Source organism: Ipomoea nil, unplaced genomic scaffold, assembly GCF_001879475.1.
Source record: "Ipomoea nil cultivar Tokyo-kokei standard unplaced genomic scaffold, Asagao_1.1 scaffold2845, whole genome shotgun sequence".
NCBI classification, from domain to species: domain Eukaryota; kingdom Viridiplantae; phylum Streptophyta; class Magnoliopsida; order Solanales; family Convolvulaceae; genus Ipomoea; species Ipomoea nil.
Genome location: NW_017619273.1, coordinates 147,063 through 219,151, shown reverse-complemented (window position 1 = coordinate 219,151; position 72,089 = coordinate 147,063). Strand labels below are relative to the sequence as shown.

General features: G+C 36.2%; 5 protein-coding genes and 1 long non-coding RNA gene across 10 annotated transcripts in view; 3 read left to right on the top strand and 3 right to left on the bottom strand.

Moving 5' to 3' along the window:
• Positions 1-2,668, bottom strand: part of LOC109160197 (serrate RNA effector molecule-like) — a 10,083-nt gene extending 7,415 nt beyond the window's left edge. The window contains exon 1 of the mRNA XM_019308421.1: positions 2,121-2,668. Within this exon, the coding sequence (XP_019163966.1) occupies positions 2,121-2,533 (413 nt within the window). The 5' untranslated portion in view covers positions 2,534-2,668. The remainder of the gene's footprint in view (positions 1-2,120) is intronic.
• A 10,295-nt stretch (positions 2,669-12,963) lies between these two features.
• Positions 12,964-15,160, top strand: LOC109159740 (60S ribosomal protein L30). Its single transcript, XM_019307851.1, has 5 exons — positions 12,964-13,124; positions 13,258-13,363; positions 14,104-14,205; positions 14,685-14,753; positions 14,875-15,160. The coding sequence occupies exons 1-5, from the start codon at positions 13,104-13,106 to the stop codon at positions 14,913-14,915; spliced, it is 339 nt and encodes a 112-aa protein (XP_019163396.1). The 5' UTR covers positions 12,964-13,103; the 3' UTR covers positions 14,916-15,160.
• An 11,236-nt stretch (positions 15,161-26,396) lies between these two features.
• LOC109159776 (protein FAR1-RELATED SEQUENCE 5-like) lies at positions 26,397-28,507 on the bottom strand. The gene is made up of 3 exons (XM_019307888.1): positions 28,134-28,507; positions 27,315-27,786; positions 26,397-27,200 (listed from the first exon to the last, which is right to left on the bottom strand). Exons 1-3 carry the CDS (start codon positions 28,505-28,507, stop codon positions 26,397-26,399), a joined length of 1,650 nt encoding a protein of 549 aa, XP_019163433.1.
• Positions 28,508-35,885: 7,378 nt separating this feature from the next.
• On the top strand, positions 35,886-44,938 carry LOC109160238 (valine--tRNA ligase, mitochondrial 1-like). Of its 3 annotated transcripts, none has more exons than XR_002050716.1 (23): positions 35,886-36,121; positions 36,214-36,264; positions 36,366-36,437; positions 36,764-36,826; positions 37,000-37,169; positions 37,301-37,373; positions 37,802-37,867; positions 37,980-38,063; positions 38,447-38,524; positions 38,926-39,009; positions 39,125-39,204; positions 39,843-39,900; positions 39,982-40,284; positions 40,390-40,560; positions 40,816-41,015; positions 41,511-41,910; positions 42,335-42,586; positions 42,671-43,171; positions 43,419-43,525; positions 43,746-43,845; positions 43,989-44,137; positions 44,281-44,542; positions 44,644-44,938. XR_002050716.1 is itself a non-coding variant. In XM_019308500.1 (22 exons), the coding sequence occupies exons 1-22, from the start codon at positions 36,119-36,121 to the stop codon at positions 44,447-44,449; spliced, it is 3,234 nt and encodes a 1,077-aa protein (XP_019164045.1). In that variant the 5' UTR covers positions 35,886-36,118; the 3' UTR covers positions 44,450-44,624. The 3 variants fall into 3 exon arrangements, 1 of the variants encoding a protein (XP_019164045.1); XR_002050717.1 differs by having other exon boundaries at positions 44,641-44,938; XM_019308500.1 differs by lacking the exon at positions 44,644-44,938 and having other exon boundaries at positions 44,281-44,624.
• Positions 44,939-51,124: 6,186 nt separating this feature from the next.
• Positions 51,125-53,443, top strand: LOC109159707. Of its 2 annotated transcripts, none has more exons than XR_002050636.1 (2): positions 51,125-51,279; positions 52,713-53,443. It is a non-coding gene; the product is annotated as an uncharacterized LOC109159707 (long non-coding RNA). The 2 variants fall into 2 exon arrangements; XR_002050635.1 differs by having other exon boundaries at positions 52,707-53,443.
• A 422-nt stretch (positions 53,444-53,865) lies between these two features.
• LOC109160294 (nicastrin) lies at positions 53,866-63,045 on the bottom strand. Of its 2 annotated transcripts, none has more exons than XM_019308597.1 (16): positions 62,666-63,045; positions 61,798-61,911; positions 61,583-61,697; positions 61,168-61,250; positions 61,002-61,078; positions 60,324-60,401; positions 59,047-59,118; positions 58,881-58,954; positions 57,222-57,351; positions 57,006-57,077; positions 56,392-56,511; positions 55,816-55,887; positions 55,338-55,475; positions 54,996-55,080; positions 54,465-54,909; positions 53,866-54,324 (listed from the first exon to the last, which is right to left on the bottom strand). In XM_019308597.1, exons 1-16 carry the CDS (start codon positions 62,721-62,723, stop codon positions 54,066-54,068), a joined length of 1,992 nt encoding a protein of 663 aa, XP_019164142.1. In that variant the 5' UTR covers positions 62,724-63,045; the 3' UTR covers positions 53,866-54,065. The 2 variants fall into 2 exon arrangements, with proteins under 2 accessions (XP_019164142.1, XP_019164143.1); XM_019308598.1 differs by having other exon boundaries at positions 54,465-54,906.
• Between the last annotated feature and the right edge of the window lie 9,044 nt (positions 63,046-72,089).

Genomic DNA, 72,089 nt, shown 5'->3' with positions numbered 1-72,089 from the left:
CATTGCTACAGTCTGCAGTAGACCACGTTTCCATTATATAAAGAAGATAAAAGAAAATCAGTAAATGACAAGGAAACATGAAGTCCAACGAACTAACGAAAAGGATAGTGTCACCTGAACCCCCATGAGGTTTTCAACAGTAACACTTGGACCCCCGCTTGTAATCTTGGTTCAAAATTATACTAAAATCCCTTCTCGGTCTTAAAATTCACTTTGTCCTATTTAGTCCTCAATGAGAGATGTGTTATTTAATTCTTAAAAGAAATAGCATTGGGAACAAGGGATTATTATGAATAAAAAAAAAAAAAAATTTAAATGAACTAGGAACCAAAGCTCAAGGAATTCATATATAATTTTAAAAATAAATAAATAAAAAGAGTTCTTAATGTTCCTGTCGGAAAACTAAAAGGGTCAAAGTGAAACTATCCCATTAAAGAAATAGTATACGCTATAGCTAATTAATAACATGGGTTCAAGACACACTACTAATAAACAGCATATTCCTTTCAAAAAAAAAAAATTAATAATAAACAGCATATTCACTCAACTGAACAAAAGAGCTAAAGGATAGCTATAAATTAAAACAAGTATGATTCTAAATGTTCCCGTCAGAATCCATGGGGATCCAAGTGAAATTAACCAATCAGGAAGCCGTATACTTGATTACATTACCAATGTTACCTGTTTACTACTAATAATCAGCATATTCAGTCTAGGTAGCAAAAAGAGATCAAGAAAAGCAATAAAACATAGATGTGTTATTACCGGTCAAAAATATAAACATATACCTATAGATATGTGTGGGTGCACATGTGTATTGTACTATTGTAGATGTTCAACAATCTCTAAACATGTGCAGCATTCATTATAAGTTAGGAGAAAAAAGTATAGGCTCAAATACACTAATCTCAATTTCTTTACATAACTACCTAAAGTGGGATGAAACCACTGCAAAATGTGATAATTTCAAAGATTTCATCCATTAGCCAACTATTAAATTTTATAGTTATCCCACATATTTATAATTTATAATCCAACAATAACTTGTTATAGAATCTCATTCCATTGCTATTCAATCTGCTCTAATTTTTGAACAAGTAGATATGGAAGACAGCCCATCACACCATTAAAACAATGTAGCATCTTCCTGGACCTAATGGATTCTCAGCTACCATAATACATACATTTTCTGCCATAAAGTATAGAAGTATTTGTCCAATCAATGGGAAAAACAAAACACAGGGAGTAAAACATAGGAAAGCAAAACGATGGTGCAAGAGCAATCTATTTTGACATTGAGATCTACAACTGAAACCATGACCAAAAGCCAGAAGCTACAAACTAATATGTATTTTTCTTTGATACATGATTACAAACCGATCTTAATAAAAGTCGAAAGTGAAAGTGATCTTGTATATACTGTAAGGCTCACAAAAAGTATTTCTTTCAAGACAAAGTACATTTAAAGCTCAGAGTAACTTCCAACATACTGCATTGCATGCTTAGGGTTTCATAATTACATTTATTGTCTAAGTTAAAGAGTCCATGAACCCATGACACATAAATACATAATACAAAATAGAAATATCAGGAGTTGAAGCTTTGATGTCTATGAAAGCCCCAAGGATAAGCTAAAATACATAATACAAAATAGAAATATCAGGAGTTGAAGCTTTGATGTCTATGAAAGCCCCAAGGATAAGCTAATCTAGTGATAATGCCAGATGCTCTCTATTTTACAAAGCCAATAATCTAATGGTACAAATATATTCCTTCATTTGGCATTCTAAAGCACATTCTCTAGTCCTGAGCACAGCAATGCACTGCAACGCTATGTCACAAAATTCAATGGATGGCACATCTGAAGTCTATAAATTATGGGTTAGATACCTTTACTTTATCAAGTCTGGCAAGAGGTGCTAGGGACCATGCCTCCTAATTCCTATACACATTCTCTTGCTCCCTCTTTTTTTTTTTTTTTGGTTTTATTTCTCTATAAGCTTACAGCACAAGTATAATAGTCCAGGTAAATTGGTTGGTGCATAAGCTGAAAGAAAATAAATTTCATATAAATGTCCGTATATATCAAGTAGATGAAACATGCGGAGAAGGATACTAACCTCCTATCACCAGGACCATAACCACCTCTGGGTCGGCCATCATATTCATCCCTACGAGAACGCTTGTAGGGCGGATTTGGAGAGGAGCGCCGGTTAGGAGAATGGCCACCTCGACGGTCACGGTAGAGAGGGGGAGGAGGGCTCGGGCTAGGGCGGCCGCGCTTGTACTCGCGCTCTCGAGGAGGTGGGGGCGGTGGTGAGCGGTTGCGATCATAGTAGTCCCCGCGGCCACCCCGCCTATCAGAATCCCGTTCATCCCTGCGTTCGCGAGAGTCCCGGTCGCGGCCTCTCCTGGGAGGAGGCGGTGGCGGCGGTGAAGAGTCGGCATCCTCCGCAGACTTGTTGATATTCTCCTTGCTACGCTCGCTCGCAAGGTCCACGACATCCACGCTGGCTTCCATTGCTTCAGTCATTGATGGCAGCTCGTCGGACGACGCGGCGGCGGTGTTGGCGGTTCGGAGCAGCTAAACCCTAGGTCCCTCTGCTTGTATCTATGTAATAACGATTGGAAATGAAATCTGAGGATGGGGTCTTTGTTGTGAATTCCAGATTTTTCCTATTTAAATAGAGTAATATTACCAAAAACTGTAGTACTCCACATTTTACCACTTTTTTGCCTCTCAGCTTCAACAAATGCTAATTTTGGCTCAACTAAACAATAAGCTTTCACTTTAACCCTTCACTATCGTTTTTCTCCTAATATCTAATGATCTGTTTTCTATTTTTCAGTTTTCCAATTTTCAAATTTCTTCATTTCTCCACCAAAAAAAATGATTAAAAATGTTGTTATGATACATTAGAGTTTGGATTTACTTTTTCATATCTTTCTCCATTTCTCCAACTTTGAGAAAGTTAGGACCTATTTAGAAATCTAAAAGATATTTTTTTTAATAATTTTTAAAAACTGATTCACTTTTTAAAAAATAATTTCTGACAAATGACTCATTTTTTGAAAAATAATTTAATTTTATAATGTTTAGATTAACGTGAGAAAATATTTTTTTATGCAAAAAGTTAAAAAATTATATGGAGTATTTTTTTGTTTGGTTCTCCTGAAAATGAACATATTACTTTATCTATAATAATAACAATTATAATAATAATAATAATAATAATAATAATAATAATAATAATAATAATAAAATAATTATTATTATCTACAAATCTAATAAGAGCCAATAATGTAAGACCCTTAACTGAAACAAAAAAAATGTCGGTACGATTGTTTCTTAAAATGAATGGTTCATATTATCTACAAATCTACAAATCTAATAAGAGCCAATAATGTAAGACCCGGAACAAAAAAATGTCGGTACAATTGTTTCTTAAACTGAATGGTTCATATTATTTTGATTTTATAATTATTTAATGAAATGGTTTTCCTTATTTACCCTCTATTATATTATTTTCTTCCTTTAAATAACTCTACATTCCGTTAATATAAACTTTAGTAACATAATATTCCGTTAACTATTTATCTAACTCTATAATAAAGCAAGAAGTTTTGCCAATCATTTTTTCCCGCCCAATGAAAACGATACCGTTTAAGAGAAATGTCATTTACGCTATAATTAATGATGTTCATATTTAATTACAGCCACTGATTAAATTTAGCCTAATTCATTAATAATTTTTTATATTAAGTTTGTTAGTTGTTTATATTACCTATGCATGTAAACATCGAGAACCACAATAATAAATCTAGAAAACAGAATCGTTGCATACTTTAATTACAAATCTGAAGTATTTGAAATCTAATTGAACACAACCTTTATGAAAGGTCTTTTGGTTTGAAAAACGTAATCATGCCTTTTTATTGTTCCAAAGCTTGCCTCTTCGTTATTTTACAAGAGCCCAGAATAATTCAACATCTATATAAAGCACTCAAATCAGGTAAAATCTCAGCCTGTTGTGATCTCTTTCAACTTCATTTACTTTTTTTTTTTCATTCGGCCTGTTGGAGAATCATTCACGAGGAAGAAGACAGTTGCTACAAGAATAATGTGAACCTTTGTATCCTCTTTCATCTTTCTTTTGAAAATAAATAGAATCCTAGAAATATAATGTATACCATAGTTTCTTGCAGTAGGCGCTACTCAAATGGCTCCACTGTACGTTTTAGGAAAACAACTATTTAGTATCTGAAGGCTGAAACTTTGATGCAATCAAGAGCCAAGAATGCCTCTTTCATGACATGGAGGTAATTTTTTGTATTTGTACCTGCAATATAATACACAGTGGGTTGTTGTTAAAATATAAAGCTTTGAAATCTTTTATTGCGTAGGATTCCTACATTCATGGTAACGTACCTAAGGATTGTGTTTCAAAATTTACTAAACTGCTAAAGGGAAGGTGTATGCAATAAGAGATTTTGTGGTTATCACCCACTATACTGGCCCTCTGTGAATGATGAATAAGATCATCTCTATAGGATGATTGAGGAAGACGAACAAGATGAGGGGTCTGAGATACATTGCTAGATTTAAGACAGAAGTTAACAGTAAGTGAAGCTAATGTTTACTTCTGATTTGTAGTTTATTCTATTCATAGATGAATCTACTCTTTTTGTGAAAACTGGTGAGGTCAAGATATCTTCATCTTATGATGCCACACAGTTGTTGTTCAATCAAAATATACCAGAAATTGAGAATTTCTGGGAAAGGTGTAATAGTATCTTATTGTTTAATTCCACAGTTAGCATATTCTTACAACTTAAGTGGGAGGGGTTGTCGAAATCTACTCTAGACTCCAAAAGATCATTGTTGGACAACCATATACTCTAATTGACTTCCTAATAGCTGATACAAACTTTTGCTTAATATACTTCTGTATTGTTAGTTTTTTCCAGATTCTAAAGACTTTTTCAGATTCCTAATAGCTAATATGTCTCTGCAGAAGAGAACTAAATATTCTATTGACCTTCTAATGCAATCAGTTTTCTAATCTATATTTTTTAAAAGCACATTTCTACTACTTATTTGGGTTTTACTTTTCATCTAGGCTATTTATGCAGAAGAGTACAGTGCGTAGTGTCAGTACTATACTCCCACTGTTTGATTGCAGTCCTACTGGATTTGGTGATTTTAAGAATGGTTCTGTGGTTGTAAATCCCCTACCTATGTGACCTATTTCAGGAACAAAAGGTTAGTACTTTAGATTTTGTTGATAGTATAAATGCAAGGTATTGAATCATAACACAATTGTCTGAGGATTGCAGGGGATGCAGCAAATGTCTGAATGTGATGAAAACGACTGTGAAGCATTGGAAGACATTTCTATGGATTTACAGAATTAGAAAGTTGATATTATGATTTATACTCAAATTGTGTCGTATCTATTGTATATTATATTTAGGCTTAGTTCTATTAAAAGAAGACATTTCATATATCAGTACCTTCTAAATTCCTGTAGCCATGATTTATTTTTAGTTTGAGTGTATTTAATTTTTTGAGAAAAATATTTCTATGCAGGTTAGGTTGATTCAACAGGTCTCATGTCGACTGACCAAGTCCTATTGCTAGAAGAATCTACAAGAACCAAACCTAGGTAGACTTTTGATTTTTTTTTTTTTTTTGGTTTACTATGTGTATCAAGGAATGATCATGAGTTTCTAGCACTGTGTAAGTTAGCTATGGGATGTATTAAGCTAAGATTATGATCAATAAAAGCATCTATGTTTCTATAATTTGTAAGCGAAGACCACTTGCCTAATGTAGTGAATCATATATTAATTAGGCTGAGTCGAATTACCTATGGATTATAGTATTACTAATTAACTTTTTAAAATGCATGACCTTTTGACGATTTATGTGATTCCATTCAAATTTGTTGCATGGAATCACATACTTGACATTCTGCAGACATGGTTGAATTGAGTTCCTTCAAAATTGGATTCCTATTTCATTAAGTCCAACCTATAGTATAAGTAGAAAATATTGCACCTTATAATTGTAATAAATTAAACACCATAGTACCTGTTTGACTCAAAGATTTCACTTTCTGCTCATTTTAGAGTTTTGAACTGAGACCTACAAAATTGGTAAGTAAAGTGATGATTCCTTTTGGACATTCCATTAACTTGTTAGGTGGAAAGCAATATGTAATATAAATTAAAAACAGAAATCAATTAAGTACAACCAATCATTAATATAAAAATTTTAAAAGTAGAGGCCAAATCAACTTCTGCACTGCAGCATTCAACTATCAAATTTTAAGTACAACTTTTGCACTGCAGTACTTTTGAGTAATACTGACTCTAGAGGAAAATAATATGCTTGAATTCTTTTTTTTCTTTATCATTTAGTGATGGGAGATAAAGATTGCTTAGTTTTGCTTATAATATTCTATATCCAGTCAGTTGTGGTGTAATTATCTATAATTTTATTTAGATTTTATTCAAATAGGAATTCTAAATTTTGTATTTTACATAGTTACCGATTTTTTTTAAAAAAAAAAAAGAATTACACAGCCAAATACATACATAAGTTATTTTTAGCTACGAATATATTTTTATACAAATTTTCAGACATGAAAGATAAATTTTAGGAGAATTAATAAATTTTTTAGGTCAGAATATATTTACCTTTATCAATTTTGTCTGAGTTTTTGGAGACGAGCTTTCCGATTTCATGATTGCTCTGCATGTACACCGTCAAATCTTTGGAGTGGTTTTAAGCTCTTATTTTCCTTCTTTCACACTCTCAGATGTACATAGATCTGTAGATAAAGAGTTAGGGTTTTTATTTAATTAAATTTAGGGCTTTTATTTAATTAATTAAGTAAAGAGATTGGAACTTACCATATGATGCAGACAGCCTGTTTATAGCCATGGATGTTGAGTATTTTTTTTTTCATTGATTAGTCGGTTTGGTAAGGAAGACGACGAAGACGAAAGGCAGTATTGGGGTAGAAGACTGGGTTGAACCTGGGGATTACGGAGTGCAGTGGTGTTTTGGTTTTCATAGGCTTCATCTCCATGTTTGTTGACGAAAAATTTCTTGGGTTTGGCGAAGAAGACGAAGATGACGAAGAAGACGAAGCGCAGATATGAGGGAGGAATCGCGGGTTGAAGCGCAGAAATGAGAGTTTAATATTATTATTTATTATTTATATTATCTATATTCTTAATTTTTAATATTAACATTAATATTAATAAATATTAATAATGGGGATGAAGCTGGGTTGAACCGGGTTGGCTACATATATATATACTTGGGCAATGATGTTTGGGCCTAATGAGAATTGTTATCAATTTTTTATTTTTAATTTTTTATCATCATTATTATCAAGATTATTCATTCATTGTTTAATGTTAATTATTACTCCGTATTTTTATTCGTACGGAAGTATTATTATTATTATATATTGAACAAGAATTTACACAATTCATGAATTTTGTGAATAATTTAATAGTTTATAAATTCAATTCATTGTTATTCATTTTACTATTCTAAATAAATTAAACTATTGATTTTGATGTTTGTAGAAAATGCAATCGTAGTGTCCAATAATTACGTCTTTACGGAAGGAATTGAAGTTGCTACGGTGAATGCACCAAATTGTAATTTTTTGGAATGTTTAACAAATCGATCTCTACATTATTTACTGTGTTGACAAATTGTAAATGTTTGTGTATATACATTTTATTGTTTTCTATTTATATATTGTTTTTGGATGTAGGCAATGTTATTCATATCACTATATCTCAAACACTTGTGAACTCATCTACTAAAAGTAAAGATTATGTTAGGAAATAATTTGGGCACTCGAGTTTTGATCTTGACATTGACGCCAAGAAATTTATTTTTGTATATACAACTGTATATGACTGATTGTATGTAGAAGTATCAACCATAATTAAAGTTGTTATTTTTGATTAAAATGCCGAGTACTATTCTTCAACGTTGTATATGAGGAGGTTTTTAAATTTTAACCTGTAAAATTTAATATTAATGTTTAGTCTTTTTATAAAATTAATATTAACTATATTTAAATTATTTTGTAATATATGAATTACATATATGTTATTTTAAGTGCTGTATTTTAAAATAAATAATATTGCCTAAATAATATAGGGATAAGCATTCCAGATCTTTCATCTGTTATATATATATATATATATATATATATATATATATATATATATATATATATATATATATATATATAAAAGTTATGTTAGTATTACACCTCAATATTCCCTCTATTTAGAGGTTACACGTGCACACACATCATATTAGTATATATTTTTAATTTTTTAAAAACTCTATTTTCACATTTAGCATTACACCTCAATATTCCCTCTATCACACATCACAAGTGCACACACATTTAGTGCACACTGCACACACATCATATTAGTATTACACCTCAATATTCCCTCTATCACAAGTTTTTTATTTCACATTTATTCAGGTTCGAATAACTATATTCTATACTGTATATATATATATATATATATATATATATATATATATATATATATATATATATATCATACTATATATATAGCCGCGCATCTCGCGGGTGCACCTACTAGTTATTCTTAACATACTCATTAATTTCTATAAAAAGGTCTTAGGTTTGAACCCCATCCCAATTAGAGTTAGCCTAATTGTTAAACATATACTACGGATATGTTAAAACGTATTAAATATATATATATATATATATATATATATATATATATATATATATATATATATATATATATATGTATGTATGTATGTATAATAAAATTTAACATAAACTTTGGTAAATAATTAACCCGACTAAATACATAGCATTCAAAGTTGAGCCTCAATGATTATAAATCTATTGTGACCATATATTTTGAATTATTTATTAGCAATTGTCATTGACACACTCTCAAAACAATTTGTCTCAACAACGAATGGAAATTAAAAAAAAAAATCAATGATTTCATTATTGTTGAACAAAATTAGTAGCTACAACAAAAAAAAAAAATTACATATGCATTTAATTAATTTAGAATTAGATGTCTATAATGTCTTTGTTTTTAAAAAATATTCATTATAAAAATTTTAAAAAGAGATATAATTTCATTGGTTATATTATTTGTATTTCCTACAATTCAAAGATTACTTACCTTTAAATTAATTAATTTATTATATTCACTACATTGTCTATTATCTTATTTTTACTTTATATTGTAATTAAATATCAAAGTTATAATACAAAATATGGTATATATATTTATTTACCAGGTATTTTATACAAATATAATAAATATTAATATTTTGTTCAATACTTTCACATGATAACCTAGGATACACATCTCACAACACATTAAACATGTAGGGGGAAACTACCACTACCAAATATCAATAGGTTCTTGTAAGATAAAGAGCTCATAGTACAACTAAAATCACAGTCATATACACAACAAGGCGAATCTAAAGCTTCCTACACTATAATCTCATTGCACAATGTATATGCTGTGCAAATTATGTTGTGGAACCGTGTCCACCTTTCAAGGTGAACACGGTTCCAAAACTGTTCATAATTATGAATATATAGTTCAAAAATTATGAATATATAACTTCATAATTATGAACATGTAATTCAGTAATTATGAACATAGAGTTCTGTAATTGTAAATATAGAGTTCAATAATTATAATATGAAGTTCAAAAATTATGGAATAAATAACTTTATAATTATGAACATAGAACCGTGTCCACATTGCAAAGTGGACACGGTTCCAGAGCATAATGATTGTTTGTGCTACCACTAGTAACCCAATTGCAAATGACACACTACCAATAAAAAAATAAAAAATAAAAAAAAAAACAAAAAAGAGGACATGTATTGAAGATGAAGATGAAGATAATGATAATGCTACCCAAAAGAGAATTAAGAATAATTAGAGAAATTTAAATCAAAAGTAGCACTCCGTATATATTCTGACTAGCGTTATTACAAAGTTGCAAATATTTATTTTAGTGACAATTATAATCAATCTCTCATATATTATCTTGCATTTATATATTTTAAATTTCCGATTTAAATAAACAAATTTAACATTTATTTACTTATGCATGAAATCTCATATATAATATTACTGATGGGGTGAGAACCCCGGCCCAAGAAAAGAGGCCTAGAAGGACTCGGCCCAGGTCCAAAGAGGGAGGCCCAGTTCAGAGACCGGAAGGACGGCCCAATACCAAACGGGGACGAGGAGTCGGCCCAGGCCCAATCTAGGAGAGGACTCGGTCCAGAGAGCCGTTGAGGGAGCCTTCGACGCAGTTAAGACAAGGAGCCGTTGATGCATTAAAAGCCGGGCTCGGTCCGCCAGTTACTAGCCAAAGAGAGCCGTTGGCAGAGTCCGTAACGTCGCCCAACGGCTCGGCACATTGAATGTAACCTTTAATTCGGCCATCATAAGCCTTTAAGTCAGTAGAGGAGGAGCCACTATAAAAAGGGCTCCTCCACCATTGTATGGGACAGATTCGAGAACCCGGAGAGGGAATAGACAAAGATCATTAAGCATCATATCGCACAGAGACTCAAACTCTTTTGTGAAAGGTGTATCCACCAGCTGTAGGTTGTGTTGGACCTCCTTGGGCCCGAAAACCCAAAAACCATCAATTACATTGATATTCTTTGAAATACTTATTTAAAAATAATTATTGGGCATTATCCCATTCGCACAAAGCGCGTAAAAAAAAATTAGTTATTATTATAAGTGGTGGTGGTTGTGGTGGTGCGGTAAGGATGATCACCATTAAATTCAAATTGTCCAATTTAAATTGAATTGTGTACTGTAGAAATCGAACTGAAACTATTTGTTCTGGTTTGAATACACCACATCCATTTAAATACAGGGAAACTAACATAGTCAACAAGCAAGCGGAAACACTAAGAGGTAGGGAAATATGGTGTGGAACAAAAAAAAAATAAAAAATCTTCATTGGAGATAGTGTTGGAAAATCGAGGGAGAGAAAAAATATTTAGAAATATGATGAAGGGAAGAAAATATTTACAAAAATAAAGAATATATACATACATATATATATACATACATATATATATATATATATATATATATATATATATATAGAGAGAGAGAGAGAGAGAGAGAGAGAGAGAGAGAGAGGGAGGGGGGGAGGGATCGGGTGCATTTGTGACTTTCCGTGCGGTTGTGCGGTTGATTAATGTGCGTGAGTTTTATACTTAATGTGCGTGAGTCTTGTGCTTAATGTGTCTAAGATTTGTACTTAATGTGCGTGAGTGTGTAATATTAATGTGCGTGAGTTTTGTACTTATTGTGCCCGAGTATTGTGCTTAATGTGCTAAGGTTTGTGCTTAATGTGCGTGAGTTGAGTTCAGAATTACGAGCTCAGAAAGAAGCAAGACAGAAATAGAAGGTGGGTGAAGCTTTTCTGATTGTGTGTGAATGGATGGATATATGTAAACGCACATATGGCTGTTCTGATTTTATGTTTTATATGTACAGGAGAGAGAAAAGATTGAGAAAGAAAGAAAGAAAGACTCATGTACAGATGTTTCAATCTGTGAGAGCATAAAATTAAAGACATTGTGAATGAGGCTGAAACAAAGGAGACTGAGGAGGGTGGTAAGAAAACTCAAAAGGACCCTCAGTATGCAAAGCAAAACAAGACAAAATTCATTCCTCCACCACTTCGAAACAAAAACAAGAAGAAAATGCAGCAGTGGATGCGCTCATGCGCATAATTTTCACAGCAGTGGATGAAGAACACACGCATGTACATTAAGCACACAACTCACGCACCTTAGGCACAAAACTCACACATCTTAAGTACAAAACTCACGCACATTAACGTTACATACTCACACACATTAAGTACAAATCTCAGGCACATTATGCACAAGACTCACGCACATTAATACTTTACAATTTATATACCGTGCATCGCACGGGTAAGTTACTGCGGAGATAGCTTCCCGTGTGATGCTTTGGTTATGGTATTCATTTTTTTATTTGACGCAAGTGTTTTTTATTCATTAAGATATTCTTCATATTCTTTTTTTGTTCTTCAAATATATTTAACTTAATTGGCGTGTAATAAATAAATTCATTTTGAATAATTAAAATGCTATAAACAATTTTTTGAAGTTTGTGCATCACATGGGGCATGAGTATTAATACTCTTCTCTCACGTTTGAAATTTTATAACATCATTTATATTTTCTCATGAAAAAATAAAGAATCATTTATTTATTGTATATAGTTTAATTTACTAATTTTTAAAATTTGTTATAAAAATGTGTGCGTGCGTGTGTATCTAATTTTTTGAATGTAAAATTTTAAAATCTCATGTGGTATCTAATAACACAATGCTTTATAATATATGCTAATAGTATGCTGTGATGTTTTAATATAATAACTGATTTAATAAAGATACTTAAATTTTATACCGTCCATCGCACGGGACAAATACTAGTGATTAAATATATACAAGAGAGATATTAATTTATATAGAATATTAATATTATTAGTTGGGGATTCGGGGATGGGTGGGGATTAGGGTCGAGGCCGGGGCCGGGGCGGGGAATTCCCTCCTCGTCCCCGTTTCTGTCCCCAGCGGGAATTGAAAAATTCACCACATCCCTACTCCCGTTCTCCAAAATAAATTCCCAAACCCTTTCTCGTTAAAACGGGAATCATTTTTCCTGTCGGGAGCGAGTTCAATTGCCATTCCCGCACAACATAATTTGCCGCCAAAATCTTTGCCAATCAAGTGGGCCGTTAAAAGTTTGCAGGCCAATTGGGCTACGGAAAGGTCTGGAAATTTCTAACGAGCCCATATCTCTTCTTCCTCTGGCAAATGTGCAAAACCCTACTCTTCCTGTCAGTGCAGTGTTATATACTCGAATTTCTTTTTGCATTTCAGGGTCGCCTCTCCGCCGCAATCGGCTCGCTCGGTTTCAGGAGTGCATTGCAGTGTTCCAATCGCCGGTCCTAGCCAAAGCGCCACCATGGTTGCAGCCAAGAAGACCGTAAGCCTCCTTTCATATCTACACATACGCACACATTTATCTCTAATGTTCTGCATTTAGGGATTTGTATTTGTGTAGTTGTTACTTTGGACAATATGGCTTACTGGTTTTGGTTACGTGTGATGATCTACAGAAGAAGACTCATGAGAGCATTAACAATAGGTTAGCTCTTGTTATGAAGAGTGGAAAATACACATTGGGATACAAAACCGTCCTCAAGTCCCTCAGAAGCTCGAAAGGTATTGTTTTCGCACTTGAGTATATTTTTTTTCTGATAACAGTTAATTGGAAGCTGATAGGTGCATATGAATATTAGTTCAATTAGATTGACTATTAGGGTTGCTTTTGGCATTAACTTAAGTGATTCAAATTTTGTTATTTTGAATTTAGTTACCTGCTACTATGAATTGCGTTTAGATTGGTTGCCATGGAAGCTTTCAGTATTTCTGTGTGCTGAAAAAATCAATTGTAGATTTTTCCACTATTTTTTAGTTCAATTAGATTGACCATTAGGGTTGCTTATGCATTAAATTAAGAGATGCAAATTTTGATATTTTGAATTTAGTTACCTGCTACTATGAATTGGTTTGGATTGGTTGCCAGCCATGGAAGCTTTCAGTATTTCTGTGTGCATTGTGGTGATAGGGAAAAATCGATTGTAGATTTTTCCACTATTTTTTAGTTCAATTAGATTGACTAATAGGGTTGCTTTACTTGCTTATGGCAATAAGTTAAGAGACGCAAATTTTGTTATTTTGAATTTAGTTATCTGCTAATATGAATTGCATTTAGATTGGTTGCCATGGAAGCTTTCAGTATTTCTGCGTGCTTTGTGGTGATGGGAAAAATTGATTGTAGATTTTTCCACTAGTTCTTATGTTATTATTACAGTGTATATTAGTGAACTAGTCTGGAGAAACAGAGATGGGTTTCCAGTTATGGTCTGAATGCTTTTCGGCATTTTTAAAATTGTTCTCAGGGAAATTGATTATCATTGCCAACAACTGTCCTCCACTCAGGAAGTCGGAAATAGAGTACTATGCTATGTTGGCGAAGGTTGGTGTTCACCACTACAATGGAAGTAAGTCCATATGGTACTAAAAAATCTAAATATTAATTAGTTTACACTGATTTTTAACTAGCGTTGTTAACATCATATATTGTCTCGTTCTGTTCTTTACCTTACTCGTAGTGATTCTTGCCACCTGTTTTTTGTTATTGTACCTGTAATGGTTGTTCAGTTTTCAATTGTTCCTGCTAAACATGCTGTGCTTTGGTTTGAATCTGAATAAAGGGTCTTTAGGAGGAAGAAATGAGTCAATTGATCAGTCTTAACAAATGATAAACCAGTGATGTTCAAACTACAACAAAAGTATTGTAGTACTAGTATTTCAGTATAAGAAATGATAAGGGCATGAAGCTTGGATAGTTATGTTATTACTATTGATGGTACTTCATTTCCCTTTTTGGGTATTGCTCTTGAGATTCGCATTACCATCTGCATTGAATATTTCATTGGGTAAGACCATAGGAGTCTAAGAGACGTTCTTTTTGTTTCAGACAACGTAGATTTGGGGACTGCTTGTGGTAAATATTACCGGGTATGCTGCCTCAGCATTATAGATCCTGGTACGTCTGCAGCTATCAATTATTTTTGTCAATATGCCTTGAATTATTGTTATTGTATCTGATGTGTGTGTGTGTGTTTTTTTTTTTTTTAATTTTTTAATTTTATTACTTGTACGTTCAGGCGATTCTGATATCATTAAGAGCATGCCGAGCGATCAGTAAGACAGGCAATGGATGGCGAAATTTCTGCTGGCAGTGATGTTTTTGTATTTCTCAAGAAAAATGAAAATGTCATTGTTTGCAAAATTTTCTAATCTATTTTGGCATTGTTCAATGAAAAACATCTCTGTTATAACAACCTGTCTAGTATGGAGTGCTATTTTTGTTTTCCCGTTCCTTATGTTCATTCAAGATACCTGTTTAACCTCCCAGTTCCCAGACTTAGTTTTCAGATACAGTATTCTCTTTAAAAAAAAAATGCTTGAATATGATGAAACGGGGCTGCTAGGGTGTTTTATTTTGGGTGCATATTTGGGTTGTGGTTTTTAAAAAAAAAAAAATAATAAAATTATTGATTTAATTCTTACATAATAGAGAAGTTAAAGATATAGATTTGGATGTGTTGCTTTCAAAAAAAAAAAAAAGATATAGATTTGGATGTGTTCAATTAATGTTTCCTGTTAAATTAAGTATTTTATTTTACACTGTTCATGTGCATCACTCCATTTGGAGAACTTTGTTTATCTCTTCTCCAAATATATTGAAAAAGTGGAGAATGGAGATAGAATGGGATTTGGAGTAATGATTTTAGTAAACAAGTTTTCAAGTTAATATCAAATATAGTCTTTGATTATAGTGGTTTTACTCAATTTAATCATCGATTTTGATGGTTTATTCAATTTAATCTTTCGTTAACAATTACTTATTAAAAGAAGAATAGAATGCTCTCCTCTCCATAATTCTCCATCCCTCTTCCTCATCGATGGTAAAATCCCCTTAAATTGACAATACATTTTTATTCTTTCTTTAATTTGCTGTGAATTTGGGTTTAATTGTTTGACTAATCTTGATTTATCGGGAAAGAAGAAAATATATAAAGGAAAGAATGTGAATGCCAATGTCATTCTAGAGGAAGAGATTAAGGATGTGAAAGAGAAATGCCAATGAACTGCAAAGAAGCTCCAAAAAGAACACGGATTTTGAAATTAAGAAATGCAGCAACTTTGATATGAAAAATGCCTCCTCAAAGAACTTGCTCCTCCACCACCAAACATTTTGATCAACCATGGTTCATGTTCAAACCCCATTAATTTCCCAGAGATAGATTCTTGAGATTAATTTACCAAAACAAGTGTTTGCTTAAGAAATATTTACTCTTATTATGTCTTACATTAGTAGCTACTAGCTAGTATCTTAGCACTAGTGTCCTGTAATTTCATAAATTTTATGGAGAGGATGGTAATCTGAACAAAAAAAAAAAAAAAGAGGGAGGATAAATTACTATGTTGACCCTTCTTTTAACGGCCAACAAACAGAATTGTTAACGAAAGATTAAATTGAGTAAAATCATCAAAGTCGAGGACTAAATTAAGTATAAAAAGTCATTTAGGACTAAATCGAGTAAAATTACTATAGTCGAATACTATATTGGGCATTAACTCACAAGTTTTCCATTCTCCATTTTTTCACTTCTTCAATTCTCTATTTTTTAAAAAAATTTCTCCATTTGTCCATTTTGATAAACAACCCCTTATATTCTTAGGAATATTGTTCATGGAAATGAGCTATTTCCTTACAAGGGGAATATCTATTATTGGCCTCCCCTAGTATTAAACTATTTCAAAAAATTTTACGTTATCTTCTCATCTCTTTCTACATTTGCATTTGATTAATATTGGAATTCATCTTCAAACTTCAAACAAAAGGTATTTTTCTATACTTTATTTTTAGAAATTATTTATGTATTTGATTTTATCTATCTGTATATATGTGTGTGCGTTTCATATATTATGTATGTGTTATTGTTATTGTCTTGAGTATTGTAACTTTTTAATTTACTTTGCAATTATGCATTGATTGCGTTTAATAACACATATTGAAAGAAGAAAAAGATTTGTAGTTGTATTGTGTCTGTAATGGGATATGTGTGCTTCTGTGAGTTTATTATTCATAATGATGATTTCTACCTTGACAATTTTGTGTTCTAAGAAAAATGAGTGAAATATTATATTATTAATACTTTAGGGTTTTGAGAATATATGTTACGAACGATGTATTCTTCTTCTCCCAAACGATTAAATTCCCAACTCCAAGGATCCCCACATCCCAGCCCAACAGAGCATTTGAGATGATGTAAAGTGATTCAATGACTCAGTAGACAAGACCGAATGTCGATGCGCACAAATGATCTGCCAACTTTGGGTATCATTCCACATTGCCGTCGTTGAGGTTCTTTTGTAAAGTTGTGTAAAACTTAAGATGAATCGACATACTTTTGTAAAGTTGTGTGCAATGTTACAAACTAAAGGAGGGTTAAGGACAACAATAAATATGCTTGTTGATGAGCAAGTAGCAATCTTTTTACATATTATTGCTCATCATGTAAAAAATATGATCATTCAAAACAATTTCTAAAGGTAAAGGGAAACTATTTTTTTTGAATGATCATGTTTTTTACATGATGAAACAATTATCAAATTAGTTGAAGAATCAAGTGACATAAAACTTGCATGTGGACCGAAGTTTTAATTCAATTAGATTCATTACAACCATTATAATAAAAACTTAAGAAATATGTTCTTTTTCTTAATCCCTGTGGGCAAATTAAGAAAAATGATATAAAGTTTACATCATAAAATTAAGCTTCATGATAGAGATTGAAATTATTAAGTAAATCAAATTCTTTATTTCTATCATCACTGGTAGGGAATACCCCGACCGACATACCGTTACCCCGACCCTAGTGCCTTCGTCCTTTTCTTCTTTTCTTTGCAGGTTACAGGTCGGGTTTCTTGTGAAGAACCCGGTCGGTTCCCGACCGGGTAGTGCCCGATCGACGTTGCCGACCACCGAGCAGTAGCCCTTTAGCGAGAGAGTTAGTGAGAGACACGTGACGACTCTACGCGTTGACAGGCAGGGCACCCGGGAAGGCGACACGTGGTTGCTACGTGGGAAGCATGCCGGGCGGCCGGATTTGTGTCTCCGGCTCCGCGGCTATAAATACCCGCGATAGCAACAGTGGGAGGGACTTTTGGACGATCGATAGGTTGTTGTTAGAGAATCCCGACCGCAGTCAGTCGGTACTCAGAGCACCCATTTAGATTGTACTTAGGGCCTCTTCACAGTGATCAATAAGAGTTATTTAATTGCTTTAATTGGTCTCGTGTTTATTTAATTACCGCTTACGTGGCAATTAGTACTATCATTTTGGCGCCGTCCGTGGGGACCCGTGCGAGAAAGCTAACGTCTTGACGAGCACCCGGTCTCTTAGCAATCATGTATCCGTAGGCACAAAACCTCTTCGCCGACGATCAAGAGGATGCGGCTAGCTCATCCGATCATCAACCGACCCAGCAACAAGGTCAGAATATGGACCTCAACCTCAATCTCTCACCACCCCATCCATCAAATACATACCAGGTTGCCCAACAGCCGGTGAACTACATCCAGCCGGGATACCCAACACCCGGTCAGCAATACCAGCAGCAGCAGATGCCGTATCCCGGCCAATATCCATACCCGGTCCCACCTCAACCGTACGGGTATTGGCCCGGTCAACCGATGTACTACACGCCACCAGTTGGCTATCCACCATACACGCCTACGTACACGGCTCCAGCCGCCGCCCCTCCAGTTTACCCGACTGCACAGGTAGAGCCGCAGCATCAACCCACTTCCCGGGCTTGACGCTTGGCTCGTTCGCGGTTGGGGTCGGGCGGTGCTGATGCGATGAAGGCACCACGGCAGGCCTAACAAGCACCGGAGGCTCCAGCCCAAGTGGAAGACCCCGAGGAAGTCAATCGGGCAGTGGCTTTCGATCGTCTCCGACCGGCGTTGCGACAACTCTTGGGATCCCAAGACCCGAGCCGGCAACCGGGAGACATGCAGATGCAGGAAGCCATCCAGGAGGCTTCGTCCGGACATAGCGGGTCGAGATCTCACCGTCGACGACGCGCTCTGGAGTCATCCCAAGCCGCCCAGACGGCCGAGCTCAACGAGACCCGAGGATTGCTTTACAACCTCCAGGCGGAGTTTGCTCGGTTTCAAAACGAGCACCCAGTGACACCCCCGATTGACCAGGCGTCCTTGCTAAGGACACCTTTTACAGCGGAGGTAATGGCTCAGCCATACCCCCTCGACTTGAAGGTCTCCGGGGAGAAAAGTTATGATGGCCGTACGGACCAGGGCTGGCCCTGGGGCAAGGGCAGGCTGGGCCCTTGCCCAGGGCCCATGATTGGAGGAGGGCCCCATCCTATCGCTTATATACATAGTATATATGTATTGAGTATAAGTAATTTATATACATATGTTTTACAATAAGGTGAATTAGCTTGGTTGGTAAGATACTTGAATTTTAACATCATTTAATCAAAGGCCTGTGATCCAACCCTTCCCTTCACATTTTAGAATTCCTCAACTTTATTTCTTTGCTTATATTCTAATGTATATTTTAAAATTTTATTTTTATTGATTTTTAGAATTCCTCAACTTTACTTCTTTGCTTATATTCTAATGTATATTTTAAAATTTTATTTTTATTACTTTTTAGAATTCGTCAACTTTACTTCTTTGCTTATATTCTAATGTATATTTTAAAAATTTATTTTTATTGATTTTTGGTGTTTAATACGGAGAAGTATTTTTAATGTAGTTTTTAAATATATAAATTTTCATATGCTTATACTAAACATATTATGAAATTTTTTTATATTAAATATATAAATTTTTATATTAGATTTTTAATGCAGTTCGTTTCTAAATTTATAAATTTTTATGTACTTATACTAAACATATTATGAAAAATTGAATTAAAAAAATTTCAATCAACTCATTTTAGCCAAACAAGACACGTAAAAATAGGACAGAGGGGGTTATATGATATATTTTGAGATTGAATTATAAAAAAATTAAAAGATAATTTACTCCGTACCTTTTTATGAATATCTAATCAATATAATATAGAAGCTTCTATCATGTGTCATTGTATTCAAATTATTCTAAAAAGTTTGAAATTTATCTACTTAAAAGAAAATGTATTTATAAAAATCATATAAATAATATAGAAGATTTGTGATTTATAATATGCTTTATGTTCAAACTATTTTATCTAGGTAATTATGTTTCATATCTTTTTGCGTTTTTTTTATTGCGTTTTGAAATATTTTAATTTCTTGCTCCTAGTCAAAAAAGATTTTTAGCTTCACATATGTTTGTAATTATTGTTTTATAAATTTTTTAATAATAATTAATTTATTATTTATTAGGACAACAATGTTATTGTTTATAAGTTTACTCGATTTTAAATTATTCATTCATTTTTATAAACTACAATATTATTTATTTATGAAGGCACTTATACAATTATTTATTATTTTGCATTAAGGAAAGCACCTAGAATTTTGTTCATGATTATTGTTGTGTATGTAAAATCGTTAAAAACTTGTTAATCTTATTTAAAGTTATTGATATTAATAATTTTTCGTTATTTAATTTAAATTTTAGGCATGAAATATATATTAACAGGAGCCCTTTTTTTATCCTGCACGGAGCTTATAAAACGATAAGACCGGCCCTGCAACCGGGACCATTTTTTTTTATCCTGCCCCGGGCCTATAAAACGATAGGACCGGCCCTCTATATATATATATATATATATATATATATATATATATATATATATATATATATATATATATATATATATATATATATATATATATATATAGAATAATTTTCCGGTGCACTCCATTCTTAAAGTGTGAACAGTGTGCACTCATCTTAGCCGTTCGTTGTTAGATGATCAATGATCACGGGTGAGGATGCATGGGCCTGTGTGCACCGCGATTTAGCGGTGCAGCTTCGCTCTTGACAATTGCGGGGACGTTTTTGGTATTACCCTATTCGTTCGGCATTGGGCGTAATCAGGGGTTACAGTTCTAAATAACAGGTTTTCAAAAAAAAAAAAAAGAATATTCTAAATAACAATATCGTCTGCGACTTCCAGTAGTTCAATTCGTCTCTCTGTTCCTTTCGCTATTGCAGGTTGATTTTCGAAATTCGTCTCTCCGTTCCTTTCGCTATTGCAGGTTGATCTTCGGAAGCTCATGGCGCGTTCAAGTGGATATTGCCGGTTGAAGGGGGGTAGGCATGGGCGTCCGTTCACGCCAGCAACACCGCCGGTAGCTATTTCGCATAGTGTTGCAGTTCGGACCCGGACCTTCAAGCGGCGGGCAGGCGGCCGTCCTTTGCGTTTGACGGCTCGTGGGGTCTGCGATCGTCCGGCGTACGGGGTAGTGGCGAGGGTTGCTGCAAGGAGGCGGGCGGCGCAGTGGGGTTAGTTCCGATTCCCTTGCGGTGTTTTATTTATTTATTTATTTTTTTTCCTTTTTGGGTCAGTGGATTTGTGTGGGGGCGCATAATTGAGTATTTGTGTTGTATGCTGGTGTGTTTTAGCTAGGTAGGGTTCGATGTCAAATTTCCAGGGTGCGTGGGAGGTTGTTTGTGCAGAAGTGTTGGTGGGGAATTGAGCTCCTTCATTGGAATTGTGGGGTTAGCGTGGTCAAGTTAGTTGGGGTTGGAGGTACTCGCACTTTGATCACTTGAAGCTGTTACTATGTTGTTGCCTTCAGAGAACCAGTTTATGGCCATCACTAAAATATGACAAGATTGCTCTGCAATGTTATATCAAAGTCTCGTGCTGAGATCTGGTTATTCATATTTAGCAATAGTATTTAATGCTTGAGTTATGTGAATATTCATTTAAGGAAGTTGGTTTAATTGATAGATTGAGTTAACATCACAATAAATCATTTAAGACAATGCAAACTGCAGTGTGTGTTTCCATGTTAGCACTCTGGTGCAGGTTGCTTGTTTCATTTTTCTTGTTTAATCAATTATTGGCCATCTTTAGCTGAGATCTGGCTATGCATATGTGGCAATATAATAGTATTTAATGCTTGAGTTATGTGCTATGGCATTATCTGTCCATTTAAGATAGTGCAAGCTATATAATCATCATGTAATGTTCCATTCCAACAGTTAACCCATTATTATACTCTTCCATTTTTTGTTACCGACTTTCTTGAATGAATATTCACATGCAATCAGATATTAGACAATAAGGAGGGTGTGGTTTAAATATCATAGAGTAAGGAGGGAGAGCATTGTGGCACTGGAATCAATTAAATGGGAAAACTAAACAAGCATCTGAACATTACAGACTTGGGTTTACCTGCATTCTCTAATGGGGTACAAATAATACAAGTAATAACATCACATGATTTAAGCTTCTCCCTGCGTTTGTTTCTTTGGTTTGTCTCAGGACGGGATGCACAAGGTGAGGACGGAAGTGGGTCTAGTGAGGACTTCTACACCCCACCACGGGTCCTCGAGGATGTGGAGTACGAAGGATCACCACGTGCTGAGCCTACGCACGCGGATTGCCAATTTCCCCAAATCAACACGCGGGGGATGCCTAAGGAACTCGTGCGGGTTGTCGGGTCGCTAACACCACGGCAGAGGCAGGATGTCATCAGCATTGGAATGGGGAGCCTATTGGGGTTGCAAATCAAGGAGTTACCACTTCGCCTTGGCTATTGGTTGATCTCTTGTTTTAACCCTTCGGAAATGGAATTGGACTTGGGCAATGGGAGATACATCAAAATTACCAAGGAGGACGTTGTAGCTATATTGGGACTTCCAAATGGTACGATACCGATCACGGAGCGTGATCCGCAAGTTGTCAGTCCTGACCTGGACCAATGGAGGACCGAGGTGAAGCAACAAAGAGGGAGGGTCACAATCAAGGCGTTGAGCACATTGCTTCTAGGTCTCAAAGATGGTGGGGTTTGGTTTAAACGACATTTTAGTGTCGTCGCTTTAAGCACCCTTATTTCAAGCACCCCCAATGGGTATGTAAACCAGAAGATTATGCACATGTTTAGCGACGTAACCAAGATCAAGGAGCTAGATTGGTGCGGGTATCTTTTGCACTCGTTGGGTAGCACCCATGCTAGTTGGTCTGAAAACACCTCTCGCAAATTCACGGGACCATTGCTCTTTCCAACTGTAAGTTTGATTTTGTGTTATGATGTATGATGAAAATTTACTTGTTAATTATCATTTGCTAATGTGTGGGGTAATCTTCTTTGTGCAGCTCTTGTATGTCGATAGGGTGGTGGTTACTGCACGGGATGTGCCGAGGACAATCCCAGTGTTGGACGGGTGGACCACGGAGCAAATAAAAGCACGGGAGTGCCGGGAGGTTGGTGCAGGGGCGTTTGGCAACGGCCAGGTGGTAGCACCTCTGCGTGCATCCGGCTTTCCAACGACCATGGGATCAGCCAGGACAAGGCCATGGGTAGTCCAGCCACCAGGGCAACAGAACAACGGTATGCACTCGGTGCCCCCTGCCGAGCCCCCGGTGGCACACATCACGGTATGACAGGAATATTCTTCCCATCAAGTTGTATTTTATGTTGTCAAACATTTACTTGATAGATTAAGGTCACGTTTGCTATAGGGATTTGACGAACAGTTTGCAACCATTACCGGAGACCTGCTCTCCATTGCTTCACGAGTTGTTGATATGGTACAGCACCACCGCAATCTAGCCCATGACCACTACGATTTTGATCGGGTTGTTGCTGCAATGGATTTGTTGCACGGAATAATTCAGAATCCTAAGCCTAGAGAGATACCTCAACCCCCCGCCTTGTCGCCAGTTCACAACGACGAAGCCATGTGGCATGACCCTGAATTCTTCAAGGAGTTGGACCGATTGGAGTTGGAGGCGATGAAGTCTATCGGGGGGGTCGATGCCCCTAGTTTTAGCCTAGGGATGACACAGGAGTTGGCTACACAGAATCTGGAAAAGAATAGGGCGCTACCGCCGGGTGTTGGCACACCGTCTCATCAGGTTTGTGTCTAAACTTCCTCATTGTCGTGCGCTATTATGTTAACTTATGTGTATGACGAAATCTGGTGCTAGGTACATCTCCAGATGCAGCAAATGGGACATGGGTTGCAGCCATCCCCCCAATGTGTGGGCCTGGGGAGGCGGGATGTGGCAGAACGCAAAGGGAGGGGTCCAATTGTCCAGGGAGAATATCCGCTTGGCATGTTTATTAACACCACCAACGGTTACCCTACCATTCCTCTTCCACACATATATGCCGTCTGGGTGTGGGTGTTTGGCTGCCCGCATTATGACTGGTAAGTGGGGTTGTTGGAGTAAAAGTGCAGTGCATTGCATGCATGTAATTTAAATACCATTATGAGAGGGAAAGGTAGGTAGCTTAGATAGCTAATTTAACACTAAATAAAAGAAACAAAAGCCAGAACCATTCTAATGGAACCAAAATGCCCATTCCACATTTTCATGTATATTATTATCTGCTCCATTTTCAAACCTTTTAACCCTTCAACCGTGAGTTTCCCCGGTACTGCAGCGTAGTGCATATGAAGCCTGCTCAACATTTTAATCTACCAGACTGCCCAACTGATAACTATGAGCTAATTTTCTATATAAGCTAATTTTCTATCATTGGAACCACTCATTCATTTCTTTTGAAACTAACATTTTGGGTTATCTTTGTAGCAATGAGGTGCTGTTCCAACATAGCAAGCGGAAAGCAAGATGGTCAGATTTCAAAACGTTGAGGGAAAGGACTAACGTGGCAAAGACAGTAGTGGATGCATGGTGCAGCGTGCTCAATCTCAGGGAGAAAACGAAGGGGGGGGGGGGGGGGGAGGAACCCTCCCGCATCTTTTTCTCGACTAGTACCACGGTGAATATCTTCAACCCTATCGCACGACCTACATAAACTACCGATGTTTAACATATCTCTTTGCAGATTGGCACTGTCGTGTCCATTTCCTCCAGCCAAGATGAGAGGGTTATGTGGTTTACAAGGCGACTAGATGAGGAACTCAAGACTACAAACCATGTAGGGACGGCGTCTATAGATATGGTAACCATTCGAAAACTTTTAAATAATTTTACAGAACGTTGTATATCATGGAAAAACCAATAACTAACGCAGTCATGGTGTGGTTGTCTAGTTTATTTTCCCAATAATGCACGGGGGCCGATTCTACATGATGAGCATCAGTTTCAAACACTCTAGGTTTTATATTATCGACAGCTCGTCCATCAACAAAACAAACAAAGAGTTGTATGACGGAGCACCGCAAGAGTTGGTACGTGACTAACCAAATGAATTTTCCAAAATGATGGAATATAATGAACCTACTAAGTGCTTGGATTTTGATATTATCCATATTGTTTTTGGGCAGATTGACCTACTAAGCACGTACTTAGATAGCAAACAACAAACGCTTCGTGCATTCCGGCTAGAAAGCATGAAACCGAAAAGGATGCAGATGCCGTGCAGAGACACTACATCTACCCTCGACTCTGCGGTGTTTACAATGCGGCACATGGAATCATACACTGGTCAAAAGTGCGCAAACTGGGATTGTGGATTGCGTCGAGGAAATAGCCAACAACTTCTAGATCTACGGAAGCGTTTCATGCACAACATACTTTTTTGTGAGGTCAATGAACACATGGAGAATATATCCTCTCGTGTCGGCGAATATGATATCCAGAGGTTGGCACAACTCTAGTATTGAGTGCGGCTAACAGTGCAGAAACAAACAGACGGTACTTCGACTAGGGCGACATTAGTTAGTATAGTTTTTAATGCTAAATTGGTTCATTAGCTAGTACAGTGTTTTATTGGAAAACGGGTGCATTTCGTTACGGACACCTACGGTTTAGTCGTATGTAGGGGTTATTTATCTTACTATTTGAGTGCAATAAGGATGTGAATCATTTGCTTTTTGTTTCATCTTTCGGTTGCAGCATAAATTTTGGGTTGTGCAATGATTAATTGCTCATTAATTGAAAGTATGGGGTTGCTCTAAGTCCTAGAAATAACTTCTACTAGTTGCGCTCAGAATGGTCGTGCTTAAAGTGAGTCTTAGTATATCTTAATTTGGGGTGTAATGTTCTGCACTTCATGCAAACTCTGAAGTGTTCAGGTAAGGGTTATGGATATCCATTTTATCATGGCAGATTGTAGAATATGAAGGGAAGGATGCCTACTCAGTGCTCGGCAATGCACATCCAAACACGATAAACATATATGCTTTACCAGTGATAGCTATTAGCAATAAGCAACCTTTGTTTAGGCTAGTTACATAATTAAAAAGCTTTTGAGCTATAGGCGTGCAATCTGCATTTAACGGGCTCTTAAATAATAAAAGTTCCAAAGCAACAGGGACATGTGTTATGACTAACTAAACCAAATGAAAATTGTTATAAACCAATTAAAATAAAATAAAAACATACAGTCTGCTAGCAAACGAATTAAACTAAACTAAAAACACACAGCCTGCTTCGTGCATTCCAGCTATCAAGCTAATTAAACTAAAATAAAACAAGCATGTTCGGTGTTCGGTACCATGGGTTATGACTAACTAAACCATATTGCACCTGGAAGGACAACTACGAGCATTATGACAGGCATACTCACCGCACAACCCACACTTTCGGCCAACTTTAGCACTGTTCTCTATGGCTATCTCGCGGTTGCTTTTAAGACGCTTCCCACTACCTTTGTTCTTAGCTTGGGCCGGGGGTTTAATGGTTATTGATTGCGGTGGCTGTACCCCACATAATGCCGCGATCGCAGCACTGTTACCCTTTGCGGTGCCGGTGTTTGTACCGTCGCATGCAAATTCCTTGCTCAATTCTTTCAATACCTGCACCATTCGGGCTTGACGCGCCGTGCTCTCACCCACCAGCCCTACACACGTGTTGATCTCAGACCATACTTCTGTTGCTCTTGTTTGTGGGACGTGTTCGTTGGGATGTCGCCCTCGACAAGCACCGCAACTCAGGTGTTTGCGCCAACGATCCATGATGTACTGGGATGGTAACTGCTCTAGATGTGCTCCTTTGAACACCAAGAACATATGCCGGCAAATCAACCCCATTCGTTGGAACATCTTGCAACTGCAAAAAGCAATACACCCATCTGGCTTGTAGTGTACAGTGTACGTGGTGGTGGAATCACCCGTAATGTCATAATAAATGTCCGTACCATCCTTACGGATATCTACAACTTCGCAATAGAAACAGGCAGCATCAATCTCTGGTTGCATATCATAGAAAATAGCGAGTGTAAACAATTTTGCGATGTCCCGCTCTAACGCCAAAGGGGTTTTAAACTCGGGCAAGTACCCCTCGCACTGGGCATCTAATTTAGCTTGCTTGTGGCGCTGAGTCTCAAGGACACTCTCGAACTAAATGTAAAACTGAACCAAACTAGAATGGGGGCGGGTGAACTTCCCATAAACGCTGTTCTGTGCCTCAGACCGGGATGTGGTGCATACCAACCCACTCATTGGCAAATCAGAGAAAAACGCAGGGATCCAATGCTCTCGTTCTGCAAACAACTTACGAAACCAACGGTGCTCAGACAAGTTGCATTCTTCCATTAGCAGCTGCCATTGCACTTCGAAATCACTGCTGGAGATCCTTTCATTCCAAACAATATCATTCAAACTCTTGCGGAACACCTCATTCTTTGCTAACTCAGGCCCGACTTTTTCACTAACCTTTGTCATAATGTGCCACATACAATAACGGTGGCGACACTCAGGTATAACTTGGTCCATAGCAATCTTCATAGCTGGGTCCTGATCGGTGACAGCACATAAAGGGGGCTTCCCCATTGCACCAATGAATCTCTCTAGCAGCCAACTGTACGATTCCACATCTTCTTTAGTGATTAACCCGGCGGCGAAAGTAATGCAGCGCTTGTGGTTGTCCACTCCAGTAAATAGCACAAACACCAAACTATATCTGCATCACATAAGAACAATTAATAGTTAAGATATCGAAAAAAAAGTACTACCAACTAATAGTGAATTTGATTGCTGTGCATTACCGTTATTATAATGTTGGCTTTTCCCCTTATTAATCAGTTAGTGAACAGTATGAATCTTCAAACAATTTTGTTAAATGGCATCAAACATGTGAACTGTAACTTTTATTTTTTATTTTTTGGATTAGGCACCAGCAACCTATTCACATAAACCTTATATGTATGCCATGTCTACACCCGAGGACATAATTCCAAAAAAAAAAAAAAAACACATAACAAAAGGGGAGATCGGTTACTACAGCCTTTAATGAAAGTAACTACATACCTGTTCGTGCTATACGTGGCGTCGAACGAGATCACATCACCGTAACAAGAAAAACTCCCCCTACCAATAGGGTCCGCCCAAAAGAGTCGTGCAAGCCGATTTTCTTCATCGAGGTGGTAATCGAAAAAGAACCTGTCGCAGACTTCACGCTTTGTTTTGAACCTTTCGATAATCATCTCACCGTCAACCACATCAACATACGATTGCAAGTCCCGTTTAAAATTATGGAACTCCATGTCCGTTGCACCAACATTCTCATACGAACCGGCCACCTCCTTACATAACCTAAACCCGGTGGAAGAACCAATGTTAGCCTTAATGCAATTTGCTAGAAATGCTTGTTGGGCCACACTAAGCTTCCGGTTGCCCCGCATAAATAATTTAGCACCCTCGGAGCACATACTATGGTTGTGTTCCTCAACAAATGTAGACACCGTAAACTCCCCATTACTCTCTTTCTTAAATCCAAGCTTTGCGCGGCACCCCACTCTGTTAGAGGTCCGTCTCCGTCGTTTCTTGTTGCTACTATTGCCGATATTTAGTTTTATTATGGGTTTGCTACTTCCACCTCGTTTGGCCCCTTGTCTGTTACATACTAAATGACGGGAAATAATTTCACCACCACGATCCCTCTTAATAGAACTATGCCGGATGTCAAATCCACCTACTCGTCCGTAGGTTTTGTAGAATTGGATTCCTTCGTCTAGGGAGGTAAAACGCTGACCGACTGTTGGCACCAGGCCAGCGTCCACATTTGGCTTCCAGTATTGTTTAATCGCAGTTTAAAATCTCGTTGTGCTGTGCGTTTCATCCCCAATACCTAAATCCTCGGCAAGTAACACTGCAGTGGGTGCACGAGAACATTGTTAGCCAATATATATTCAAGGTTGAGCATGTATTAAGGAGTATCAAGCATCGGAGTGCACTGTAGGAATACAACAACATAGTTAAAGCTTCAGGAGATCAAAGTGCAAGTACCTCTTCTATGGTTTTTTTGGTTCGTCATCTTAAAATATGTTTCACAATGAGGTTTCTTTCGTATACAGTAAGTAATGTTTCCCTAAGAGCACAAAAATTATGGTTTATGATTACTAATGATGTACATGAATGTTATAAAAACAATGCATAAAGGTTTTGCATTACAACTGGTTTGAATGTTATCACTTATTTCACTGCACCACACACGGAATTGGTTACTAGTATTAATAACTAAAAACACACGTACAGTATTAAACAAGGGGAGAAAAAGGGTTACTGATTCAAGAAAAAATCAATAATTATGAAGGAAATTTATGCATCCAATGAGTCTGTAATCAATATGGCGGCACAACAACCAAAAAAAAAAAAAAACCAACGAAAAAAAAGTGGGGAGACGGGGAACGGAACCTGTAGCCGGATGCTCTGCCGCGTCCGCTGCCGGAAGTTCTTCACCGTGCGTAACCATCGTCATCATCGGTTGGAGTCAGGGAGAATAGGTATGTTAAAACAAGGAATCCAGTGTAAGGAGTAGTATTCAAGTCCAATGCAATTTTAAATATAGAAGGAATTACCGCAACTGCCCCGCGAGCAACATGTGTGCCGATGCGTCGTAAGAGGATGTACGTTTATTTAGGACAGTTGGATGCACGAAATTAACGTACCGGATGAGTGCACACGTTCACACTTTAAGAATGGAGTGCACCTGAAAATTAGCCTCTATATATATATATATATATATATATATATATATATATATATAAATTCTCAAAAGAGAATAACAAATGAAATATATATATTTGTACGTAAGGAAAGCTAAAGACAAATGAAGATGAATTCAAATGATTGATGCAATGAATTACAAACCTAAGCTAGCTATTTATACTAAATTAAAGGAGATAAATGTGCATGAGGGAGACCATTGCCGCATGACGTGGGACCACGTGCAGAGGATAATGGGATTAAGCTAGCATGCAACGTGGATGGCAGAAGATTAATTCTTCATGAATTTTGAACCACACAAATTATTTTCTAACAATCTCCACCTTGGATCAAATTCATTGTGGAATTAACAACTGGAACAGTCGACTAAACTCAAGCACTGCTCAAATTTAGCAATAGGAAAAGCTTCAGAATAGCAGGATGGATCACCATCAACCTCCTATGCGACTGAAAGAGCATAAGCAACCATGTTGGTTTCATCATCACTAGCATACCTAGCAGGTTTTTTGATTGTCCTCCTAGGCCGATCCATAGCAATGGAATACTCTCGCTGTGGCTCGATGAGAGGTGCGGTGCTAGTAGATGCATCATCTTTAGTATTACCATTAGTGGTAGTAATACTGTCAATAGGCCTGAACTCAAACTCCACCTTCTCACTAATACTTTGCGTCTCATTTGTACTGAGAACTTTTTCAGAAGAAAGTAGTGCATTTTCGTCAAAAGTGATATCTCGACTCAGAATACTTTTCTGAGAATCAGGAGACCATAGACGATACCCTTTTGACTCAGAAGCATAACCAAGGACAATGCATTTGACAGCTCTCGGGTTTAATTTACCCGTACTGGAATGAGCATAAGCAGGACATCCAAAAACTCTTAAGATAGAGTAGTCAACAGGATTACCTGACCAAACTTCTTATGAAATTTTGAAATCAAGGGATGAATGTGGAGATTTATTTACCAAATAGCAAGCAATAGAAACGGCCTCGGCCCAAAATCACGTCGTTTCCATAACCCAGCATTAGAGAGCATACAACGAGCTCTTTCCAATAGAGTCCTGTTCAAACGTTCGGCAACACCATTCTGCTGGGGTTTACCAGGCAAGGTCTTGTGCCTAACGATTTCATTTGCCGCACAAAAGTCATTGAAATCTGACTCACAGAACTCCAAGCCATTGTCTGTCTTGAGCTTCTTGATTTTTTTACCTGTCTGAGTCTCAACAAGTATTTTCCACTTCCTGAAAATAGAAAATGCCTGATTTTTATGTTTCAGGAAATAGACCCACACTTTACGAGAAAAGTCATCAATAATAGACATAAAATATCTACAACCTCCCATAGAATGGAATTTAGTTGGTCCCCATAAATCGGAATGTATGTATTCCAATACATCTTTGGTACGGTGTGTTGTAGTAGAGAAACTAACCCTCTTTTGTTTCCCAAAAACACAATGCTCACAAAATTGTAATTTACCCGTACCTGAACCACCAAGGAGGTCTTTCTTGCTCAGGATATGCATGTCTTTCTCACTCATATGCCCCAGACGCATATGTCATAATTGAGTGAGATCCGCATCGGACATCGATGAGGATACTGCTACTGAACCTGTCACGGTACTGCCATGCAAGATGTACAAGCTTCCAGAACGAGAAGCTTTCATGAGAATAAGAGAACCTTTTATGACCTTCATAACTCCACCTTCAGCTGTGTACTTGCACCCCAGAGATTCCAAGGTGCCCAATGATATCAGATTGCGTTTCAAATCAAGAATATACCGAACATTGGTAAGAGTCCTGATAACATTATCATGAGTTTTAATCTGAACACTTCCAATTTCACTAACCTTGCATTGGGTATCATTACCCAACAAGACAAATTCACCATCAACCGGTTCCAAAGAAACGAACCAGTCTTTGTGAGGACACATGTGGAATGTACAACCAGAGTCCAGAATCCATTCGGTTTCACTCCGTTTGCAACCGGAGCCAACAGATAACATAACATCACCTTCTGAATTACTTTCAACAACACTAGCTTCAACGAACTTCTTTTCTCTATCTTGCTTGTTTTTCAACTTGAAGCATTCAGTCACATCATGACCATGCTTATTGCAGTACTTGCAGGATTTGTTGGACTTACGTCCTTTGGACTTGGATCTATAATTTTTATTGCTACTTCTTGATTCAAGTGAACGGCCCCTTACAGTCAAGCCTTCACCTTTGTCCTCAGACTTAATTTCAAAGTCAAACTTTTCTTTGGACAACAGGTTTGACTTAACATTGTCGAAAGTAAGGGTATCACTACTATTACCATACATCATAATTTCTTTGAAATGCTTGTATGATTTAGGGAGAGAGACAAGCAATAAAACAGCACGATCCTCATCGTCAATTACGACATCAATATTTTCCAAGTCCAATAAAATAGAATTGAATTCATCAAAGTGAGATTTAATAGAAGTACCTTCCGTCCTACGGACTGTGTACAGATGCTCCTTCAGGCGTAGCGTGTTCGCCAGAGTTTTGGCCATGTAAAGCGTATCCAACTTGGATCATAAATCTGACGCAGTCGTCTCACTTACTACCTCACGTAGAACCTCTTTAGACAAGCACAAAAGAATGGTTGAACGTGCCTTGTCATCCAAATCTTCCCAATCTTCATCTGTCATTGTAGCCGGTTTCTTCTTCTTCCCAGCTAGCGCTTTCTTCAAACCGTTCTGAGTTAGAACGGCTGCCATCTGAACCTTCCAGATAGAAAAGCTAATTTTCCCGTCGAACTTCTCGATATCGAACTTAGTGACAGTCGACATCTTTGAAAATAACTCTCAATTAAACCGCTCTGATACCACTTGTTAGGAATATAGCGGAATAATGCGGAAGCGAAGAATCAAAAATTGAGAATTATAGAAGTTGAATAATAGAGAAAATATGTAAATGAAGAAAATTATATAAATAACAAATGAATCTAATATAAAATGGAAAATATAATATATATATATATATATATATATATATATATATATTATATGTAAATTCTCAAAAGAGAATAACAAATGAAATATATATATTTGTACGTAAGGAAAGCTAAAGACAAATGAAGATGAATTCAAATGATTGATGCAATGAATTACAAACCTAAGCTAGCTATTTATACTAAATTAAAGGAGATAAATGTGTATGAGGGAGACCATTGCCGCATGACGTGAGAGCACGTGCGGAAGATAATGGGATTAAGCTAGCATGCAACGTGGATGGCGGAAGATTAATTCTTCATGGATTTTGAACCACACAAATTATTTTCTAACAAAAAATGAAAGCAATAAGAATAAATTCATACTACCACTGTTAAACACCATAGAATATATGCATTAACTTAACTAAAATACATAGGAATGAAGACATCTCTAACAGTTTTATCAACTTCTGTAGAGAAATTATGCATACGAGGGGGCTTACCTCACTGCCCAAAATATGCATGCTAGGCATTGTGATTTTTTTAGGAGTTAAATTTTATACTTTGTAGGCTGATAATGTGAATGTTGTGAGTGTGAGTCTTACCTTTGCACATGAGTATTTATAGTAGGTTTCCCACCAAGTCAACAATTGAAAACTTGCTGTGTAATGATTATTTTTAAGCTTGGTGTTTTAGTTATTCTGATATTTCATATTTGTTTTGTCATCATTATCTGTGGGTCTGACATTTCTTCTATATTTTAATATGCTGGTTTCTGATAACAGCATCTACAATAGTTGGAGAGAATGAGGGGAGAATGTAAGAGTGATTAGGAAAGAGAAGATGAAAGAGGAGAAAGAAAAAGAAAACAAAAATAAATTAAAATTGATTTTTGAAAAAATAAATATAAAAGTATTAGTGTTAGGCGCGCCTGACGTGCACGCGCCCGTATGGGCAGGTGCTGTGCGCGATACGCGCACACCACCTTTTCTTCTTCATTTTGTCTTCCTGACAATATTTTTAACATTAGCTTTGAACAAGGAGATTTAATCTGACATGCTCTCCACATTCTCCCCTTAGTGTGGATGCTCTAATATTGTTGCCTTCGTACTTGATTACCTTGAAAAACCAAACCACATCGGAAACAATCAGTAATCATGACCTGTTTAGCTAATACCCCTACAAATCTGATGAAATGTGTAGTTTAATTTAATTATATACTATTTTATTATTATATTTCAATTTCAGTGTATATTCTGATGATTTTATTATTGAAAAATTTCAGTACAGGTTTTTTACTATTACTGTTTTATGTATTTCAGTTGGATACTTCATATTTGATTTGCCATCATTATCTGTGGCTCTGAGATTGCTTCTCTGATTTACTGGTTTCTGAAAAAAATTGTATTCTCATTTCATCACCTTGAAAAACCAAACACATTGGAAATAGTCACTAATCATGATTTGTTCAGCTAATACCCCTACAAATCTGATGAAGTGTGTAGCTTAACATAAAATATATATTGTATATTTAAATTTAAATGTATATTGTTTAAAAATTTTTTGCAGATGGCAGCCAAAGAAGATGTATTTTGTGATGCAAATTTTTATTATTTGTGTTATATTCACTATTTGTTAATATGTAATTTTGAATTTCAACATATACTAATTATATACTTAAATGCAGGTAAGGGAAAATAATGAATATATATTCTGATGCCATATTTATTATTGAAATATTTCATAATTAGTTTTTTATTGTAATTGTTTCATGTATTTCAGTATTAAGTTTTTATCATTATTCTTTCAGAAGTTTTTTTATTTTATTTTTATTTTTATTTTATTTTTTAAGTTATTTCATTGCAATGTGTACAGATTTAAAAAAATGTATTTTATTATGCCAATTTATATATTATTGAATTTTATATGTAATTTACTAATTACTTAAAATGCAGGACATTCTGATGCATTTGTCTTTACTGGAATATATATTAGGGTTTTTTTTTTTTAAAAAAAAAAAAAAAACAAAAGTTCCATGGAACTTACATATAAAAAAAATTACTCTAGATTGATTTTTATTTTTATTACTGTTTTGAAATATATATTATTCAAAATATTGATAAATGTATACCCAAGATTTGAACTAAACAACAATTTTGTTATTGAGATATTAAAAATGAAAAATGAAAAAATAATATGCATGATTACAAATCAGTAAATCAGAACATAGAAAGAAAAGTGTAAATAGAATATTAGCAGTAGGAATAAGGTTCAAATTGGCCACTGAACGTAATCTGAAAGTGCAATTAGGCCACTGAACGAAAAAAAAGTGCAATTAGGCCACTGAACACTCCAAAAATGTGTAATTTCACCTGATAGCAGGTTACCCTCAATTTTAGCAGGTTATCTGCTTACGTGGCAGCTGAGTTGGCATTTTTAATAAATTTTAATTAATTTTTAATAAATTTTAATAATAAATTTTTATTAAAAAAATAAAAACGACTTTATTTTATTTTTTATTTAATTTTTTCCAATTTTTTATAAAAATTATAATTAAAATTAATTATTAAAAATTATTTAAAAATTATTAAAAATGTCAACTAAACTGCCACGTAAGCAGGTAACCTGCTAGAATTGATGGTAACCTGCTATCCGGTAAAATTGCATACGTTTGGAGAGTTCAGTGGCCTAATTGCACATTTTTTGAGTGTTCAATGACCTAATTACACTTTTTTTTTCGTTCAGTGGCCTAATTGCATTTTCAGGTTACGTTCAGTGGTCAATTTGAACCTTATTCCTTAGCAGTAAAATATTTTTAAAAAATAAACAAACAAACAAAATATCCAAAATGATGTAGTTTTAATTACTTGTGCCTAAAGAACATTAGTTGTCAAGCATTTCAAAAAAAAAAAAAATTACGGCTTCTTACGCTAGTTTTGTTTGGGCGGGGAAATTTTTCATCTCCTGTTATTCCAAAAGTCTTGTGCTTTATCATAGAGAAGAAGAAGATATAGAGAATAGAAGAATAGATGCTTGTGCTTTATTATAGAGTAAGATAAGAAGTAATAAGATTAGATAAGATAAAGATTTCCAAAATTGAAAGTAATTTACAATGTTACAGGGTGAGTCGTCCCATTGTGCACATTGACTAAGGATTCCATTACGGTTTCTTACGCTAGTTTTGTGCTTCGCCGCACTCTCACAAACCCTTCCTTCACTCCAATCCGCCGCCCATCATTGCCGCCGCCGGCTTCTTGCATCACGCCTTCCCTTGCGGAGCGACAAGTCTCAAAGCATCTTTCATTTGCTCGTCGATTGACCACTAAAGCAGCCACCATGGTGAGTTCCGAATGCAGATTGTTTCAAATGTTAAGTTTTAAATTCAATCTTTTGGTGCTTTATACTTTTATACTCACTTTGCTGATTCATAGGCTGGAGTAGAGACAAAATCTCAGGAAATGGAGAACAATGGCAACAATGGGGTAAAAGTTTCGTAAATGAATTTTTTTTTTTTTTTTTTTTTTTTTTTCTCGCAATTGCAGATATACTTTTCAGCTTAACGCGCGATTAATTTTTCTCATAGGCGGGGGCAGTGTCGGAAGGAAAACAGTTGACTCCTGAAGAGCTCGAAAAGAAGAAGAAGAAAGAGGAAAAGGTTTAAGCACCTATAAATCTGTGTTATGTTCACTGCTTTCTTCATGAATTCAAATTTTCCTTATGATCTCTTCTTCTTTTATTTATTTAATCTTTTGGTGCTTATTGTGCTTCCAAATAGTTGTTATTAGATTTTCCCAATTGGAAGCTGACGTTTATGGCATCTTTAAGTTGAGATAAAATGGAAATTTCATAATCTTCCTCATCTTGAATAGAATGCAGTAAAATGAAATGAATGTTGTTACTTTGCATTTGTTTTTTTTGTTTTCTTTTTGGTAGTGTACCTTTGCTCTAAACAGTGATGAATATCTTCTTTTCTTATCTTAGGCTAGGGAGAAAGAACTGAAGAAACTCAAGGCTGCACAAAAGGCAGAAGCAGCTAAACTGCAGGTAAATTTGAACCATACTTCCATCCATTTGTGATTGTTTCGATCCTGCATATATGAAGGGGTACAGTACCTGTCTCTGTCATTCCTCTCAACATTGAAGAGAATAACAGCATTTAAACTTTATCATATCATTGCCAGATTTTTTTTCTTTGACTCTCTTAATTTGTTCTTAAGGCACAACAAGCTGCCAATGCTCCCAAGACATCTAAGAAGAAAAGCTCAAAAAGAGAGGTTGGGGATGAGAATCCAGAGGATTTCGTTGATCCTGAAACACCCTTAGGGGAGAAGAAAAAACTTTCCACTCAAATGGCAAAGGCATACAATCCTAATGCTGTTGAGAAATCGTGAGTTTGGTTATCATGCTTTTGCTACTTCGTGTCTTTATGGTAGATTCAATTTTGAATCAGTGCTTGTGTTATACTTTTTCTTGATAAGTTAGCCGTGTGATTCTAATTCAGAATATGTATTGATATAGGTGGTATGCATGGTGGGAAAAATCAAAATTCTTTGTTGCTGATCCCAGCAGCTCCAAACCACCTTTTGTAATTGTAAGTTTTCCTAATTATCTTAAATGCTTGTTTTTGTGATTATTGTTTGCTTGCTCAATTAAGCCTTAGTCTTTTCAAGCAACAGTCCAAGACTCTAAGTTTTCAAGTTAGTAAACCAAGGTGACATTCACTTTTAATGGTTATTGCTTAGTGATGAACGTAAGTCAAGATGAAATGAGGGTTTCTTTGTATTACATCTGGCGATGGGAAAAGACAAGATGAACTGTGGTTTAGAGTTATCATGACATGTTCTTGAACTGAAGATGTAAACTATAAAACTGGACATGTGAGAGAAAATGAGATCAATGGAGGTGAGCAAGGGGAGGAAGCATGAATGAGAAGTGGGGGAACTATGCTGTTTCAAGCACTTTTTGTTCTTCAGTAATGTCACTTAAGTTGAATGCTCTTTTTCCTATGCACAAATGCAGGTTTTGCCACCGCCGAATGTTACCGGTGCACTACATATAGGGCATGCATTGACTGCTGCAATTGAGGTATCTTAATAACACACATGCTTGAAGTGTTGAGGGTTTATCATTTACGAAGTAACTATTATGGAGAAGAAATTTTTCTTTTCAAATTTGATTGTGTATTTTTGCACAAAAGGATATGATCATTCGCTGGCGGAGAATGTCTGGGTACAATACTTTATGGGTCCCTGGAATGGACCATGCTGGAATAGCAACACAGGTATAATATTTTAACCTTGGAGTTTAGTTTTTTGATCGTTTATCAATATAATATTTTACCTTTAGTATATTTTATTGATTGTTAGTCAATGCACATTTGATTTAAGCTAGAAGAAATTGTCTTGAATGATATGATCACATGATTCACATGAAATTAGAGAATGTTTCTTATCAGAAAATGATAAAGAAAATAAGAAACCATGCAAAATTCAATTGGTGTGATATTGATGCTGTTGTTAATGCTGGTGATTATGGTCGGTGATAGTACATGAAATTCTGGCACATAATCTGTGATACCGGATTCTTATCTTAGTCTATATGTTCATTGAACATTTCCTTCACTGCCTTCTTTTACCTAATTATATTGCATAAATTTGAACATAGGTGGTTGTGGAGAAGAAGATCATGCGGGAAAGGAAATTGACTAGGCATGATATTGGCCGTGAAAAATTTGTATCAGAAGTGAGTACAAACTAACCATGCCTTGCAGCACATTCCGTATTCTAATGCCTTATATTTTATGAGCGGACTTAAAGGCTAGCCTAAGTGTGGACACACATTAGTTGTTACAACACTCAGAAAGCTACAAAATCTAACTATATACATGCATTTAAAAAACTATGAGTACAAACTTATAAGGAATGATGTACATATAAAATTTGATGCCTAACTTATATAAAAAAAAAACCAAAATTTGAATTTTATGAATACATTTGTCTAGTTGAAGGGTTTTCATCTCCATATTTATTTATTATTCAATCTACTAAGAATTGACATTACATTTTTGTAATAGAGAAGCTTTTGCTACTCTATATTTATTTGTTAAATCTGCTATTTATTTATTATTATTATTTTTTAAATAGGTGTGGAATTGGAAAAATGAATATGGGGGCACAATACTGAAACAACTTCGACGCTTGGGTGCATCTCTCGACTGGTCCCGTGAGGTAACATCTTATATGTCCAGTAAGCCAGTGTGGGGATTGTCTATATCTATAGTTAATAAATCCCTAGACCTGCCTCAATTTTCTTCATTTCCTTACACTGATTTTACTGATGCAGTGCTTTACCATGGATGAAAAACGTTCGAAAGCTGTTACTGAAGCATTTGTTAGGCTATCCAACGAAGCTCTTATCTACAGGTAAGCATCTTCTCTCATTTGAGATCAGTGCATAGTATTTGTTTGCACTATTACAATATTACTGCTATTTGAGAGGGGTTAAACTTCTGATTCCGCCCCCCCCCTGTGCTCGTGGCACTGCCTTATTTCATGTTTACAGTTTACTTCATTGTCATTTATCATAGGGATATAATTGATATATTCATATTTGGTACTGAAATGATTATTGTGCCCACAAATTTGGGTTTACTCCATCTTTCCCTAATGAACTTGCATTATTGAAAGTGAAATGAATATAAAGTTGCATTTACTTAAATTCTACAAGTTTGATTTGCCATTCTCTGTTATCCAAATTGGACAAATGTACAAGTAAACATTTTTATGTTTTCCTCTCTTTCTCTCTCTCAAAATGGAGAATTTCTTCAGTTAGTAAATCCATCCTAAGTCTTTTTATAGGTATGCATATTAATGCTTTTTGAAACATAACAGTCTCATCCATTCAAGAAAAAAAAACATAACAGTCTCATACTCTCATTTGCCATTTTCTAATTGAATTTTCATCTCATTTGACTGCCTTCATTTTTCAAGGTTTTTTTTTTTTTTTTTTTTTTTTTAATAAATATAAATCTTCAATAACTATTTACTATCTTTGACAAAAGGGCTCCACGTATGGTGCATTGGGATTGTGTCTTGCGCACCGCAATATCTGATATTGAGGTTTGTCTGTCCCACACTCCCACTGAGCTTTAGATGGGTGTTCAGAGATAAAATTTTAATGAGTTTTCTTTGTATTTGTAGGTTGATTATATAGATGTTAAAGAGAGAACATTACTTAAGGTTCCTGGATATGAAGAACCTGTGGAATTTGGAGTTCTTATTTCATTTGCTTATCCTCTAGAAGGAGGGCTTGGTGAGATTGTTGTGGCCACCACTAGGATTGAAACAATGCTTGGTGATACAGCAATTGCCATCCACCCTGAAGACCCAAGATACAGCCATCTTCATGGGAAATTTGCTATTCATCCATTTAATGGAAGAAAGCTTCCAATAGTTTGTGATGAAATCCTTGTAGATATGAACTTTGGGACTGGTGCTGTTAAGGTGAGTCTTACCTTTGTACTATGTGATAGTATGGACTGATTTCTTGTCATCCACTATATACTTCAAATCTTCAACATTGATTATGTGCCTCTACCATCTATGTAGATAACTCCAGCGCATGATCCAAATGATTTTGAGGTTGGGAAGCGTCACAATCTTGAGCTCATTAGCATTTTAACTGATGATGGGAAAATAAATAGCAATGGTGGTCCAGATTTTGAAGGGATGCCTCGTTTTGTAGCACGTGTGGCTGTGATTGAAGCATTAAAAGAAAAGGTATACCCTGCCATATCCAAATTAGTTATGTTGTGAGATTGCACTAATTTTTTTTTTTTCTTTCTATTATTTCTTGACCAAGATGGTGGTGAACTTGCACTGCAACTTGATAGCATGGTCTGCAGGGTTTGTTTTAGAACTTTGCTATGGCTTTATAGTGAAAACTCCCTCGGTTGACTTATGAAATTTATAATTTTGATTTTGTGGAAGGTAGACATATCTGAAATATACTGTTTTATGTTTTGCTTAATACAGGGCCTCTATAGAGACACTAAAAATAATGAAATGCGTCTTGGTATTTGTTCAAGGAGTAATGATATAGTGGAGCCCCTAGTTAAACCTCAATGGTTTGTTGACTGTAAAAGCATGGCAAAGCAGGCACTTGATGTTGTTATGGATGAAAATAATAGAAAAATGGAAATAATCCCGAAACAATATGCTGCTGATTGGAAGAGGTAAACTTCTGAACCATTGTACACAAGCCTTTTTCCTTTATATATAAGTAGTTGAGATACTTTTTTTAGTGCTTTCTTTGAAGGCACTCCCTTTTCTATATAAGTCAATTGCATGCTATTTTATGTTTCAGAAGTTGATGGTCATATGACATACTTTTGCTGCAATCTATTTTTTGCTTTTTACACCATTTGTACCTGAATAATTGTGATAAACTGTACTCAGCATAGATGGTGCCTCATCTATTCATAAATGCACACCTAGCCACCCACATATGTATGACAATTATTATTATTATTTTTTAAAATTTTTATTACATGTATTCTTAAGGCCTGGATTTCATTCATATCAGATAAAGTAAGTAGTTCAAAGTGATTGACAAAGGAATGCAGATTCCTAAATCTCTGTATTCATTTACATTTCTCTTGGAGGTAGGTGCTTTGCATTTCATTCTTACATAAGTGAGCAAACGTAAAATTCGGTTTTGAATATCACAGATGGCTTGATAACATCCGTGACTGGTGCATTTCAAGGCAGCTTTGGTGGGGTCACCGCATTCCTGCATGGTATGTGGTGTTAGAGGGTGATGAACAGCAGGAATTCGGTGTCCATGATGACCGCTGGGTGGTTGCTAGAAATGAATCTGATGCTCGAGAGTTTGCTCACAAAAAATTTGCCAAGAAGTTTGAGCTGTCTCAAGATCCTGATGTATTAGACACCTGGTTTTCTTCTGGTCTTTTTCCACTATCTGTATTGGGCTGGCCAGATGATACTGAGGATTTAAAAGCATTTTACCCAACTTCTGTTCTTGAAACTGGTCATGATATTCTCTTTTTCTGGGTAGCTCGTATGGTGATGTTGGGAATCAAGCTGGGAGGTGATGTGCCTTTTACAAAGGTGAACTTTTATTGTATTAATAAATAAATAAATCAGTGGAATGTGGTATTTTATTCCATTTAAAGTGATGTTCTTTTTGCTGTTTTACATTTCATAAAAGTGAGTCTTTTGCTGCACTTACTCCTCTTACCGTGTAACTCTAAACCTCATGAAGTAAGATTTGACAAACATTTTTTTCTCATGAATTTCCAGTGTCTATATATCTTGAGGATGAGTACTAGTCCTCACTGTTTTCTGGTCCTTTTAGTAGAAGTAATTTAATGAAAAAAAAAAAAACTGATTGAGTAGACAAGAGGATTTTGAAAACTTATGTCATGTTTTACTGTTTATCTTAATTTATAATTTTTTGAAGTTTCAATATGATATAATGCTTTTTCCACATATATATTAGGAAAAACTTGACATGTGGACTTTAACTTTGAAGGTATATTTGCATCCAATGATTCGTGATGCCCATGGGCGTAAGATGTCCAAGTCTCTAGGAAATGTCATTGATCCACTTGAGGTGATTAATGGTATTGCTCTTGAAGGTCTTCATAAGAGACTAGAGGAAGGAAACTTAGATCCATTGGAGTTGAATACTGCTAAAGAAGGTCAGAAGAAGGACTTTCCTAATGGTATACCAGAATGTGGTGCAGATGCTCTTCGTTTTGCCCTTGTTTCGTACACTGCTCAGGTTAATGAGTTTCTTGACTTATATTTTTCCAGGTTCTTTCAGTGCCTTTGCAAGTTTGGTAATTTGTCTAATTTCTTCTTGCAGTCAGATAAAATCAATCTGGACATTCAGAGGGTGGTTGGGTATCGTCAATGGTGTAACAAACTGTGGAATGCAATTCGCTTTGCGATGAGCAAACTAGGAGATGATTACATACCTCCAGCAGAAATTGTCCCACATACCATGCCATTTAGTTGCCAATGGATACTCTCGGCACTAAACAAGGCCATATCAAAGACAGTGTCAGCTCTAGAATCTTCTGAATTCTCTGACGCAGCAACATCAGTATATTCATGGTGGCAATTTCAATTATGTGACATCTTTATTGAAGTAATCAAGCCATATTTTGGTAGTGATGATCCATCATTTGCAATTGCAAAAAGATGTGCACAGGATGCATTATGGTTGTGCTTGGATAATGGGTTACGGTTACTTCACCCATTCATGCCATTTGTCACAGAGGAACTGTGGCAGCGTCTTCCAGCTAAGAGAGATTGTTCCAAAAAAGAATCTATAGTTATAAGTGAATATCCTTCAACTGTTGAGGTGAGATCTGTGTGCATGTCTAAGGAATTGGTGGATTTCCTTTGTAGCATTTTTTATAGCATAACAGATAATTGTTACTTGTATCCTAAATAAATGCTGCCATTCTGAATGTCATGCAAATTTTTTTTCCCAGTTCATATAATGGACAGTGACATCATGATAGCAATTGCCTACGATTAACAATTTTTGTATGCTTGTTTAAATGTGTCTTAAAGATGGCATTTTAAACTCAATCTTATTTTTGCAGAGCTGGAATAATGATAAAGTTGAAGATGCGATGGAAAAGGTAACATCTATAGTAAAAGGGCTGCGGTCAAAGAGGGCATTGCTGCCTCCAAAAGAAAGATTTGAAAGGTAAACAAACGTTAATGATCATATACTCTATTTTGGCAATATAGTCATTTCTTGCTAATATAGCTATATATATATATATTATTTGGAAGTCTCTTATTCCTGAATAGGAGATCATTTGTTGGAAGGTCCTATGCAGTGTGTTGAAAGTACAATGTGTTAGGACTTTAAGATTTTAAATTTGTGCCGATTGAAAATATAAAGTGTAATTTCCTGTCTCCAGGCGAGCTGCTTTTGTGCTGTGTTGGACAGATGAATTAATGGAAATAGTCAAAAGCCGTGAGTTGGAGATATCTACACTGGCTAGTTTGTCATCATTGAAGGTATGTGGTGCTTGTGTGCAGAAGTCACCCTTACTCTTGATAAATTCACTTGAGTTGAGGCTATATGATAATTTCTTCTTTTTTATTTTAATTTTCTTTTGACTGACATGCTGCCATGCTTCTCACCTGGAAACTTTCGCCAGGTCTCGTGTGATATTGATGCTGCTCCAACTGGATGGTTGACAGAAGTTGTAGATGAATCCCTTACAGTTTTCCTAGAAGAAAAAGGAACTTCCACTAATCCAGAGGCAGAACTTGAAAGGCTCAGGAAAAAGATGGAGGAGACCAAAAGGTGAGATACATAGATTCACTCAACTCATCTAAAATCAGTAAAACGATGAGTTTCTCTCAATATTTTCAAAAATTCTCGACACTTTGATTAATTTGACTACCGAGCCTGCCATATTGTTGATCCATTTAATTCTGGGCTGGCAGGCAACACAACAACCTATCAAAGGTTATGAGCGCATCGGGATATAAAGAGAAAGTTCCGCCTAATGTTCACGACGAGAATATGTCAAAGCTGACTGCCCTTATGCAGGAACTGCAATTATTCGAAGAAAACATTGGGCGTCTGGAAAATCAAATCCCTGCGAGCACCTAAATTTTTTGCAGCACATCTATCTGTTCAAACTTACTTACAGGGATGAAGAAATTGATTTCACATAACTCATTCGAAACTAGTCCATGTTGAAATGTATGTATCCACTGAAAAGCTCAATACTCTTTTCAATCATATTCTGAGAAGAGAAATATACAACAGTCAACTTATTGCACTTCATTCTGATGCAAAAGCAGGAATGACAACGGCCAGCAATCCTGTACTGTTGCCATCAACAGTTGACTCACAATATCCTCTCCCGGCAGGTGAATGCTCCGGAGGGCTGCTTCAACTCCGGCGAGGATCGGATGGAATCCAACCCGGCCTTCTGCTTTTGTCTGTCTACCCATAATCTAGTATTAGTTTTTGAAATTATCTAGTGTCGATTTTTATGATACAATAGTTGAATTTGTCACGGTGCAAAAGTGATTACAAGTCAAGAAATGATGAAAATACAAAATTTATAAGAAGAATGAAAGAAAAGTACTGTCACGGATCCTTTAACAAGAAGGTGATACTCGTGCATAATCCAATTGGTCTTCAACCCTTTGGCCAGTTTTCCTTTGTAGAACACCAAACCCTTCTTCAACCCTATCACCTCGTGGCCGCATGATGCCACAATCGGCTTATCTATCCCGGTGGCCTCCCTGTAGCCGGAGCCCACCGTCCGGTTAGGCCCCTCCCCATTTGGGTATTTCCTTTCCCTTGGCTTGGAGAAGTACCATTACTCCTCCCCAAATACAGCTCTCCCTGTCACATATTTTCACAACCAAACATAAACATAAACATGATCAACATTATAATTAAGCAAGATTCTAAAGTGCAGATCAACACCAATGACCTTTTGCATCGGATACTTAGCGGCCTATTTCCCTTTTTGGTTAGAGGCGGTCAGGTTTTAGCAATCTAGTTTAGTTTGATCCCTTGCTAACTAGAATTAAAATGCATATTTTACCCAATACACACTACCGAATAATGACAACTAGTTTCTTTGGTCACTTAAAAGAAAAAGAATAACAATCCTCAATACAATCTAATACAGGGTTATACACATGCAAAAAGATAGTGTTGATCAACATTATAGACATTCTCATTAATTGATGAAATTAAAGAATGTTGGGCGTTGGCCGAGTTCAGCTCCTGCTCGATTCGACACGTGGCAATGTGGCTTACCATGGAGGGATGCGGTTAAATGGTTAATATCCACATACTTATCACAAATTGCTTTTAAGTAGGATATGACAACTAGATAGTCAAAGAACTCTGTGGTTAAACGTGCTTGACATCCATCAATTGGTATCAGAGCTGAGGTCACGAGTTCGAATCGATGGCTAGACGAAAGCTGAATCCAGTCCCAGATGAGATGTGGGCGTAAGTCGGGTAGCGCTAAGATCCATCAATTGGTATCAGAGTCGAGGTCACGGGTTCGAATCGATGGCGAGGCGAAAGCCGAGCCCAGTCCCAGATGGATGTGAGCGTAGGTCGGGCCAAGCCCAGTCCCAGGAGGTGATGATGGGCGCGGAGGCTAAGAACTGAGTCAGGCGTGCTGCGCAATTGGGCTTGGTGCATAAAAGTTGCGACAAGTGTTGAGAGGGGATTGTTGGGCGTTCAACGGGTTGACCGAGTTCAGCCCTTCGCTTGTAGAGATGAAGTTGGGTGATAACATGAGTGGGCGAGAGAAGATGCTTTAATTAATTTGTTTATCAAGTAATGCCCGCATGAGGTGTAGTTCTTCATCAAGTTAATTCCCAAAATGGTCCTTCGATTATGCCCTTTTTTCAAATTGGTTTCTTGACTTTTAATTGCACCAAATAGTTATGTAAATATGCACCATCAATGTTAGGAAATGTACAACAAAAAACGCACAAATTAGGTACACATCATCAAATACGCACCATTAGGTATGAATAAAAGCACCACACAGTGTTCAGAAATGCACAATTAGGGGTTGAGAGTTATATGGTGCATTTTTTTGGGTGTGTTGTCCATTTTTTGAGTTAATACCTCCAATGGTCCTCCGAGTATTAGCCATATATCAGCTGTGGTCATCCGACTTTTAAACGACCACGAAATGTCCTTCAAGTTTTAAAAAATTACCACCCGTGATCCTCTGTTATATTTTCTGTCAAATAGGTGTTAAGTTCGAGGGCAAGCTTGTCATTTCCCATGAGTTTTTTTTTTTTTTTTTAAACAAAACTAAGATTTCTTGACCTGGTGTATGAGCACTAACAGTGCGCAAGACCTGATTCTCCTGGGCAGTGGCTTGACCTGTAGATTTATAATTTTTATACTGTAGATTCATAAAATTTATACTTTAGATTCATAATTTCTAAACTGTAGATTCATAATTTAAATACAATAGATTCATAATTTCTATACGGTAGATTCATAATTTCTATACTGCAGATTCATAATATCTGTATTCTAGATTCATAATTTTCGTACTGTAAATAATTTATAAACTGTATAATTATCAATTATGAACATATAGTTCTCTGATTTGTGAAAACAGAGTTCAACAATTGGAATCTAAATGATAAATTTTATGAATCTACAGTATAGAAATTATGGATCTATAGTATAGAAATTATGAATCTACAATATAGAATTTATGGATATGGAACCGTGCCCACCTTGCAAGGTGGGCACATGCTCACATCATAATTTGCCACTTCTTGATTAATGTTCAAGGGTCTATTTGACCATTTTCCCTTATTATTATTATAACATGACAATAATACTTATACTCCGTAATTTTTAATGCAGGTATTATGATTATGATAGTAATAATAAGAGTAAATACCAGCCAAGGTCCCTCGAGTTTAGTAGTTTCACCACCTATAATCCCCAACTTCTGTAATTACCATCCGTGGTCCTCCGAGTTGCAAAAACTAACCTGCTACCATCCTTCAGTTAGTTCCTATCGTCTAAGCCGTCAAAAGTAGGGACAGAAATGTCATTTCGCAAAGCTAACGCAGAGTCCACACTCCCATTGCCCATCTGCAACATGTCCTCATCCAAACTCACATCACTGATCTCGACACCTTTCTTCTCCTTGAACTCATCCAGAAATTTACCAAACTCTTCTTTAGACACCCAATTCTTGGTTTCCATTTCGATCACCAGCTTCTTCAAATTCTCACTCCACCCATCCAATTCCTTAAATTTTGCATCCAATTCTGCACCTTTTCCTCAAGCTTCTCACTAAATTCATTTCTCACGGTTTTAATTTCACTCTCAATCTTTTTGTCGATGACCTCTACTTGGACTTGCATCATCTTAGTAGTTTTCTTCAAAAAATTCTCCGAACCATCTGAATTAAACCTAATATGATTAACAAAAGGTAGAAATTCTTAATGAATATACTAACAACCGTGAGCCAGCGCGGTTTCTCGGGCTTTGAAGATTTATCGTGGTCCCCGCACGGCGAGACGAAGGCACGGCGCCGTTTGAGTTGGGCAAGGGCTTCCTGACAACTTGAATTGGATCTCTAGTTTCTGTTCGGATTGAATGTTGACTTAGATCTTTGATAGCAGCGTCGACTGCGGCGTGTTTATCGTTGCCTGTGGATGGAGACGCAACGGCGGCTACAACGGCCGCTGAGTTAGATTTGGCAATGTCCAAAGCGGCGGGCTGCCTTTTCTCGACGACGGTTCAGTGGCAGGTGGCGATGGAGGACGAATTGGCGGTGATGGACATTGTGGAAGCAGGCATTGATTAAATCCTTTCTAAAGAAACTTTTTCTTGAAAAAATTCCTAAAATTAACTTCGCAATAATTATTGAGAAATAAAAAAAAAAAACCTAAGCTATGACAAGAAGAAGAAGAATGAGAAGGCAAAATCGAATTGGGAAGGAGCAACGACGAACGTCGACCTTTGTTTCTTTCCGGCGAATAGTTGACGCGAGGCAAGCAGATCCGATGGCGGTTGACGGTGGTCGTGGCTAAGCAGTGGCTGCCGGCGTGGTGGGGGGTGTTTCTGGCGAGATTCTCGGCGTGACGGCAGTGAGTTGGCTTTGAGCGACAGTAAACAAGAATTATATATGCCAAATGACATTTTTACTCCCACTTTTGACGGCTTAAATGGCAGAAACTAACGAAAGGATGGTAGCAGATCAATTTTCACAACTCGGAAGACTACAGATGATAATTACGGAAGTTAGGGACTATAGATGGTGAAATCACTAAACTCGAGGGATCTTAGTTGGTATTTACTTATAATAATAACTAGTAACTTACCCGTGTGATGCACGGTAAATAAATTGTAAAGTATTTAATTTATACTTGATATATTATAAATTAATTAATATAGTTAAGCATATATGTTATATTTAAAGATATATAAACATATATATAATTAAAGAACTCCATCGTCATTGTCAGCCCTACAAACAGAATCACAATTAAGATATGTCCTACTCTTAGCTCCGTGCATGTTATTGATGTAGTCATTAACTGCGTTCACAACATCAAGTATTGGTGTCAGAATTGTCCGACTTTCAAGAAAGCTATTATCACACAAACCTGAGAGTAGGATAGAATTTATAAAAGAATACACTTAGCTGCATATTCGATATTAAATTTTTCTAACCTATACGTTGTTATTATCTTCCTTTAACTGTATCGCCTTCATAATTTCGTGTCTCATATGTCCCACAAAGTATAGAATTCTCATTTCTGTTACAAATATTCGTATTAACAACATTTAGATATAAAATAATAATAATGTAATTAGATTTTATATAAGCTTTGCAAATAATATATTACATAAAATAAATGAATACTAACCGTTAATTAACACACTCAAAGAAGTCGATAGCAATCTTTGAAATACACTGCACTCTCATAACGGACTTTATCCACTATTTTTGAGTATAAAAGGATAATTTTCTAAAAAATATCAAAAAAAAAAAATTGTACTATAATAGTTAAACTTTAATTTTACTCAATGACGTGTTTTCTCCTAACTTAAAAAATGTTTTAATTTACATTGATTGTTTAATATGTAAATAAATAATATTAAAACTAAAGAGAATTATTAATAATTATTTTATTTTATTCATAATATTACACCTATAATAATTATTTTACAATATAATATGTAATTACAGGGTCGCGTTCAGGTGCGAATAGGTGCCCAAGAGAGAAATGCGCGCACCACGTGTCAGCATTCATTGATTGGATGCACCTACTTTCACCTACAAGTGCACTTACTTTCGTATGCAAGTGCATGTAGTTTTTGCCTACATTCATTGATTAGGTGCACCTACTTTCACCTACAAGTGCACCTACTTTCGCCTGCAAGTGCATGTAATTTTGCCTTGTTAACATTCATTGATCTGAGTTCGTTCTGTTTGGCATCGTTTTTGTTGTTGCGGGGAGTTCAGCGGGTAGTAGTACCTGTGAAAACCACCCGCAAACATTCATGCACATAGGTGCAACTACTTATAACTATAGGTTGACTTAGTATTTATGCTCAGTGTAAATTTGACTTACACTTATAATACATTTTACATGCACTTGTAATACATTTTACTTGTACTTAGATGATCAATTATTTACGAAAATGTCACCGTATTTTTAAAAAAAATCAGTGTTTCTCATCCATTAAATCTGAACACGTGGACGGATATCAGGCATTCGCATATTCGCACCTGGACGCTCCTTTCGCACCAGAGTGTAATTCTATAATTACATTTATGATTATAATATAACTATATAATTCAATTAAGATAATATTATACATATATTTGAATGGTTTCTTTTTTTTTTTTTAAACCATGGTTTTTTTTTTTAAGCCGAACAAATCGAAACTGAAAAAAACCGAACCACCCACCCCTATATTAATATTTGTAAAAAAATGTATGATAAATTAGTCGTTTATTTTTAGTTGGGCCTGCAAAATGACCACAGCCTAAATCAACGGCAAATTATACCGTGCACCAGGGCGCACAGTGCATTTTGCACCCTGGTCCAAAACGACGCCGTTTTGACTTTTTCGCGTGTTTGCTGTTAAAAAAACAATCACGTTTCGAATGTACAAAATTGTATAATAGAAAACACAGAATTTTATATCTGAAAACACATAATTTTATACTGAAAACACATAATTTTATATTTGAAAACACATAATTTTTATAACTGAAAATCCCCATGTTTCGAATGTATAGAATTATATAATAGGAAACACATAATTTTATACATGAAAACACATAATTTTATACATGAAAACACATAACTTTATACCTGAAAACACAGAGTTTTATAATTGAAAATTCTCATGTTTCGAATATACAAAATTATATAATAGAAAACACATAATTTTATACTTGAAAACACATAATGTTTTTTAAAAAATATAAAAATCTCTTGTTTCAAATGTACAGAATTTTATATTAGAAAACACATAATTTTATAACAGAATACAAAAGGATTTCGTTTTGGAACAGGGTGAATCAATTGTGAAGCACCATTATTCGGGAGAATCTTTACCTCTCATTGTTATTGTGTCGATCATGGTCCATACAATGTTATATGGATCATAACAAAAAATACATTTTTAATATAATAAATGTACATTATTTTTATACTGAATGTACATTATTTTTGTACTGAATATATATTATTTTACAGTAGACAAAATATATTGGTCCATACAATAATGATTGGATTCAAAAGATCAATTGTGAAGCTGGTGAAAGAAGAATTCGTTTAGTAGCAGAGCTCCATAGAAACACCGTTGCGACTCGCGGCGAGCTCTCAATTCCAGAGCATAACCTGAAATCTGCTCAGCCGAGCCCTAACATCAATTGAAAGATTCACAGCGCCAAAGAAGTAAGATTATTTTACTAGAGAATATGAATATGAATTATGATTTACGAAGCAGGTTATTTTCTCTGTTTTTGTTTGTCTTTTTGTCCATTTCAATATCAATAAGAATATACTGCTTTTTTGCTGAATACAAATTGAATCCCATATATTATCATAGTGGTAAACAAGTATTTTTTTGAGTCATGGACCCGGTGTGCACTGAGTAAATCACGCCTTGTGACCCTAACTGTGAAGAGTTAAACCAGCCTAGATTGTCCATAACATTCAAACCAAAAATGCCAATAGGTCGCTCCTGCTGGGAGTTGAACTTGTAACATTGTGGTTACTAAGTCAATAACCTGACCGGCTTGGTTGGGGTAAGCAAGTTTAAGAAGGTGAATGGTTGAAAGATTGTGAACATCTGGGGTGAAACTAATTGAAGATGGAGTGTCACTTTGTGTCTAAAACTGTGATGACTACTTGTCTTAGCTCTGTATATCAAAAGGATGGAAAATGCACACATGATACCTTCAAGCATTGGGGGGACATAGATAGCACCATCTATTCTCCCCAAGTTGCTTAAGCTAGGGTTTATAATGCTTTTGTAATCCCATGTGTGTAAATACTCGCTGCTGTACTTTCTCTGCTTTCTTTCAAGGTATATAATCTCTAATCAGCATTAAATGAGCTTATTCATTTGTTTTTCTATTTATCATTTTATGTGGGCACAATCATATATAGGACTGTTGAAAGAGGTAGGAGAACCTTAGAAGTTATTTAAATTGAAATCACTGTGGAGGGTTAAGGAAGCTAAGCAATTAAATAGCATAATATCTTTTTGGGTGACGAAGGAAACCCGCAGCCACTATCCGAGGGTGTGCACTGGGTAAACCCCGCTTTGTGACCCTAGTTGCCATTGCGAATGGACCACAAGGAGTTAAACTAGTCTAGGTTGCCCATACTTGACCGGCTCAAACCAAGAAGGCCAATAGGCCACTCTCGCTGGGAGTCAAGCTTGTAATCTTGTGGTTACCAAGTCAAAAGTCTGAGTAACTTGGCTGGGGTTGCCCCCAAATAGCTTATTATCTTAAGAGTAGGTTCCCCGGCTTGTTGTATTTTTTTTTCTTTTTTTAATATTGCATTGGTATCTCCACCCTGTGGGACTAGACTAATCCAGTTGAGCCTCGATAGAGCCTCATTTGGGAGCCTTCTTGTGCTTTCATTAAACAATGATTATACCCTGCAGTAGAACTTTTGTGTCACGTGTTATTTTCAACTCCAATTGTGCACACTTGTTGCCTAGGCGCTAGGCGGTCGGCCTCCTAGGCGTCCTAGGCGCCCTAGGCGGTCCCCAGGCGCCTAGAGTGCGCCTAACGATTTTTTCAACATTGATCTTGATCTTAATCAAACTGCAAATACTTGAGAAGCGGTAATGTATTTTGGTGGAAAAGTTGCAGTGCGCCCGTGTGCTAATTTGGAGACTACAATCTTGAAAGATGGATTCTGAATTGGTAGTACACAATGGTGGGTGCCATTGCAAAAGAGTGAGATGGCGAGTGCAAGCAGCATCGAGTGTTGTTGCCTGGGCATGTAACTGTTCCGACTGCTCCATGAGAGGGAACACTCACTTCATTGTTCCTTCTGAAAAGTTTGAGCTTCTTGGAGATTCTGAGCAGTTCCTTACAACCTATACATTTGGTACTCACACCGCAAAACATACTTTCTGCAAAGTTTGTGGCATTACATCCTTCTACATTCCACGCTCAAATCCAGATGGAAGGGCAGTTACATTCAGGTGTGTAGATCCCGGTACCCTATCCCATGTCGAGATCAAACATTTTAATGGAAATAATTGGGAGAACTCGTACAAAGAAACCGGCATTGCTTCATGCTCTAAAGTGAGACAAGGTTCGTAGATGATGATACCCTCCTGCAGGTAGATGCAACTTCATAGCTCACTTTTATCATGTAACCATATTCTGGCAAATTATGTTTTCTTTCTTGCAAACTTGCCAATGATTTTCCTTGTATTACAGTTTGTCTTAATGTTCGTGTCATTATAGTACTCAATGTCGTTATAGGTCATTTGGTGAGCCTTGGCCTTCCATAATTAAGATTAAGGTTGTGTTTAGTTAGAGATTTTTGTATCCTACTATAGAATTTGATACTCATTACCATGTTTGTTTGTCTACTTTTACTATTCTATTATTAGATATAAATCCGTTAATAATTATAAAACTCATTACCATTATCATCTCCTACTTTTGAATAATGAAATAAAAAATTGAAGAATAAAAAAATAATAAAAAATCATTGTCTATGTATTAAATATTAAACTTTAATTTATATATGTATGTGTATATATATATGTATAATATATTTTTATATATTTATTTATTTTGATTCAATTCCTGCTCCCTACCAAATAATATTCTACCTAAACTCATTATCATTACGAAGTATTTGATTCTAATTACTATTCTGATTTCAATATTTGAATCAAACGCCCTTAAATCTGGTGCTTGATCAATCAGGATAAAACATAAAAATATGAAATTAGCCTATAAATAAATAAATATTGAACAAAAGCAACTTCAATAAAATAAAAAATAAAAATGAAATGAGCCACAATATTTGAGCTATAAATTTAAAATGGTGAATTGTGGACTAAAGAAGCACCCAAAATAATCAGAGCAGAGGGAGTACAGAGACCCAGTTCTACTTGGGAAGAATGTTGTTTTAAGTGTCCTAATTTGTCTGAGTTTCACCGAATGCTATTTGAACAAGATATATATTACATTGCTACTCTGTCAATCACACTTCATGGCTTTGGTGATGAAAGCTCTAGTCATCACTATTATGAGGTAAGCCAAAACCGTAACAACAATACCCAGTAGCAGAAGAAAGCGATCATAAGAAGCACCCTGGACTGTGTAAGCTCGAAGTCTTATCATGTCCCAATTACTCTCCGTCCAAACTGGGTCAGGATCAGGTTCAGTGGAGTTGGAAGGTAAAACCATCCAAGTATCAGACTCGTACTTCAATCTCGTTGAATATGCTGGTACGTACCTAAAATCACGAATTTCCAGTTCAATAAATCGTTAAAAAGCTATACTTCAATGCAAATAGTGAGACAAAACATTTCTCCAGGAATGCCAGAATTATGTAGTCTAGAGTAATACTTGCTTCAACTCAGAATTTAATAATACCTTGTAGTAGAGATGACACATATGCCCTTCCCATCTGTTTCTGTTTGGATGCATGCTTCCCCATCCCTTCCACAATCTTTTGGGCAAGCAGAACTGGTATTTGTAGACCGGATAGATGTTTTTTCTGCCAAAAAGTTCCATATAAACCGAGATACATCCCCCACATTGCCAAGATAAGGCACAGAGGAAGGTTCCCCAAGGATAACACCTACATAATGACTCGGGCAACTCATAGAGGGAGCAATATAGCTTTTCACCAATCCACATGATAAGCCTGGTTCACAACTTAAAAGACAACCGAGAAGTTCTTCAACCAAGGAGGAATTTGCATTAATAGTGGTCAGAAGTGAAGCATTAACTTCCTTTTTATCACTGGCAAGGATGTAGAGACTTCGGGCAACAAGGGAAGCAGCTGCCACTATGGCTGAAGAGTTAACATTAGCTGCTAACATGAAAGTAAAACATTGAATGAGAAAACAATGCATGTTTAACAAAAGATGGACTAGTGAGAATATGATCAGATGAACTCACATTGATCATCAAGGTGACTGTGATAGAATTTATTCCTGTATGCGTCATCAAAATCTTCCAAAACAATGCCAGAAGTTTGTGGATTCTGTTAGAAAGGGATTAAAAGTCAAAATCTATTTTCATAATCTATTAGTTTAAACGATGGACAACATTTCAGACAATTTTCGCAGTCTTCTCGACTCTTGAGCCAGTTAGGGCACAACAACAAAAATAAAGATTCAGATTGGAGGGCCAGATTCATATTTAGGTACCATAGAAGCAACAAACAATAATCTGCCTTCCAGAGTGAAACATAAAAGGAGTAAATCAGAGACCAGAATGCAATGCATATTTTGCTCCAACCTTTCTCACAAATGCCATTAATGAAGATGGAGGTAACCCAGGGTTCGATTTCTTTGCCTTTGAGATCTTAATGTTTTGCGTCTTCAGTGAATCTTGAGCATGAAACAAAGCATTCAAAGTTTCATTTGTGTAAGCACCCTGCGGAAAAGGACAACATAAATCTCTATATGAACAAACACATTATGATATCTGAGCTGCATGTGTGATGTATACTAATCATATACATTTTACATCAGCCATACACATGCAGTATGCTGTTCACATTATCAATAAGTTGCATTAAGGCTCTTATTTCACCATTTCCTTAATTCTACAGATGTAAGCACACATTTTGGTATCAAATTGAGGCATGTTCTATTCATGAAAACTCAAAAAGGAAATCAAATATTTGACAGTACAAGTAGAGAGATACAAACAAGATAGTAGGGGAATGGTAATAATATTATCTGTAAAGTTTCAAACACAAGAAACATCTTACCCCTGTAGTATGAGCAAAGAATGTCGTAACATCCTGAGCAGTACTCTTCCCAACTGACCCAATTTCCAGTACCTACAAATTATTTCACAATATAAGTTATCCTATAATCATATATACTCTAACAAATGTCTCCTTTCACCTTCTATAACACATGATCATTTCATTCAGAAATATACTGTATATTGTAATACCTTCGTAATTTAATAAAGGGTCACTATAGTGATTAGTGGACAATAGAAGGGAGCGTTACAACATTCAAAGTCCTCTTATGTATTTGACAGAGATAAGTTTCCATAAATTAAAGTTCACTATGAGAAACTGTATAGTTGATGGAACATAATGTAAATCTTGATGAGGGTAACAGACTTTCAATCCCTCTCCCACAATGATGATGAATTTAGCATACACAGAAAGCCTTAGCATTTAAAAAAAAAAAAGTATATGTTTGATAGTTATGTAGGTAAAAGGAACTACAGAATTGGTTTTGTAGTTTAACCACTCAAGTAGTGGAAGACTGGCAGGAGCTTCTAGATGATGCACAATATAAATGCTTGATTTTTACAAGCTGAGAAGTACCGTCTCAATCTTTGAAAAGTCAAGACCCCTAACAGCATCTGAATGTTGATCAAGTTCAAGAAGAAACCTCCTGCTACCAAGGTATCCCCAGGATTCTCCTGTGAAAACCACAAATACAAGCTGCAGTAGAGCAAATTGCAGCAAAAATATAAGCAAAGCAAACCAGAAGTTGTAGAATGGATAAGGTTGCAACAGATAAATAATGGACCTGACTAGAAAACAATAAATTTTGCATGATAAGCAGCATAAGAAACATTATTGAGACAATCAAAGACGGAGTATTTCTTTTTCTTTTTTGGTTCAATAGGATGAGAGTGCTACATTACAACAATCTCTCATACATCTTTCAATTGCTAATACATTAATGCATATGCAATCACTAACAGTCAACAACAACCCAAATACAAAGTAAATACCCTTAAATACCTCCACACAGGCAAATGTGCCTGGTGGACAGAGATCATTAGTACACATGGAATAGTTGTAATGATTAAAATAAGTAGGTCCCTTTTCTGCTAAGATTAGAGAAGGTACAAATCCACAAACAGAAGTGAAATATGAAACAAATTGCATCATTTAATAATAGGCATGCACTCAAATAGTTCAATACCCACCTGTTTAATGAAGTTCCTTGAGTAATCAACACGTGAAAGAGCATCTACTGCAGCCAAGAGTGAGATTAATCCCTAGCAAGTGATTTATAAGCAATTTTCTATTTAGGAAGAAATGATCATAAGAAATCAGATTTCAGAAATTAAAAACTAAACTTCTATTGTTCATTGCAACAATAATATAACAATCCATTAAAAAAAAAAAAAAAAAGAACCTACAGATATGGGCGAATCTGCACCAATACTTCTGTCACGAAAAAAAGATGAAGAATCCATAGAAGCCACTGCTAATATAACAGGCCTTGACTTTTCTGAAGACAAGTTAATTGGTGGAAGTGCTGACCAGACACTGCCCTTCAAAGTGGGGAGTACATTAGGTTAGAATTCAAGTAAAAATATCTTTAAAATTTCCAAGCATGAGTTACATAATCAAAGGAGAATAAGAACCTTAGCAAATCTAGTTCTCTGGTCATAGTGCACCTAACTATTATGAAGCAAAGGGAGCATTAAAAAAATTCATTGCATGTGCAGCACACTAGCATAGTGGACAGTACTTAACAACTGAATGCTATGGACGATGGATATGAAGACTGGTATGCATAATTTGATTCCCTTTAAAGACAACACAACAAAATTGTCCACAAGGAGCAAGGCCAAAATCTAAATCATAATTTCGTTGTAGCTTAAAACAAATGACAAATATTATTAATTAAATTAAATTAAATAATAAATACAGCATAAACATACTTGAGAAGCATTAAATGAAGCAACAAAAAAGGGCAAAAAATATTCGCCTGAATTCTGATAATCCTTATACGTGCTTTACTTGGCTCTATTTTCATTTATCTGATAAACCTCATATGTTCATGACTAATCAAACTTTTTAAAGCGAAAAAGCGCACCAAAGCAATGAGCTTGGGCTTTGCTTTGAAGCGAAAGCGCAAAGCGAAGCGTCGCTTTTTCACATAAAGAGACGCTTATTAAAAAATTTAATATATACTCAAAATACTCAAATACTAATGCAAAATAACATAAATACAAAATAATGTCATTCAAGTTATTTAGTTATTAAAATATCACATATTCAACCATCAATAATCAATAATTCAATAATAAAGGCATAAATCTTACTTGAATTAAATGTAAATTTAAATTTTAGATTTTAATTATAGAAATTTCAAAACATAATTTAATACCAAAAAAAAAAAAAAAAATGAAAAAACAGAAGCACAAAACGTGTACTGCGAAGTGTAAACAATCACTGCCAAGTGTCCAACCAAGACTCCAACTCTATTCCTATTTAACATTTTAACTTCAGACCAGTCGTCTTCTTCAAGTCTTCAACAACAGGGTGAGAAGCATGGGCGATTTACCTCGGGATTCTGAGTTCAGCTATCAGGGAGGATGTGGTGGCGAGGCGGCAGCGAAGCGGCAACGATGATGGTCGAGGGAAATTGGCAGAAAGCAGTGACGGACGGAGAGGGTGAGTAGAGAAGAGCAGGGAACGGAGGTCTGAGGTTTTTATCGCGACTTAGGGTTAGGTTAGAAATTTTTTTTTTTGTTGTTTTGCCCGTTGACTTGCGCTCTACATGGTAAAGCCTCGCTTTTCGCCGCTTCACCGCTTCCTCACCTCGCTGGAAAAGCGTGCTCAGGCGCACGCTTTCTCACACGGCCGCCTCGCTTCTGCGCTTAAAGCGCAGAAGCCAGCGCTTTTAATAAGTTTGTGACTAATTACTCCAAGGGGTGTTTTCTTGTAGTAACAGTAGGAACTGCCCTAGAAGTCTTCCTTTTTGGAAGAAGCAATTAGAGATTTAGAGGGAAATATATTTATCTACTACAAAACACATCTTAAGAACCAATTATCCTGCAGAATATTACCTGTATCCACCCAATGGCAGGCAGGTTTGTTGTCTAAGACAAGATTCTGAGTCGCGAGTTCCAGACTTCGTTGTCTAATAGAAACCAGAAAACATGTTCACTTTTTATGAGAAAAAAAAAAAACTGATTGGCATGATGAGGTTGCACAAGACCATTACCAATGTACCTGCATTACTAAATCAAAATCAACCACATTTGAAGTATATGAATTCTTCCTCTTCTCATTTTTTATCGCAACCTACACAAATGATCAAGGTAAAATTAAGAACTATATAAATGAAAACCTGCTTTATGAAAACCTATCCACTCACAGAAGGCTGAGTCACCTCAAATTTTTATTCATTCAGTGTGAATTGCAAAGATAAATTTTCACTGTTTAAATATTTCAACCACCCACTTTTCTACATGCAAAGTTCATGATGGCTCTGTTTGGCATACCTAGCTTAAAAGGTAGCTTAAAGCAGAAAGCTTAAAAGTTAGTAGCTACTAGCTTATTTTGAAACGCTACATAATGTAGCATTTCAAAATAAGCTATTATTTTAAGCTCCTTATTTTTTCCAAACAAAGCTTATAGCTTATTTGTAGCTTAAAATAAGCTATAAGCTCTACCAAACAGAGTCGATATCTTGGTAAACATAATGCTGGTCATACTGTAAAATGTGAATGAAGATTATTGGTTTGGTAAATGAGAACACTAGTTCAGCTTTTCCCTTGGATCTACTCCATCTTGAAAGTACTCTTTAGTATTTGCCAACTCATCCATTAAGTAAACATTACATTCTTCTAATGCAGGGAACAGTGGCGGTCTGGCGGAGCCAAAGTTACTGCTGAGTGGGGGCGAAATTTCAACAATTTGAAACATGGTAAAATATATTTATAACAAAATATGAAATACTATTAATTAGATAAAATGATACAAATATAAAATATATTATAAATCAAAATACAATATTAATGACAAACTATGAGTCTATGAGATATAATACTCTTCCACATCCCCTACGAATATGGTCAAAATGTTGTTTTTAAAATATGAGACTTACCAATGATTTAACATGATTAAGAAGTATGTCATAATTAAAAGGATTAGAATTACTTAAAAACAAATATATTAAAAAATGCGATTGAAGAAACTTAATTAGAATGGAAGTTTTGAATTGTATCCTAATGGTGATAGTATTCTCTTCACACTATATGTCTATATTTACAAATGATATTATATTTTGGTATGAATTCTCAAATCAATATCTATCCTTTCTTTTCTCCTAAAGGGGTAGAAAAATATTAGTACATTAATCTGCAAATTAAGTCCCAGTAGCCATGAACAGTACTAATAAAAGAAAAATAAATTAAAAGATTCAATGGGGGAAGTGGGGAATGTAGATCTGCCTCTAGCAGAGTAGCAGGGAATGTAAGTGAGAGAAAGGGCTTGGAGTATCATACCTCCCTCAATGTCAGTGTGCTACTCTCTGAAAGTAAGAATACAGGAAAATTATAAGCTTCCCACATAACACCAGATCCCTGAAGGCCATAAGAAAATAATAATTAAGTGCCGGCAACAATACACCTTACAAGTCATGCAAATAAACAATAAATAATTGTTTTAGACCAATTAACTGGCTCATTTCCTACCATAAGCAACAATTCTCTTGTTGAAATTTATTTACTAATTACAGCATATAAACACACACATGTGCACGTGTGTGTGTGTGTGTGTGTGTAGACTTACACACACATATCTGGGGAATGATTTGCCAAAGCTAGGTTATATATGTAATAAAAAAGAAAACTAACCATCACCTCCCCCCTCTCTGACGGAACACAAAGGAAATAAACAATAAATAAGCTTAGTGTCAGTTTTTGGCAAACAGTTCCCTTTCCCTATATGGCTATATATTGTGAACTCCTTGAGTTAAGGAACAATTATCTTTTCTACTGTTTTAAATATATCAACCTTCAAAAAGACGTTCATTTTGTTTTCTAACCCACAGGGGTTGCTGTTTTCTTAGAAAAAAGTCAAAATATACATTTTTCATAGTGTATGGCTTTCATATAGTTTGAGTTCCATGCTTTAGCCAAATCAACAAATTTAAAAACATTATGAATTACAAAATTACATACAGTTGGATTCCATTCAAAATTGCCACTATTGTAAGGAGCAAATTCCACCAATGGAAACTTTTTGTCAGGTGAAAATCCTGCAAATGAGATAACATTTACATACTTGCAGAGTAGATACATTATTATATTCAAATGAACAATACTTGTACATACTTGCAAATATTACCTTTTAATTCATTTGTAGACTGAGTTCCTGATTCAACTAACATACCAGCTACATGCTTTGCAAAATCTGGATCACTTGAAAATCTGAAATGGATGGCATTTCAAGTCAATGATATGATACGGAGTTGCATACCTGACACTTCAAGACAGATCAGCCTCCGTATCACATTTTTATCCTACTTAGCATGGAGAGTTCTTTAGAAAAGGGGCAAACAGGACTAAAATTCTGTCAGATTCATGAAAGTTTGAAACATGAAGTGTCATCATGGGTCAGAACATGAAATTGAGGAAACAAATACGGAGATATAAAATATAGGTTAACATAAAATTCTTTCAGAATACTAATCCAGAAAAATAAAAATAAAAGATTAAAAAAAACTTGCAAATTGGAAAAGAAATATACAGAGAGTACAGACCTTGTGAAGAAGCTATCAAATTCTTCAAGTGAAGTCAAAATAGCAGATTGTTTGGCCAACTTAATTGTATCCTTGAACCTAACAACTGGAGCAACAACATTCCCACGGCCAGGGTCTAATGTGCAAAATAAAAAATAAAAAGAAAAAACAATGAACAACAATTTCAATTTGACTCTCCACTATACTCAACAAACAGTTCAAAATAAAGTGCCTACTCGAACAGCCAATCTCCCCAGAAATGTTAAGCAGTCGTACGCATGGATATCCATCAATGGCCACATACATGGACTTCTCAAGATCAGGAACTGATTCAAAAGAGTTTTCCTGTCCTGAAGCAGTTAAATAGCTAACAACTTTCAGATCATTAAACTTAAACAGATATCAACTAACTATTCAAGTCTACTTAGCAGCTCATTGTAGTACATAAACCAATCTAGAGATTTCATATCAGTTGATATATTCAAGACTTTTAATCAAAAATAGAAATTCAAGTGGTGAAACATAAGCAATTGAATTTGGAAATGCATAATCTCCAATTCTTCAAATGCATGCACCTGCAAACTTGTATAGTTTTTAGTGACCTATCCTGATAATATATTTCAAGATACTCCATTTGGAAATCCCAAACATCATGATAGTAGTCAAACTAACAGATTAAGTCAACTGAATACTCTGCATGCTCACATCATAGAGTCTACAAGCTCAGCCCATTGAGGTTAGGCCTCCCACCTCCTCTAAATAAACTTCAGTTTAATTCAACTTTTCTATTAGACTACGCATTTTCCATCTTTCTGCACTCTACAGACAATCTAGCTTCAACTTATTAACACATCCTGCTTCCCATGCACAAGATTATCATAAAATGTTATAATAAATTCATTTCAAACATAAGTGTTAAGTATGCCAGATTGGTTTAAGTGTATTGAATGCCATTATATTTAGTTCTACCATTGAGTCAGGGAAATAGAACGAAACAATTCTCCAGATTTAAATAATTCGACCAATGAAAATTATGAAAATTAACATTTGAATCTTCATTTCATCTTTATAGAGTTTGAACTTATTAAGAAGTGGTGGACGAACCTGAGAGAGAGAGTTGAAGACGCGCGACGACGCAGAGAAGACCGAGCCAGTAGAACATTGTTACTGTTGAATCCACGGCGCGGATACGAGGCAAAGCAGTATAACCTAGCCCTAGGCAATAGCCATTAGCACTCCTCTTCGAATCACTCTCAGTGCTCTGAATGAAGTTCGACAGGCAGAAATCTAACGGTTGACCAGGTGAGATTTAGCAGTCAAACGTCTCGCCGATCAGTGACGAGCGGCTGATCAGAGCTGCCAACGACTATCGCCGGAATATCATGTAGAATCGACGCGCTTATTCTTCACCTTGCAAAATAAATTGCGACTTTATAATTTATTTTTTATGATTAAAATATTAACTAAGCTCTATAAAATGATCTACCATCTACTAAATCTAATCTAATATAATAATATCTACATCTACAATAATCTAAAAATCTACAAATTTACAAATCTAATAAAAGCCAATAAAATTAGGTCCTTAATCAATAAATGAGCCAATAAAGTTAGACCCTTAATGGAAACAAAAAATAAATAAATATTGGTGTAATTATTTGTTGAAATGAATGGTTCATATTATTTTAATTTTAGTATTATTTTTTATAATTTTCCTTATTTATCCTCTATTATATTATTTGAATGGTTCAACTTCACTATTTGTCTTCTTCCTTTTTGTTGGTGGTGTGTTATTTGCAATTGAGTTACTATTGGTAGCATAGATGACAACGCCATGCAATGAGATTATGATGTAGGAAGCTGGATTTTCCTTGCTGTGTATATGACTAGATTTTAGTTGTATTATGAACTCTTGATCTTGCAAGCGCTTGTTAATATTTTTACAGTGATAGTTTGTTCCACTACATGTTTCATGTTGATAGAGAATATACTCGGATATACTACTCTGCACATTGTGTACGTATGTTCGGTATCGGGTCGGGGCCAAGTGCCTATATAAAGGGCTTTAGCCTTTCATTATAGGGGATTCCATTTTTCCTCTCTGTTCCACTACTCTCTCTCACTCTCTAAAAAAAGTGTATAACTCTCTCAACTCTCTCTAAAGATGGAATAAAAGAAGATACTTAGCAATAATTTTTGGAGTTTTTTCTCCCATCTTCATATACTTACATACAATTTCTACACATACTTTATACACACCAAATGCATGAACCAATTTGTATTATCAATGGCGCTGTTTGTGGGGACCCAAGCAAAAGGTCATGTTCCCGATCCTTCATCTGCAGGCATCTCGTCATCATCTGGATGAACTCGTACACGCATGTAATTTTCCAATACTTGAATTGAGAAAGACATCATCAAGCTATGAAGAACATGAGTTTTAGCCTTCTTAAAATGCCAGTTACTCACACTGGATTATTTGGACCAGGCTGTGAAACCAAAGTCAAAGAATTCGTTCAGATAAAATAGCAGGAGTTGTCAGCAAATGCATGCCACATACCATCACCCTCCGTAGGAGTTGTTTGGGATTTCTTGTGCTTTTGAGCAAGCTGTGGAGCGCCCGTCAACATCTGTGACAATGGTTACAAAAGGTGTTCTAAAAAGACTATCTACTTCTATTAGCTAATATCATGAGATGTGCTGGAATCGTGCCGGCTTCAATGCTGGTGGGGCAAATGCATTACCTAGTTAAACGAGTGTCCAAATACCTTCCACTGAAGCCACTTTGTTTGCACTAAGGAAATGCTCTGAGAAGAGCAAAAAAGTCAGTTTCAAGGGCAACTATGAAGATTTCAGAGGTTAATCTAGGAAACTGTTCCCCATCACCGTCCTCTAAAAAACCTTTAATCTTAGCCATGTAGCGCCGGGGTTTGCCACCTTGCTGGCCTGTCTCGTCTTCTCTGTCTCCTACGAGTACACGGAGGAGCGCTAAAGTTTGTCGCCGCTTCTTCTGGTTGCCGCCGTCGTTCGTGGTTGGAACCGCTCAGCACGTCATCGCCAACTGCCCGATGTTTCTCGTCGTTGCTTGCTGGAAGGAGAGCAGAGAGAGGGCGACATTTTAATCAAACGAAGGTAGCTGGTAGTTGTGACCATGGTTGCAGTAGGCGCTAGGCGCTAGTCGGGCGGTAGAGTAGCCCCTAACGTCTATGGTAAGAGCAATTAAATGTTGCAAGCAATTTCATCGCAGATACAATGTTAAGCCTGATGCGATTATGGAACTTCTGGTCTTATAATAGTGCCCCAATAGCAACGAAATAATAAACTTCTAGTCTCAAAATATCCTCATTATTATCTTCGAGTCTAAACGGTTCATTATCTACTTTAAGATATTAAATAACCGTTAGTATGACAAGTAAATGATATTTATACATATAAAACTTCTTCAAGACATTTTTCAAGTAGGCTACTTGGTGTATAAAACTCCTTCAAGGAGATGCTCGATCTTCATGTCAAGATAATACTTAGGTTTCCCAAGTCTTTCATTTCAAACTCCGTCTTTAGGCATGAGCTAATATCTTTAAGCTCTTTATGCACTTCAATCATATTTATGCCATCAACATAGATTGAGATAAGTGATAAATAACTCCATTAGAAACTCCCTCATGAGCACATAATGACACATATTTATATTTACAGTTTCCTACTTCAGGAGGAAATTACTCAGCCAATTGCTTGCTACTTCAAGTCAAATAAAGCATTTGCAATTCACTAATTCAACAAAATACATGTTGTGATTTTCATTTCCTTTCTCATTCCGAGAATTATAAATCCATCAAGGATTTTCCTAAATAAACATTAGCATCTAAATGACTCATAATTATGCGGTCATGATGTTTATCAGTTGCAAATTATGCGGTCATGATGTTTATCAGCTGCATATCTGAATTTACTATTCTGCCAATGATATTATAAACGGCACATAATGACATCTATCATGAGAGTGTGTATTTGATCAAAATCAATTTCGGGTCTCTGTGTAAACCTTTGGGCTACAAAGTTAACTTCTCTTTCGTACAAACGCCAATTTGTAACCAACATGGTTAACATTCAATGGTGTACGTGTTATAAAGAGAATACATTCGTTCAGCGAGTTGAGCTACACATTAATTGCTATTTTAAATATTAAACAATGAGGGCGCTTCTAGCGCCTACCTCTAGATCCAGATTATAATGTGAGCAATTATATAGGCAATTGTGTTGTCGACAACTATAATATATTTATCACAAGTTTCTCCCATCTTCATAAATGTTTATGGCAACATCTAAGTCAACCAGATTCTAGCCATTTCCCCAACATATTCGGATCTGATCGTTCCGCATCCCCAATATTATGATTATTTAGTGCACCTATAAATTCACTAGGGTTTTTCGTTATCTAGACGAATGTCTTCAGGACATAATTCCTTAAGAGATTTCAAGAGTGACAAAATTCTTAACTAGATCTAGTTGTTGCGGATTCTTATCCTTTACATCGATAGGTCTCCTGTATTTTTGGCGCCAAGGATCATCGGTAGATATATATAGTCCAATTTGGGAAATATATATGAGACCTAGTCACTCTTTTCTGATCAGCATGATCAATAAATATATTTGGCAGATTATTTGCTATTGCAAATTGATTTTCTTTTGAACTTCCAGTTCAGTCTAACTAGTACGCGGATTTAAATAATGAAGATCTTTCCAGTCTATGGAATTTATCGGCATTCTATTAAATTTGGGCTAATATCTCCCCCTAATGGCGGAAATCATGGCGGCTAAGGAGATTCTTACGTGGCTCAAGGATTGTGGGATAGCTACCGGCCGTTCGGGTGTACTTGGACTGCTCTAACCTATGTCATAATCTTGCGTCTCCCACGATTGAGGATAGATCGATCTTATATTGATATTATTAGTGCAGATTGTAGAAGCCTTATGCAGTCCTTTGATGACTGTTCTATCCATTTTATTCTGCGTTACGTTTTTCTAATTTTTTAGCTTATTCTTTAGCTAAAGCAACATATAGTCAGGCTAACAGTTTGTACTGGAACTTTGTTACTCCTGACGCATTTATAAATTGTTTGATTTACTTCTTTAAAAAAATAATAATAATAATAAAGAGCTATACAGGCATCCTTTTATTCACTGATCAAGCTTGACATGCATCCCTAAAGTGGTAAGAGTTGTATTCGTGGAATCTGGCCTAGCTAAAACAGAGTAATAGTTTAGACCCTTCAGTTCATTAGGATATATATATATGCATGCAATGAAGAAAAATAAAATAAAATTGTTCCTTATGAAAATTTGACTGATTTACAATGCATGTTTAGGTATCTTGGGATTTTAGGTCTGATGGGCATGCAATGCAATGCCATTTTTTAGCAGCTAATTAAGAGAGTAAAAGGAATGCGTAAATTTGCCTCCGCGCCGACAACTTTTTACTCCATTTAGTAACATGCATGCTTTATGCAATTATGCATACATACATCAAGTTTATGATACTATCGATATGGCAATTTTGAATTCAGATATTTAGCGAAGCTCATACATATATGTTCGTACAATCAAAGTAAAGCTTCTTTAATTTTATGCTATCTGTTATTCTCCAATAGGTTTAAGGTAAGGCTGCTCCATTCTTAAGTTAATGACATATGAGGTCCTATTGAGTATAGTAATTTTGCCACATTTAATTCTAAAATTTTAAATTGACCACATGTTGTCCTTTGACTTTCAAATTGTTACCATCTATAGTATAAATTAACCTTTCAAAATTTCTCTTGGAAAAGACCATGAGTGGTTAAAATTTGATAGTTGAAGGACCATGAAAGGTTAACTTAGACTATGGACAGTAACAATTTGAAAGTTAAAAGACAACAAATGATCAATTTAAAAATTTAGGGCTAAATTAAATGTGGCAAAATCAGTATACTCGGAGTACTCTAGATGGTAACAATTACTTATTTTGGGGTCTCAAGCGTCATAAGAATCAAAAAATTAACATCGAGTATTGTTTATTGTTTTGTGTTAGTTGAATACATTATTTTGTTTTACCCATCCTTAAGTGATGCAAATGTTCATTGTTTTTCCATGATTCCTGTTGAAACTAACGGTGAACAAAAACGATCGAGTAATTGCATTGGCTATGTTTGGCAAACCTAGCTGAAAAGCTAGCTGAAAGAGGAGTTGAAAACTGAAAAGTTATAAGTTAGCTAACTGAAAACATTCTCAGTTGACTGGGGAAAATGTGCTCATTTTGGCGGAAAATGACTTCCGCCAAAATTTGGTGAAAGTCATTTTCCGCCAACAGAGCACTGTTTTGCTATGGTTACTGGTTTTCGCCGGAAACCCCTTTTATTATTTTTTTTTTTTAGGTTTCTGGCGTCCGTCGAAAACCGTAGCTATGATTTCCGGCGGAAACCAGTGGTCTGGTTTCCGCCGGAAACCCCTATTTTTTTTAAAGGTTTCTGGCTATCACTTTGAGCGTCCGCCATGACCACCGTCGGGGGAGTTCCCACCTACTGCTGGAGAACCCAGCTCGCCGGAAAATAGGGGAAGAGAGAGGAAGAAAGTGTAACACCCCCTTTTTCTCAACTTTAGAGCCTAGATTTAAGCAGTCTAAAAAGACAAAAACAAGGGAATAAAGATAAACTAGGGTATATATATAATTCCCAAAACATACTAAGAGAGTGTCACCGCCACAATTACCCACCCTCGAGTAACTGCACATGCTAAAACTACTAAAATACTAGAGTCACAGCTCAAAACAATAACAGTAAGGGGTATGCAAACCCCGGTGTCTAAGCACCAACAAAAAAGGGTAGTCTAGCTACATCAGCATCAACATCAAACACCAAAAGTAAGGAAGGATACTAAGGCTAGCATCTGCTAAGCCCTAGAGCTACATACTACTTGTAACACCCCGTGTTACGACCCCTAAAACCAATTAATCATTTAACCAATTATCCAAAGAAATAATTAAATTACAATAATTAATTTGGAAATGGCCCACCATAGTCCGTGGGCCCGCACCTCTAAAACCCAACCCCTAGCCCTAAAAGGAATAGAATTAGCAAACCTATAGTATTTAGATCCTAATTAGGACTCCTAGGTATATAAATAGGGGACATAAGAGGCACCTAGAACCCACACCACAATAATCTCTCCCCATACAAGGAGCTCCAAGAATTCCCCTAGGAGAAATCAAGAAAGAAGAAAGACTTAGAGAAAGATCCTTCATAGCCAAGGAAATTAATTAAGGCTAAGAGGTAACCCATGTCTCAACAAAACCTATTTTCATAGCTATGATTCCCCCCTTAGGATTTCCCCATATTCTTGTGTAATTGATGATTCGTTATATTGTTCTTGACAATTGGTGTTATGATTCCATGGGCGATCTTGATAATCTTGTTGATGAAAAGGGATTCTTGATGATTGTGTGATTCTTGATGGAACCTAGTTTCTTGATGATTATGTGCCATTCTTGATTGTTCTCGATGTTTAAAGAGGAATCGTGTTCTTGTTAAATTGGATGTGTCTAGAGCCCTAGGCTGTACCGTGAAATTCGTATGGTGTTATTCTTGATGTATTGGGTGGGAATTCGCATGTTCGGGTATTAATTATGTTTAGAAAAGCATGATAGGATATGTGTCGTATGTTCCTGCTTCTGATCCATTAATTGTCTACGTGTTGTTATCAATTGCGTTTGAAGGTGTCTAAGCATGGTTCCGGGTTCCACTAAGGTTCCCGGGGCGTTTTTGTGATGAAAAGAGTCAGTGGGGGGTAAGGGACCCGCGGCCAACTTTGAAGTCGCCGGCAGCGGGCAGCCGGCGGGCAGGCGACTGCCCGCCGGGCACCCGCTGCCCGGAACCACGACGCCGGCGGGTGACCCCTCACCCACCGGCTACCCGCTGGATTTTACCCCACTTTGGGATTTCGGCTTCCCCGTTTGATGTTCCCCCGACCCCCGTGGTGTCCCAACGGACTCCGTCTATCGTGCCTATGTCTAGTTTGATGTTCGGGTACCATTCGTAGGTTGAATAAGTCTTATATATCGCATGCTAGTTGAATTGGTATCCCGTTGGCCTAGGCGTAAGAAATATGAACCCCTTAGGATTATTCTTAGTATGTGAATGATCACGCATAGGTTTCATTATACGATTTCTCCCCCTTCCCAATGTGTCAATGTGGGTTGCATGTGTTTGCTATGTGTTATGTACTTATGTGTGCATGATACCCCAATTCGGTTGCGATCGAATTGGTTATTCTTGAGCTGCGGTTCAGAAGCTGGCTGCGGTCAGATTTACATTCTCGGGCTGCGGTCCACCGTTTGGTTGCGATCAAACGTTTTACATGAGCTGCGTTCATATTCCTGGCTGCGGTCAGATGACTACTCTTGAGCTGCGGTCCACTGTTTGGTTGCGATCAAACATTATGATGAGCTGCGGTTCATCGGTCGGTTGCGATCGACCCCTCCGTGTTGCGATACGGGGCAGGGTACTGCGGGGCCGTGTCAGAGCTATATGCGCTAACCCTCATGTATGGGCATGCGATTGTTCCTGTGGCGCCATCAAAGTGTGCTATGTGATGAGATATGGATGATTTGACGTTACGAATGTTATGAAAACGTGACCATAGGATACATGCTAGTAAACTGTATATGCTTGGTTATTACTATTGGCTGTGTTTATCTCTATCTGTCGAGCATGTCTCTCTATGCTTGTGAATTGTATAATTGTTGACTATGCTTATCCCTATCTGTCGAGTCTATTCCTCGTTTTAAAAGCTAGAGTCTCTTAGGATATATCTTCATGCTTCAAAATAGTTTTTCTTATATCTATATATATGCATATATGTATTGTATTTCAACGCGTTGGAGTGGGTTACCAACATCTCTCGCTGAACAGATATATTTGGCTTTCAGGCACAGAGGAGTAGACACTGGAGCGCACTAGAATCTTGGAGCGTAGAATTAGATAGTTTCCCTTTCGGCCTGCGTGCTATGTTTATGCATTTACATTGTTGAGGATACTAGTTAGTTAGCCTGTGCACCTGAGTTCTCCAGCTCAGGTGTGGCATAACACCCCGTACTCTTTATATCATGTTTTGGGATTCAATGAGATTTTACCTTTATTATATAACTTTCAAAAGTTTAAAAATTTCGGGGTGTTACACTACTACTATAAATGCGCGCTCTCGTCATGCATCAGGGCAACCTGAAAGAGGTTATAAAAGCACATAGGAAAATAAACCCGTTAGCAAAAAAATGATAAGTATAAAGTCACTCAACCCTGTAACATAAGTATAGATATAGATTTTGGAAAACGATTGACATTCAAGTACAACGAGTATACACATAGGTAATAAGACAAACCAACACCCTGAGTAAGGATACTATATATATAAGCAGATATACTCATCAACATATGCAGTATCAACATACTTCCAAGATAGATAATATGCAAGAGATTCAAGTATTAAGTAAAAACATGCTAACATACTCGTACTCACAAACAATATAACATACTTTACTTCTCATGTACTCATCACAAGGCATACACTATGCAACAATGAAAATCCATACAATAGATGCAATAGTATATATATTAATATATATGTACTCATACTCTCAACAATAGTAATAATACTTTTCCGCGGAGGACCTCTATCATATCTCATGATTCTCTTTTCTCTTCTTTCTTTCAAATCTGGGTCTATGAGGCAGGTACTTCGCCGCGGCGAAGTCCTAGCGAACGGTGCTTCCCACACAACCGCCACATCCGTACCTACGAAACCTCAAACTCGTGGGGGAGGTAGGAACTTCACGAATTGTGAACGGACTTATCCGGGCTCGGCGAATATCGGCTGGCCTAATACTCATCTCGCCCACAGAACCGGTACTCGTGGTTCTTAATTTTTCTTTCTTTCTTTATGTGGAATCAAGTATCATACTTTCAGTGTGTACACCCCCTAACCGGGATTCCAAGCCCAGCAAGTAGTATCCAACCTAACCGGGATTCCAAGCCCGATCGCGATTTTTCTACCAAGTTACTTCTAAAAATCGGTTTTCTCTGACTGTATCATCCAAAAGGACATAGTCCAACCGGTAGCCTCCAAAATAAGGGTTTTCCTCACTTATATAGATAACACACATATCTCATGCAATTTCTCATTCTATGATGGGAATCTAAATGATATGCAAGCTTTTCAAAAGAATATAGATATAGGATTTTCAAAATGCATATACGGGTTTTGAAAATAACCTAAGAGAATAATATAGACCATCTAAAGCATGCAAAAGTTTTTATATGAAAACATAGGTTTTATGTACAAAAGGTTATGAAATAGCAAATCATGCAAATGAAACCATATGATCATGCCAATCTCAATACTCATGAACTAGATAATGAAAATGGAGCATTTATCAACTCATCTCATAACTCAAGTCCAAAACATGGTACTCAACTTTCATGCTCAACAGTATTCAACAAACACT

Excerpts from the sequence above, each read along its gene's own strand:
- LOC109159740 (XM_019307851.1), top strand. The coding sequence starts at position 13,104 with ATGGTTGCAGCCAAGAAGACC. Across the intron at positions 13,364-14,103 it reads GTCCCTCAGAAGCTCGAAAG|GGAAATTGATTATCATTGCC; the intron begins GTATTGTTTTCG and ends AATTGTTCTCAG. Across the intron at positions 14,754-14,874 it reads CCTCAGCATTATAGATCCTG|GCGATTCTGATATCATTAAG; the intron begins GTACGTCTGCAG and ends TTGTACGTTCAG.
- LOC109159776 (XM_019307888.1), bottom strand. The coding sequence starts at position 28,507 with ATGCGGGGCAACCGGAAGCTTAGTGTGGCCCAACAAGCATTTCTAGCA. Across the intron at positions 27,787-28,133 it reads GCCACGTATAGCACGAACAG|ATATAGTTTGGTGTTTGTGC; the intron begins GTATGTAGTTAC and ends TATGTGATGCAG. Across the intron at positions 27,201-27,314 it reads ATTTGCCAATGAGTGGGTTG|CGCCACAAGCAAGCTAAATT; the intron begins GTATGCACCACA and ends CTTGAGACTCAG.
- LOC109160238 (XM_019308500.1), top strand. Across the intron at positions 37,170-37,300 it reads CCTAATGCTGTTGAGAAATC|GTGGTATGCATGGTGGGAAA; the intron begins GTGAGTTTGGTT and ends GTATTGATATAG. Across the intron at positions 39,901-39,981 it reads CCGCAATATCTGATATTGAG|GTTGATTATATAGATGTTAA; the intron begins GTTTGTCTGTCC and ends TTGTATTTGTAG.
- LOC109160294 (XM_019308597.1), bottom strand. The coding sequence starts at position 62,723 with ATGTTCTACTGGCTCGGTCTTCTCTGCGTCGTCGCGCGTCTTCAACTC. Across the intron at positions 61,079-61,167 it reads GTCTACAAATGAATTAAAAG|GATTTTCACCTGACAAAAAG; the intron begins GTAATATTTGCA and ends TCTCATTTGCAG. Across the intron at positions 59,119-60,323 it reads GCACACTGACATTGAGGGAG|GTTGCGATAAAAAATGAGAA; the intron begins GTATGATACTCC and ends TCATTTGTGTAG.